Source organism: Amblyomma mixtum, chromosome 3 (assembly GCF_055824585.1).
Source record: "Amblyomma mixtum isolate Tamu chromosome 3, ASM5582458v1, whole genome shotgun sequence".
NCBI lineage: Eukaryota > Metazoa > Arthropoda > Arachnida > Ixodida > Ixodidae > Amblyomma > Amblyomma mixtum.
The window spans coordinates 266,695,920-266,766,835 of record NC_143014.1 but is presented as its reverse complement, the minus strand read 5'-3'; the positions used below and the strand labels follow the sequence as shown (position 1 = coordinate 266,766,835).

At 48.0% G+C, this 70,916-nt stretch overlaps 9 non-coding genes and 5 pseudogenes across 9 annotated transcripts; all 14 read left to right on the top strand.

Annotated features, from left to right (window-relative positions):
• The first annotated feature begins 14,966 nt into the window (after positions 1-14,966).
• Positions 14,967-17,103, top strand: LOC149354668 (uncharacterized; annotated as a pseudogene).
• Positions 17,104-27,899: 10,796 nt separating this feature from the next.
• TRNAR-CCU (transfer RNA arginine (anticodon CCU)) lies at positions 27,900-27,972 on the top strand. Its single transcript has one exon. It is a non-coding gene; the product is annotated as a tRNA-Arg (tRNA).
• A 628-nt stretch (positions 27,973-28,600) lies between these two features.
• On the top strand, positions 28,601-28,673 carry TRNAR-CCU (transfer RNA arginine (anticodon CCU)). The gene has a single exon. It is a non-coding gene; the product is annotated as a tRNA-Arg (tRNA).
• A 119-nt stretch (positions 28,674-28,792) lies between these two features.
• On the top strand, positions 28,793-28,865 carry TRNAR-CCU (transfer RNA arginine (anticodon CCU)). The gene has a single exon. It is a non-coding gene; the product is annotated as a tRNA-Arg (tRNA).
• A 203-nt stretch (positions 28,866-29,068) lies between these two features.
• LOC149354664 (uncharacterized) lies at positions 29,069-30,282 on the top strand (annotated as a pseudogene).
• A 4,131-nt stretch (positions 30,283-34,413) lies between these two features.
• TRNAR-CCU (transfer RNA arginine (anticodon CCU)) lies at positions 34,414-34,486 on the top strand. The gene has a single exon. It is a non-coding gene; the product is annotated as a tRNA-Arg (tRNA).
• Positions 34,487-34,602: 116 nt separating this feature from the next.
• On the top strand, positions 34,603-34,675 carry TRNAR-CCU (transfer RNA arginine (anticodon CCU)). The gene has a single exon. It is a non-coding gene; the product is annotated as a tRNA-Arg (tRNA).
• A 306-nt stretch (positions 34,676-34,981) lies between these two features.
• TRNAR-CCU (transfer RNA arginine (anticodon CCU)) lies at positions 34,982-35,054 on the top strand. Its single transcript has one exon. It is a non-coding gene; the product is annotated as a tRNA-Arg (tRNA).
• Positions 35,055-35,223: 169 nt separating this feature from the next.
• On the top strand, positions 35,224-36,416 carry LOC149354660 (uncharacterized; annotated as a pseudogene).
• Positions 36,417-41,367: 4,951 nt separating this feature from the next.
• On the top strand, positions 41,368-42,565 carry LOC149354659 (uncharacterized; annotated as a pseudogene).
• A 7,360-nt stretch (positions 42,566-49,925) lies between these two features.
• TRNAR-CCU (transfer RNA arginine (anticodon CCU)) lies at positions 49,926-49,998 on the top strand. Its single transcript has one exon. It is a non-coding gene; the product is annotated as a tRNA-Arg (tRNA).
• A 5,222-nt stretch (positions 49,999-55,220) lies between these two features.
• Positions 55,221-55,293, top strand: TRNAR-CCU (transfer RNA arginine (anticodon CCU)). Its single transcript has one exon. It is a non-coding gene; the product is annotated as a tRNA-Arg (tRNA).
• A 180-nt stretch (positions 55,294-55,473) lies between these two features.
• Positions 55,474-56,295, top strand: LOC149354656 (uncharacterized; annotated as a pseudogene).
• A 4,577-nt stretch (positions 56,296-60,872) lies between these two features.
• On the top strand, positions 60,873-60,945 carry TRNAR-CCU (transfer RNA arginine (anticodon CCU)). Its single transcript has one exon. It is a non-coding gene; the product is annotated as a tRNA-Arg (tRNA).
• Positions 60,946-70,916: the final 9,971 nt, after the last annotated feature.

Genomic DNA, 70,916 nt, shown 5'->3' with positions numbered 1-70,916 from the left:
GGTGTCCGATAGCTTGGATGGATACACAAACAAAAAAAAGTCTGCTCAGCACGTACACTTTTGGCGAGTATCACCTATCACTTTCGCGTTGTCACGGTACGCGCCCACGTACACGACTAGACTGTTCGACCTCCGCCACCTCCGCCTTTTCAACTTTCTCTGAAGGTTTGCCACGTTAGCAAAAGCAAACTTACGACACCTAGACAGGCCTAGAAACGATCGAACAAGCAAAAATTTTGTCGGACTACTTCGCCGAAAACGCACCGCGAAAGCTATCTCCACGCACATGGTCGAACTCTTCGAAAGCATATTTACCCTTGTATGATCGCATTGCACACAGTCACATCCCGACTTATTTTGCTGCCCCTTCTAGACACAGATAGCTGCATGACCACAAAAACAACATGCCGTCGACTAGACGTCCTCAATGCTGATCGGTACCAAGAAGTTAGCGGTAAAAAACGCGACAAACAAAAAGCGCGAAGAAAGGAGTCGCCTCCGGCGAGCGCTGCGCTGCTCGCCTGCGAAATAGTGATAAAGTCGCAAAAGTCTTTTGCTGTAGTAATGGATAAGCACGGTGCCAACACGTTTCCGTTTCTCACAAACGTCGGCGGCACAGGGACACATCGGCTTCTCCCCGGTAGATTCCGTAAAGATGCAGGTCTGTTAGCGCGATTTTGCCAGGATCGACAGCCACGCCGTCGCCGCAAATTTGTGACTGATAGTGCTTGGTGGTCTTAAAGAATGTCAAAACTAAGTGCTCAGCGTTGAAGGCGCGATTAGCTGCCACAAAGCCGCGAATTTCGGTACAAGAAAAGAACGCCCAGACATTCGTAAGCGACGAGCTATGCGTGGACCTCCACTCATGCTATGTCGCCATTATGTCGCCAGGCTTCGCAGCGCCCCCTGAAGTTGGTATTGGTCTAGTTTGCTCGCGAATGGAGAAACTGTGCGAAACGGGGAAGCTAGCCCGAGAAGGCACCGGCGAGACTGCTGCATTCCTGTTCGAGAATAAGTGACACAAGAAATATTTTCTTCCAGATGTTATAAAATGGTAAAATGCAAGCAGTTTTTTTTTATTGCTCAGCGAGGAGATTAACTTTAGACACTTTGAGTTGGGCGTATGCAGTGAGCTAGTGGACGCAGTTTCTCTGCAGGCAACGAATGCGCATGCGCAGAACGCTGCGTATCTCGAGAGTTCTGCGGGCATAAATACCAACGTTACTAGAACTGAACCAGGTTCGTAGCTTCCCATCCCGGCCAGCGGCGGAAGGTGGCTCCTGTGGAGGTCACGAGAACTAACCGCGCTGTAGTCGAGTCTTGTATCCGGTCGAGCGCCGTCGTCTGCTACTGCCACAGCAAAACCCAGGAACGAGAGTTGGAGTAACCATGCCCGCGGGGCGTTTTGTTTCTTAGTCTTTCATTTAGTTAACCTCTATGCGGCATTGAAGTGACGTGTTTAAATCGTAAATATTTGCTCTCAGATCTGGCTGTGAGCACAATGTCCCTTTTCATTGCTTATCATTCAGGGTAAAAACGTGTTCTCTTGGATGTCTGAAACAAATGCAAAAACCTGTGACGGTCGTACGTCAGTGCTTAGGAGAAATTGTATTCAGAATTGTGTATATATAAGGTGGAACTACTGAGATCAACCGCGAAACAAGCGCACGGAGGAGCTAATTGAGCCCTAACTAGCGCTAATCGGTTGTCCATGCCGCCCGGTAATGCGCGCTCAGAGATGCATAGAGCAGCAGTTCGTGTAAATGGAACGTGTGCATGAGAGAACTGCCGCACAGTGGTTTTAAAATTATTTTAAAGAATATAGCTCTTTGTGCAATTCTTAAAAAACTACACGAGTAATGCTTCTTTGCGGAACACATACCTGATTAGCTTTGTGCAACGATGACAAATTATAGTCACAAAAGCTCCCAGGGCAGGGCAACGAGCCAATGGCAGTAATCTATTGGTGGTCGTGTGCTGCCGAGATAACATCGGTAATTTGTTTGAACAAACAAGTGGGCAATAGTGCAATTTTTCCTCAACACTTCTATTCCCAAAATGAGCAGGTGCCAGATATAGAGTGTCCCGTAGGACGTAAAAACTCCTCTCCTGATTGCCTAATTGGTCCCAAAAAATGATCCCCAGAATGCTGTCGGAGCTCTTCTTGTTGGCTCCGGTAACGGCTTTTTTGATTGGTCGAAAGAAGGGTCGCCAGAATGCTGGGGAAGCGTATTTAGGAGCGAGTTTTCCAACGCCAAGATACCTTCGAGAGAGGAACGGCCACGTTCCTGCTGCTGCTCGGGATCTCTGCTCCGCAGATGTTGCGCACCCCTGGGTGTGACTGACTTTTGCTGTGCGGCCTTAGATAATGCCGCGAATCATGGTAGTATTTGTTCTTTTTCCAAAGCTGCCGGCACGCCGCTTTATCGTTTTGTTCCGGATGCAAGACGCGACCAGATTTATATCTCGATTGATCACATCCACGTGGAGCCCATTCTACGTTGTTCCAGAATGTTGTAACTTTGCACGCCCTATAGCGAAATTGGCTATCAGCTTTAAATTGAGCACGGCCGAGAACGTTGTTCATTCTGTTTGTCGACCGCCGAGCACGTTTGTTGCTACGCCGCCACCGAGCGATTCCGTCCATTGTGGGCGCAAGTCAGCCCAAATAAAGAGTTTTGTTTAGAAGCTATTTTCGCTGTCTTCCTGCTCTCCGGACTGCCGTCACCACTGCGTGACATTTGGTGGAGGTGCTAACTGATGCCCCTATCACCTTCGCCCCCTTGGAGGCGCCAAAGCATAGCCCAAGCCGTCTTGAAGAAGCAGATCACGAGAAAGCTGAAGAAGCCGTGTGCGAAACAGCCGCCGTCTCCAGAAGCGTTCACAAGAATACGGACTACTACCGGACCACACGCGAGCAAAGAATAACTTCTCAACACCTACATTATCCATGGTTACCAGCCCCCATAATTTTGCACCATCCCCGACTGCCGCCCACGTTCAACGCTTCACTGGGCGGGGATCCTCAAGCATGGCTGGAACAGACTGACCGTGTCGCCGTATTCAATAGTTATAATACCAGAGTAAAGTTAGCCGCGTTTTCTTCAGGAAAGAAAGAGCTCAGCTGCTTCTACACTCACGCATCCAGCACCCGAATGAGACAGTGACCTCATACGTAGAAGACAGGGAGCGCCTTCTTCTACATGTCGAACCTGACGTGACGGAAGAGAAGAAGTTGGAACTTTTGATGCGTGGTGAAAAAGGAGTCGTTCGTCTGACCCGCAGCCTATCGACGACCGTCGCTAAAATCAACGGCGAAGAGCGATTATTGAGAAAACTTTGGAAGCATGAGTGCGCAATTTTTCTCGACAGCTCCAAGTGATCTCAACAATCCTCTTGGATGGCACAGCATCCGGAGGCGACCTGCCAGATATCACCCGCAAAACTCTACGCGAAGAGCTGCGTCGCCTGTTACCATCTTCCAACCAGCCTCAAGTAGCGACCCTTAAAGAAATCACCCTCGAAGAAGTGCAGCATGCGCTTCGCTCCCCGTCACTGACACCTCCTGCTGAAGGTGCAGCCTTGACCTCGGCCGCGGCAGTACGCGGTCCTCAGCCTCAGCGACACATCCTAAGTCCACCGCTTCGACGTGAACCAGCTGTTCCCGAACGTCGCCCCCTTCCACCACCCGCCCAACCTACGAACGATGCTCAAGCCCCAGGAAATGAGAAGCCTGAAGGGCTTCTGGCAAACGCCCGCTGTGCTTGCATTGTAGTGAAGCGGGACATAATGTTCGCCACTGCACGCCGTAGCGGTCCTCGTGGCTTGGTCGTTGACGTATCAAGACCACGCCTCCACCAACGTCCGCAAGAAATTGACGAGTACCTGCGTCGACCAGAGTATGCGCCAAACCGCCCTTGTTGCTCACCATCGCCGTCTGCCTCGCGTTTTGCCTCGCCCCGCCGCATGCAGCTACGCAGCCGCGGTGCAAGGAAGGTCTCCCAGCTCCCGTAGGGGAAACTAAAGCAGAAACCTCTGGAGGTGAGGCCGCTCACGATTGAAACGCCGAAGATTATCTCACGACCATGCCGCATTAATAGACGCCGCCCCCAACACCTAGATGCCGCACAAAATGACAACCTCGACCACGACACGAACCGCCTTCACGACGACGCTGCTACACAGAAAAACTTCGACGACACGCCCTACCCCCGATTCACATACCAGACGAAGCCGTGACACGACGACGAGGGCGATGTGCAACGCAAGAACTAGGGCATCCGACTTACAAGTGGTTATCGACATTCGGAAAGTTGCTGCTCTAGTCCACACTAGAGCCGATTACTTGGTGATGAATCGAACAATCGCTGCGCAGATGAAGAAATCCGCGACTACTTGGGACGGTCCACAAATTCGAACAGCAGGTACCACCTAATTACGGCATCGTGATGATGCGCAGTGCAGGTGAATGTCCGAAAATATCCTGCGGCATAGTGGCTAGCACACAAGAGATACGTAGCCTGAATGAATCCAGACAGGACAAACGTTAGTGTCCTGTCTAGCATTTGCCCTGTCTGGATTCCTTCTGAGTACATCTCACTTGTGCGCTAGCCACTATGTCGAATTCTAGCATCCAACTATCCCAATTAAGAGCCTTGGCCTATCCTGCGACCTCCGTTGTTCTACAGCAACGTTCTCGCGAAGTGACCTTGGGCATGGACGCTTCACGTGACTAATTTTTGCCTCACCAAATTTCACCTGACCAAGTTTCACCTGTCCAAGTTTTGCCAGACCAAGTTTCACATGACCAAGTTTCGCCAGAAAAAGTTTCACCTGACCAAGTCTTGCCTGACCAAGTTTCAAATGACCAAGTTTTGCCTGACTATGTTTCGCCTGACCGAGTTTCACCTGACCAAGTTTCGTCTGACCATGTTTCACCTGACCAAGCCACATCCGTCCAAGTTTCACCTGACCAACTTTTGCCTGACCAAGTATCGTATGACGAAGTTTTGCCTTACCAAGTATCGGCTGATCCAGTATTGGCTGACCAAGTTTCACCTGACCAAGTTGTAACCTGACCAAGTTCTTCCTGACCAAGTTTCGCGACACCAAGTTTCACCTGACCAAGTTCTCACCTGACCAATTTTCACCTGAACAAGTTTTACCTCCCCATGTTTCGCCTGACCGAATTTGGCCTGACCAAGTTTCACCTGACCAAGTTTTGCCTCACCAAGTTTTGCCTGACCAAGTTTCTCATGACCAAGTGTTGGCTGAAAAAGATTTGCCTGACCATGTTTCGCCTGAGCAGGTTTTGTCTGACCAAGTTTCGCATCATCAAGTTTTGCCTGACCATTTTCATGTGACCAAGTTTTGCCTCACGAAGTTTCGTCCGACGAACTATCACCTGACCAAGTTTTGTCTGATCAAGTTTCATCTGACCAAGATGCGCCTGAACAAGTTTCAGGCTGCACCTGACAAAGTTTTGCCTGACCAAGTTTCACCTGACCAAGTTTCGTGTGACCAAGTTTCACCTTACCAAGTTCTACGTGACCATGTTTTGCCTGAAAAAGTTTCACCTCATTAAGTTTCACCTCACCAATCTGCCTGGCCAAGTATTGCCTGGCCAGGTTTCACCTGGCCAAGTATTGATTGGCCAAGTTTCACCTGACCAAGTTTCGTCTGACCAAGTTTTTTGTGACCAAGCATTGCCTGACCAAGTTTTCCCTGATCAAGTTTCACATGACCAAGTTTTGCCTGACCAAGCTTTCACTTGACCAAGTTTTGACCAAGTTTCAATTGACCAAGTTTCACCTGACCAAGTCTCACCTGACCAAGTATGCCTCCTGACCAAGTATGCCTGATAAAGTTTCACCTGCCCAAGTTTCTCATGACCAAGTGTTGGCTGAAAAAGTTTTGCCTGACCATTTTCATGTGACCAAGTTTCACCTGACCAAATTTAGTCTGACCAAGTTTCACCTGACCAAGTTGTGCCTGAAGAAGTTTCAGGCTGCACCTGACCAAGTTTCACCTGACCAAGTCTCACCTGACCAAGTATGCCTCCTGACCAAGTATGCCTGATAAAGTTTACCTGCCCAAGTTTCTCATGACCAAGTGTTGGCTGAAAAAGTTTTGCCTGACCATTTTCATGTGACCAAGTTTCACCTGACCAAATTTAGTCTGACCAAGTTTCACCTGACCAAGTTGTGCCTGAACAAGTTTCAGGCTGCACCTGACCAAGTTTTGCCTGACCAAGTATCACCTGACCAAGTTTCGTGTGACCAAGTTTCACCTTACAAACTTCTACGTGACCATGTTTTGCCTGAAAAAGTTTCACCTCACTAAGTTTCACCTCACCAATCTCTGCCTGACCAAGTATTGTCTGGCCAGGTTTCACGCCACCAAGTATTGATTGGCCAAGTTTCACCTGACCAAGTTTCGGCTGACCAAGTTTTGCGTGACCAAGCATCGCTTGACCAAGTTTTCCCTGACCAAGTTTCACATGACCAAGTTCAGCCTGACCAAGTTTTGCCTGACCAAATTTCACCTGACGAAGTTTCACCTGACCAAGTTTTGCTTGACCAAGCTTTCACTTGACCGAGTTTTGACCAAGTTTGCCTTGACCAAGTTTTACCTGACCAAGTCTCACCTGACCAAGTATGCCTCCTGACCAAGTATGCCTGAGAAAGTTTCACCTGACCAAGTTTCTCATGACCAAGCGTTGTCTGAAAAAGTTTTGCCAGACCAAGTTTTACCTGACCAAGTTTTGCCTGACCAAGTATTGCCTGGTCAAGTTTCACCTGTCCAAGTTTCACCTGACCAAGTATGCCTGACCAAGTTTCACCTGAGCAGGTTTTGTCTGACCAAGTTTCGCATCATCAAGTTTTGCCTGACCATTTTCATGTGACCAAGTTTCACCTGACCAAATTTAGCCTGACCAAGTTTCACCTGACCAAGTATCGCCTGACCAAGTTTTCATGCGACCAAGTTTTCCCTGATCAAGTTTTGCCTGAGCAAGTTTCACCTGACCAAGTCTCAACTGACCAAGTTGTCTCCTCACCAAATTTCACCTGACCAAGTCTCGCCTGACCAAGCATGCCTAACCAAGTTTCACCTGAGCGGGTTTCGTCTGAACATGTTTCGCATGATCAAGTTTCGCCTGACCAAGTATCGTGTGACCAAGTTTTGCCTGATCAAGTGTCACTTGACGAACTATTGCCTGACCAAGCTTCCGGCCGTGGCCATGGTAGCTGCATGTCGTTAGAAACAGTTGGAACGGGGAATGGTAGCCCTCCGCTGCTGACGTAACTAGCACTGCATGAAGCGTTGCATGCGGATTCGGGCGCCCCTATTTGTAGAAGCGGGATTTTTTTTAAATATGTTTAAAATGATACGCTTGCTTTAGAGTCCTTGTACGCGGCATGAACTATTGTTGGCCTATACTTTACATAATACAAGCATATTATAGCTCACCTGAAGCACTTTTCAGGGACCATTTAATGCCATCTCTAAATACCTGAAGCTCTATGTACTTCAGCCAAGGCATTTTCTCTTATGTTCAATACAGGTACCTGTTTTTTGTAGGTATATACGTGAATGTAGATCTTTTGGAGCTGATTTTCATACGTATCCCAGTTTAGTCACCCCGAATTTAATGGCTGAAGGCATCAATTCAATTTAATCTGATCATCAGGGCAAGCTAAAGGGATGTGATTAATCTAGCAAAAGTTTAATCATTGCAGTTGGGTCAACGATAGGAGGAATAAAATTAATATGTAATAAAAACAATAACAAGCCCAAAGAGGAGCCCTGCGGCACTCCAGAAAGAAGTTCATATTTGTCGGGCATACGTGTTTCGATTCTGACACTTTGAAGACGGTTTTGTATGTAAGCCCGAATTCACAATATTATAGTTTTCCTTATTTCTAGCGTTAGTAACATAAGAAAAGTAATTTATGACGTGGAACTTTATAAAATGCCTTCGAAAAGACTATACATACAATATCTACCTGCTGGCATTCTTCTACAGCTCTCGAAAAGTCACGGACAGTTTCGACTGTCTGTTTGACTGTCGGAAGTCCATGCCAGAAATCTCGGTTAAATGGACATAATAAACCTTTTTTTTACAAAAAAAAAGAAGAACGTGTATTGCCCCCTCGGTGAATTAGTGGATATGATGCACGGCTACTGGCCCGAAAGACGAGAGTCCGATCCCGACCACGGCGGTCGCATTTCAATGCAGGCTAATTGCTAGAGGCCCCTGTACTCTGCGATGTCAGTGAACTCCGAAAGAACCCCTGGTGGTCGAAATTATCCGCAGCTCTCTGCTCAGTGTCTGGCATAACCTGAGTCGGTTTGGGATGTTAAACGCCGTAAACCGTAAGCCACAAGAATGTGTTTTGCTATTACATGCTCTCAAACCTTACAACATACAGAAGTGAGTGAGACGTCTATGGTTATTTTCCGATTGCCTATTACCACCTGTAAATACCGAAAGAACGGTGCCACTGCGCCAGTCCTGAGGTACTAAATGACACCGCAAAGATGTTTATAATAGTAGCCGCAAGTAATACGACATCCATTCAGCGTTCCGTTGAACAAATGCCGCCGGTATATCATCTGGAACACACGCTTTTATGCGAAGTATATTAACGTAGGTGTCGGGCCTTCGCGCGACGCCCGGCGGTGGCCACCATTGAGCTTCAAGTGACGTCACGTGATGACGTCACACCGGCTGCAGATGGCGCATCATATTGCGCCGTCGGTCGCCTCCCGGCGGGGGCCACCATTGACCTTGAAGTGAGATCACATGATGTGGCGTCACGTGATGACGTCATACCGGCTGCAGATGGGGCCTCATATCGCGCCGTCGGACGTCGCCCGGCGGAGGCCTCCACGCTTCGGTTCGCGCCGTCGCGCGCGACATGGCGGCGCCACCACCATCGCTGCATCACGTGATATGTGACGTCACGCCATGGAAGAGGCGGCGCGCGCCCGCCGTCGCGTCAGTCTCTGTGCCCGCAACCGCGCCAGCGTCTTTGCGCCGGGCGTGTATGCGGTCAAGATGCCTCCAAACGCTAAGGACATGCTTCGCATCCACTGGGCTTAACCTTGATATGCCTCCAATTTTTTTTATACAACGTAAGAAAGTGCTTAAACACTCCTTTCCTTCTAACGTGTAGGTCGTCCATGGAGTACTGCAGTGGGGAGACTAACGATCACTGCCACTATCAAATCTATTGTAGATGAAAACTGTCTGGAAGAAGTAGTAAATAGGTTCACAATATTGCTTTTTTTCTGTCAAGACAACTTCGCCATCCATTATCTGTTCGAGTGCGTTTAGCTCATCTGTCAAATATTTCCAGAACTTTTGTGGCGAGCATTTGAGGAAGTTCTAAGGCATTTCATTGAAGAACGTTTTTCCGTGCTACAAATTCAGCTTACAGCTTTCTTTTGGCAACTGAAAATTCTGTCACATTGCTTTTTTTCCTGCGTAATCTTTTTATTTTACGCTCAATGTGAGTAATGTGTTCAGTTACCCAAGGATTATTCTGTTTTAATTTCTTTGATCGTGTGTGAACAAAATGATCATTGCAGCATATTGTGACACCCATGAGGAGGCGATGCCTATTCTGTTTGGTCGGCATCTCTGAATACGCAGAAGATGAGAAGAACGAGGTGGATGCGTCTCATGCTCGGCAAATGCACCCTGGCCAATCCCCCACCGTGGGTATGTGCCATTAAGCCTGAGGACATCATCATCATCATCAAGTAGACCCAGCTGGTTCTCGGTAGCCCGTCGTGGCCAGAATACACCCCCTGGTTGTAACAGCTTAGTAGAGCTGCGAGGAACACAGGTTCCTTTGAAGACGGATTCCCAGCTTTACATTCGCTGCAGTCGTCGCATTGTTGGTCTGCCACCTTCTGTGCTCTTGATGTCCCTGGACGGCGACGCTTCGAGGCCTGTGCCCAGCAGTTCGTGGCAGCATTACCGGGAGCTATGGTCATTCGCGGGCTCATCCAGCGACGAGGTCGATGAATGGCTCACCCATTACCTACGGGTGAGTCACTACAAGTCGAACTCCTCCACCCGCCTAGCCAGCGTCGTGTTTTTCCGAATCAACGCGGTCCTAACGCAGTATGACAACCATGAGGATTCTTTGACGACATGGCACCGCTTTGTAGAGGAGCTCAAGAAGTCCTTCGGTGACTCAGTCGCGAAGAAGAAGCGTGCGGAACAAGTGATTGCACAAAGGGCTCAGCTCCTCGGGGGAGACCGGTATCAAGTACATTGAGGACATCATTAAGCTGTGCAGGGTCGTCTCTCCTGCCATGACAGAGGAAGACAAAGTTCTCCATTTACTTAGAAGATTTGCCGAAGACGTCTACAATTTTCTTACCGGTAAAGGAAGTCTCAAGTCTGTGTCTGACGTCATTCAGCACTGCCACACTTTTGAGACATTGAAAATGCGTCGCATCACACCGAAATTTGGACGTTTGGTTGGGGTGACAACGGTGGCAGCTGTAGACACCATCGTCATGTGATCTGGCTTCCACAACTCGCCAGATCGTTCGCGAATAGTTGACGAGTTTGCTGGAGCTCACTCGGAATTCCTCAGCGCTCCCTCATGTGTGTCTCACGCCCCCTACTCCGCCAGCCACCGTTGACGCAGCGGACTTTGAAGAGCACCGGGTACCAGGAGGGCTACGGCCGAGCTGCATATCGCGATCGCCCCCGGAGCACAGGCCCCGCTTTTACCATCCTACGCCGGCCACATACGACGACAACTTTCGGCCCAGTCCTTCGTATGATTACCTGCCGGCACAGCCTGCTTCCGGTCCCTCTCTTGTGTGTTACCGCTGCGGTCAACCTGGTCACATCTCCCGATTTTGTCCCCGCCGACAACCATCCTGTTACGGCTCCTCTACCTATCCTACGCGGCTGAATTACCAACCCATTCCTTCTTGATACCCATCCTACCCGCCTGATTCCGGCAACCCATGGTCTGCACAAATGCGGAATCGTTCGCCGGCATCAGATAGAAGTGTGACACCGCCTCCAGCTTTCCGCCCTCGTCGATCGCCATCGCCGCTACGCCGTTCCTGCTCGCCTCCGCCGGAAAACTAGTTGGCGCGGCCGATGGGGGTGAGGTCGCTGGAAGTCTGCCGCCGGAAGTGATACCCCTGCCTGTAGTTATGTTACGGAACTAAGTGCATGTGCTAGTGGATGGTGTACCTATGATGGCTCTAGTGGATACCGGTGCTACTGTTTCAGTTATGAGTGCTGCGTTTAAGTGTCTATTCGCACGTAAAGTTTTGTTTCGATGGGACAAAAATGTCCAGTTTTGTGGCGTGAATGGCGAACCGTTGCCAGCTGTTGGAGTGTGAAGTGTTAAGGTTTTCTTGAGTGGCAAAGTGTTCAGCACGGAAATCGCGGTGCTCGCCCGGTCGACGCACGACGTTATTCTTGGCCTCGACTTTTTGCCGATGTGTGGCGCTAACGTCGACTGTCACGCCGGTGAGCTCCGCTCTGGGAAATGATACATCACTGCTCTTGTGGAAGGCTCGTGCAGTGGAGAGAGTGTGTTCTGCGTTACCCGAGATACTGTCTTGCCTCCTTCTTCAGCTGTATGCGTGCTGGTTTCCTGCCCCGATACCACTCTGAGCGTGTTTGATGCGACTGTGGAGCCGAACCCCTTGAACTGCATGAAGAAGAACATCTTAGTTCCTCATGCCATGGTTTCCATCAACAACGGAAGCACTGAACTGTGGACAGTGAATTGTTCGACAGAATCTGTAGTTGTGCCTGAAGGCCTAAAGCTTGCGTGATGCAGCCCCGACACGCTGGTATCCGTTGCCTTGGTTACCGACGTCTCGGGCAAAGCGGCACCAGAGCTTTACGACGAGTCGCAGTTATTCCGCATGATCGACAATTTGCTTTCCACGCATAACCGCCGTGCACTGTTGACCATCCTCCTGCTACACTCCCCTGTGTTTGACTTTTCACAGCCCGGCAGCCCATATTCCATGCCCTCGTCTCGGACCCTGCACAGGGTTGACATGGGCGCCTCGCATCCGATCCGCCAAAAGCCCTACCGAGTGTCACCGTCTGAATGCAAGGTTATCAAGGAACAGGTGCAGGAGATGTTAACCAAAGGCGTTATACAAGAGTACGCGAGTCCCTGGGCTGCTCCAGTAATCCATGTTCAAAAGAAGGATGGATGATAGCGTTTCTGCGTGGATTACTATCGTCTAGATGCCGTCAAAAGAAAAGACGTATACCCCCTCCCTCGAATCGACCATGTCACCGACTGCCTTTTTTCAGCCTCCTACTTCTCTTATATCGATCTCCGGTCGGGGTATTGGCAAAACCCTATACATCCCGCGGACAAGGAGAAACCAGCGTTCATTACACCTGACACCATTTATGAATTTAATGTAATCCCATTCGGCCTTTATAATGCGCCCGCCACCTTCGAGAGATTTATGGACACTATACTCCATGGTTTGAAATGGGAAATATGCATGTGCTACCTAGACGATGTTGCCATTTTCGGAAAGACATTCAGTGAGCACAACGACCGTTTATCTCTCGTCCTGGACTGTTTGCGCAAAGCTGGCCTTCTGCTTAATTCTAAAAAGTGTCACTTTGGTGCGCGTCAGACATTAGTGCTTGGACACCTCGTTTACAAAGACGGCGTCAGACGTGATCCTGCGCAGACTGCAGCTGTCGAGTCGTTCAGGCCACCACAGTCTGTCAAAGAGCTGCGGAGTTTCTTGGGCTTATGCTCTTACTTTCGCAGCTTTATTCATCGCTTTGCGGATATAGCTTACCCTCTGACAGGTCTACTTCTGAAAGATGTGGCTTTCAAGTGGACCCCTGAGTGCGACTCCGCCTTCCGCCAACTAAAATTTCTTCTCACGTCCCACCCTGTACTTCGCCACTTCGATTCCTCCGCCCCCACAGAGATTCATACCGAAGCCAGCGGTGTTGGTCTCGGCGCTATGCTCGTCCAGCGCTGCGACAAAAAAGAGCAACTTGTTGCGTATGCAAGTCGCTCGCTCAGTAAGCCGGAGCCCAATTATACGGTCACCGAGGAGGACTGCCTCCCCGTCGTCTTCGCCACGCAGCGTTTCCGTTCATATCTATACGGACGCCCGTTCACCATCGTCACCAACCATCATGCCCTCTGCTGGCTCGTTAACCTTCGTGACCCGTGTGGGCGCCTTGCACGGTGGGCTCTCCGGCTACAAGAGTTTGACTACACAGTCGCCTACAAGAACGGTCGCCGGCACGCTGACGCGGACTGTCTTTCGCGGTTGCCCCTTCCTGAGCCGGAATCTACGGAGTCTAACATCGATATCTTCGACCACTGCGTCGCATCAGTGTGACCGTTTTTTCCTGATTTCGCCACATTCAAAGTGGAACAGCAGAAAGAATCAACACTGTGGTCTCTCCTTGCGGAGGCTGAAAACCCCTCCGGTGCAAACAACTTCTGTGTGCGAGATTTTCTCCTATGGAAGAAAAACTATTCTTCTACAGGCAGGCACTTCCTCCTGGTGGTTCCGAAGAGCCTGTACACCTCTGTCTTGCAGGCGATCCATGACGACCCCACATCTGAAGATCTCGGGTCGGCACGCATGCTCTACCGCATCCAGGCACGCTTCTATTGGCGGAAAATGCGGGCTACGACTGAGCGGTACCTCGCCAGCTGCACCAGTGTGAACAATACAAGCGCCCCACTAGCATTGCATCTGGTCAGCTTCACCCTGTGACACCAACTGCCGCACCATTCGAGCGAGTGGGCATAAATATCCTGGGCCCATTTCAAAAATACTATCATGGGAACCGCTGGATAGTGGTTTGCGTTGACTACCTTTCACGATATTGCGAAACGGCCGCCCTACTCTCGTCTAGAGCGTATAATGTGTCCTCTTATGTTTCGCTCTGTAATTCTTCGCCGTGGACCCTCAAAAGTTATCATCAGTGACCGTGGTCGGCAGTTTACTGCTGACGTCGTGGAGCAGCTTCTCGTTTCCTGCGCATCGCATTTTCGCCATTCCTCATCTTACCCTCCCTAGACGAATGGGCTAACTGAGCGCACGAACCGAACGATCACTAACATGTTCTCTATGTCCTTTGATTCAAAGCATAAAAACTGCGACAGCGTCCTGCCGTTCATCACCTACGCTTTTAATGCCGCGCGCAATGAGACTACTGGCTTCAGCCCCTTCTTTTTACTATATGCTCGCCCCCCACGCTACATCCAGGACACCATCCTACCATTTTCTGCCGAGCCTCATGGAGATCTTTCCATCACCGAGACACTCTGTCTCACCGAAGAGGCCCGGCGCTTTGCCCGCCTTCGTATTCTAGCCTCCCAAGATCGGTATAAAGCGCGCTACGATGCCCACCGCCGTCACGTTATTTACAGCCCTGATGATTTGGTCTCGTTGTGGCGGCCTGTCAGAAAGCGGGGATTGTCCCAGAAACTTCTGCGCCACTACGATTTACCTTATGTTATTATTGAGCAAATTAGCGAGCTCAATTACAGCATGACAAGCGGCCGTCGTTCTGCACAAACTAAGGGACTCATGTTGCCGGGCTGAGGCCCTGCCATTCGGGTGGTGTTTTTTTAACAGGGCGAGCGTGCTTCGGCTGCATAGGGGAAAGTGTGACGGCCGTGAAGAGGCGATGCCTATTCTATTAGGTCGGCATCGCTGACTACGACGAAGATGAGGAGAACAAGGTGGATGTGTCTCGTGCTCGGCAAGTGGACCGTTCCTCGTCTGCGTTTTGTTGCCAGCCGACCTTTTTTTTGGACTCCACTGGCCTCGATTTCATACCCCGCAGTTAGTACTGGTACAAAATTTACTTCACCAGTTAAATGTACTCCTGTCTGACATACTTCCGACACAAAACAGTGAGCCTTCCGTGAAAATTGTCTATGATGACATTTTCCCGAAGAATGCTACTGATTGCTACTGACGCCTCCCAATGTAATGAAAAGGCAGGGGTGAGAATATATTGCCCGCTTCTAGATTGGTCTTTTTCTGTGCGTCTTCCGGATTTCACCCCAGTTTTCCAAGCTGAGTTTTTGGCGGCGGTGCTTGCTCTTCGCAAACTAGACCCTTCCTTCTCCGCAGTGGCTGTCATTACAGACTCCTTTTCTTTGTGCTCGTCCCTTGCTTCAGCTACGGATTCTCCAATCCTAAACACCTTTTTATCATTACTTCCTCCACAGCTGAGCCTTTTACATATGATATGGGTACCAGGTCAAAGCAGTGTGACAGTCAATTAAGGGGCTGATAGGCTGGCAAAAGCATCCCTGAATGGCCCCATGCTACCTATCCTCCCGGCTACAGCGTACATCACAGCAGCGAGGTTTCGGAGAAGTATTTGGTTAGGCATTACATCTGGATCAATTTTAAGATCTGATGATTTCATGGATCTTCAGCATTCGTATAGCAGGAAATCATGCCATTCACGACAGCTTGAAGTCTCTCTAACTGGGCTACGCTGCCGGATCCCCCCCTTAAATTTTTATTTGCACAGGTCTGGTTTGGCGCTTTCTCCCGTCTGCGCATTCTGTGGTGAACAAGCATCAATAGACCATTTTTTGTTGTCTTGTCGACGCTTCACCATGATGAGACGACGATGTTTAGAGCGACCACTGCAACAGCTTGGCCTTAGTTTGAGCAGCCCGATCATATTGTCATTTGGTGCCACCATTCTTGGTTAGAGCCACAGGTCTGATTTTACCGCCATTCAAAATTTTTTACTGGAATATAATGGGTTACCTTGCTGATATTGTTTTTCTCATCATTACAATTTTTTTCTGTTACTATTATTATTATTTTTATTTGTTTATTTATTTTTCAACTCCCTCTGCTACAGATCTTGCAGAGTCCATCTCCTGCGTGCGTTATGCATTTCCTGTTTCTTTTTGGCCTTTCCGCCTTCTGTTGACTTTTCTCTTCCCTAGCAATCTGTTATTTCTATTTATTACTTAATATATTTATTTATTTTCCCAAGAAAACAAAACAAAAGAAAAACATCACAAAAACCCTCTATGCACCCCTCTTCTTGGCCGATCCCCCTGTGTGGGTATGCGCCATTCTAGAAGGTGAACAACAACAACAACAACAAGTGGACCCATCTGGTTCTCGATCGCCCGTCGTGGTCAGAATACACCTCCTGGTTGTAACAATATTACTGTCTTTAAAACGTTGCGAGAGTTCTACGTTTTTGTGGTGGGATGCAAAGAAAATTCATGAAATTTTTCTTCCAAGACCTCTGACAGACGTGTCATAGCGTGGCATGTTAGCTTTAGAATTGAACTCCCTGCGATTTCTTTGTTGCTCTCATTAGCGTTGCTAAGCATCGCTTTTCTTCTAGAAAATGGAGGAAAACAGTGCAGCTCATCGACCCGCACAACAAACGTTAAATCGAAGCAAGAACGTTGAGATCGTGAATAAGACCTGTGCGAAAACCGCCTTGCAAGGACGAAACCCACCTAACCCCGCTACCACTTCATGATATTCTTGCCGCAGAAGTCGTCGATTGGTTGCTTCCGAAGCGGCGCCTGGCAGAGGTTGGGATCCCTGTTTCGATGGTTTTGGGTAAGCGGAAGACCCAAACGGCGTTTCGGTTTTGCGCTATCAGCCTGGTCCTTAAAACGATTGGGCCAACTTATTCTCCAACACTGCCCATGCTATACTGCCAGAGTAATCAACAGTGACTGTCTCAGGAGTGGCATGCCACGTCTGAAACGATTGCGGGTGACGTCGGAGCACCTGAGATGTTGTCCCTTTTTGCTGCAATTGCGCTCAATAGCAGCGATGAAGTGGCTCTTTTTGCTGATTAACATCTGTCTAAAAATGTGTTAGGGCACCGAGAGCCATGTGTTACATTACCCGCTTGCATAAAACATAATGTGCTGAGTGCAACCGAGCAAGAGACAAGCCCTTCTGGCTGAATGGGTAAGGCACCAGTCTTCTAAGCAGAGGATTGTGTGTCCGAGTTTCGCCGAAGGCTGATGCTTCTTCTCTATGACATTCTATTCTAATTTTGTCCTGTAAAAACAGGAACAGGGTGCTGCATGAAAGTCTGCAAGAACAGAAAATTAAAGGAGCACCAAAATTACAATCCGACGACATGCATATCTTCGTTATTTTGCACGCTTCGGAGCGGGTTGTTTCATTTCAAGCCTCTAATGCCTCACCGTAGTCGACAGACGGCTGTCAGCAGAAACTTGTCAGCAGAGGCGTCACGCTTTTGACGGGTGTCCACCGAGATATGTGAGACAGTTACTGCGTAATTTCCTTTCCTCAAATACAATTCTCATTTTCTTCATTACGGCCCCTCTTTCTCTTTCTTCTTTCACTCCCTGTTCCTCCCTTCCTCTGCAAACGGATGGCGTGTGTCCACCGAGATATGTGAGACAGTTACTGCGCAATTTCATTTCCTCAATTACAATTTTCATTTTCTTCACTGCCGCCCCTCTTTCTCTTTTTTCTTTCACTTCCAATTCCTCCCTTCCTGTACGGTGCGGCTCGAGGGTCCACCGAGATGACACAGAATTACTGCGCCATTTCCTTTCTTCAAAAAGCGTTGCGTTCAAAGGGCAAGGCATCGCGCCGAACGGGTGGTGGCATTCCGTGGACTTCCTGGCAGCGCTACAACATGCTGTCGCGTTTCACTCTTAAAAAGCTGAAGCTTAAGCGTAATTAATTAGCAGCTAATTAGGATTTGGTCATTAATCTTTAAATAGTAATTAATTAGTATTTGCCAGTACTTAGTAATTAGTCATTATTATGTGTGACGTCACCCAGTGGTGACGTCACCAGTGCCACAGAGGAAAAGTGGTGCGGAAAACACTTTCGCCTCTACGCAATTTAGACAGTCAAAGTGCCCCCGCAATTTTTTTGCCTTTTATGAGCGTGTCCTGGCCCTCCCGGCTCGTTGCGGGCTGCGACCCGGCAGGTAAGATGCCACGCCAACCGCTAGCAGCGCCGTTGATTTGTGAGTAGAGCTCTTAGCACACATTTCGCTATGTCGTGTTGGACTCTCCAACTGCTGTGCATGCAAACAATCAGTAAAAATAACGAGATAACGACTCTACACTATAGTAGTAGTGAAAGTAAGTAGTAGTAGCAGTCAGTATATTAGTAAGTAGTAAGTAGCAAGTAGTAAGTTGAATTGAGTGGAGGTTGTCGTAAATTATTGATGGGGTTAGGCTTACAGGTTCTGGCTGCAATTCTTCCACCTAAGCGAGACTTAACTGTTAAATTAGGTCTACAAATCAGGCACATACCTGAGAGCTGGCTGATACACATCGCTATCACACAGTCACCAATTATAGTCAATATTGATCTCCTGCTGTCACCATTTGGAGTCTAGTTCCGAGTCCTGGCGTGAAGCCTCCTTTCTACATGACAGTTTTCTGCGTGGAGAGACGATGCACTGAGCAGAACTGTGAGATACTCCTGTCTTCTTGACGGCAGCGATCAACACTCACCTTTCCGCGTTGTACACTGGACAGACCATAAGGTAATGTTCTATATCACGGCACACACCACATGTGGAACACAGCGGATACAGTGCCAGACCGTCTTATACGTCCACGCAGGGGTACGAGCAGAATCCGTGCAAATGCGAAGTAGTAATAGGGACTGGGATCTTTTTAGTCCCTTGGTCACACATGGCTTGTTGGGTGAGCTCCACAGGTTGCTGAAATGGCCGAGCACCGTTTCTCTGAAGAGGTTCTTGGCATATTGATAGACTTTTCTTTATGGATTACCTGACAGTGCTTTATGGGCGAGACTCCGCCACCTAGTTGCCTATTACACCTACATTGGATTGCACCCATTGGAATCCTATGGTGAACGCTCTGCTGTGCATATTATGCACCATGCGTAGACAGCTAAGAGACAAGGCGTCAATAGGGAACCAGCGTTCTAACATTTGAAGAGCAGATTTTGAATCCGTCAGGTCACAACAGGCTCAGCCGGACAAGATTCTAGCTTCCGTACAGCCGCTTCAATTAAAATGCTTTCGCCGTTGAGGAGGGTACGACTTCAGTAAAGCGTGTAGACCGGGCAGTATTCAAAGAAGGAATGCGAAAATTGCTGCGCTAGCTACACTGGCCTCATCCGCAGACCCGTCAGTGAAAATTTGAAGATGGCGGGCACACTGTCTAAACGTTCTAGTACGAGCGCACGCGTTGCCGCCAAAGCAGAACTGCGCTTAGCACGCATGCTAAGAAGAGAGACCGTACAGTCGAGGCTCGCAAATGAGCAGGGTGCTTTCAACCACTAGCTTTGTCTTCGAACATCAAGGCGTATAGGTAACGAAGAGTATTGAATGCCAAGTAGGCTCGGGACTCCGATTTTGGAGTCGCTGCAGAAGGGCTCGGCTAGCTACCGTCTCTCCGAGGCGGTCAAGTTGCATTAGTAACCTTTGTGAAGCGATAAGGCTAAGAGGTCTCGATGGTGTCTCATGAAGGACTGTATTGTTCGCTCCCGCCTCCGGAACTGAAAGAGCTCTTCTTAGACCTTTTCTGGGCAAAATTTCGAGGCGGTCAAGCTATGATACCGAGGGGGAAATTGAAGGCGGTTGGTACATTATGCAACTAATCAGCAGTGCTTCGTGAAGTTGGACCATTGAGGAAGTGTGGCTACCCCATTTCTCACTTGCGATTCAACGGATTAGATTCAGATGCGGAGATAAAGATGAGACAGTCGAGCCTACAGATCGTTGCCACTGTAGACGCTACTCTTGCAGGTCTTCATTTGCGTACGTGAAATGGGACCCCTTGATTTTTTTCTAAAATTGGCCATGTATGAGTAAGGAACGCGGGCCTCCTCAGCTATCCAGCCAGTATAGTGACGGCGAGGAGGCGGTTCGCGGCGTTAGTGTTGAAACTGTAACCATGAGGCATCCATCTTGCCATTTACATGGCTGAGAACTTTTTCTTCAGCTGACGTTATAACCGCCGACGCTACGACGTTGGGGTTCACTTTCCATAAGCTTCCTCCATAAGCGAGCAAACGTGGGGTCTACTCTATACTAAAGGGTGTACAGCTTTGCTACAGAAACTGTTCAACACAAGTAATCGTTAATGGCCAGCTCTCGAACCCTGTGCCAATCCGCTCTTCCGTGAAGCAAGACTGTCCTATGTCTCCTCTGCGTCTTGCTCTTTACCTGGAACCGCTTTGTTTGAATTGTGTTTTGCGCAATAGTAGCATCCATGGGTTCCCTGTTTTGAGTAATGAAGTCAAATTGCTAGCATATGCTGGTGATCTTGCATTTTACTGCATTGGCAAGCGTAGCATTGATTATGTGTTGACCACGATAGATAGATTTGGCATCGTTTCTGCGGTGAAATGCATCGTTTCAAAAGTTCCGGCCTATGGTTTGGTTCATGGGGCACAACCCCGCCCCTTTATGCTGGAATAGAATGGTCTTGTGTGCCTCCTAAATATCTTGGTGTTCCACTTCATGCCAACAAATCAAGTGCGCATTGCTGGAGAGAGCGAGTTCCGGTTATTGAGCGTTATGATCAGACATATGTACCCCGTCGGGTTTCAATTTTTGGTCCAGCCCAGGCTTGCAACACCTTTCTGGCAACAAGGATTTATTACGTACTCCAGGTCCATCACTGTGCCAGACACTACTTACAGAGTTTCCATCGTATATTTGCGACGTTTATTTGGTCTTCCAAATTTGAGCCCCTGCGCCATGATAACCTTTTCAGGCATGTTTATGCAGGAGGACTGGGCCTAGAGCACCAGTATGTGAGACAGTTGGTTGCCCGTTTCTTTTTTCGTGATTGTTCCTATCCGATTATTAGACCATTCTTGCAGGTTAACTTCATGATTCTACTTCCGAACTTAGTAGTTTCTTCGAATTTTAATGAACGCCCCCGTTTCCTAGGTTTTACGCAGGAAGTTTATGCCTCCGAGCGTTTTTTGACCGTTCGGTTTTCAGATGAGTACTTGTATTCTGTTTCGCGCAAAAATGCGCATAGGGATTTGATACCGACGCTCTTCCCGCCCTCACTCTATCGTTCTGCCTACTTTGGGCTCATGGGTCATGATGTTTTAAAGCGAGTGCGTAAAATGCCAATTTCTCCTTGCACCAAAACATTTTTCTATAAATTACACACCGAAACTCTACCTGTGAACACGTGGCTCGATAGGAAACACATTTTTGTGTCTTCTGTAAACTGTCGCTTGTGCAATGTGCCTGATACAATGGAACATTGTTTTATAGACTGCAAAGTCCCGATTTTGTTTTGGGATGTGTTGTAGAGGACGCTTAAGAAAGAATTTTTTTCTAAATTCCTACAGTGTGCGCTACGTTGTTTGTCAACCTGACTCGAAACCCTATCATATGATTCTTCTGATTGGACTCCATAGCCTTTGGAAAACACGCATGCAAGACCGCAACGTTGAACTTCTCGTTTCGCCCAGAATTCAGTTTAGCCGAATGTTGCTGCAGGTAACGGACATTTACAAATAATCGGACTTTTTATCGGTTTGGTTGCCTCTCCTCATGCGCTGTATACCTTTACCGGCCTTTTAGTTCTAATATGTTTAATATCATGATGTTTGTGCCATGTAGGACCTAACTAGGTTCTGTGTAAACAGTTTTTCTGTGTGTGTGTAAACACGCACACATATGCATATATATCCTTTCTGGACAAAACAACGTAAATAAATACCATAAAACGAAAAAAAAAAGCCCTCGCGGCCTAATGGATAAGGTATCGGTCTCCTAAACCGGGGATTACGGGTTCGAATCACGCCGAGGGTTGGAGGCGAGTTTCCGTCGATGATTTTTATTTTGCTTCCGCTATAGCCAGTGCGGTATCACGCGCCAAAATAATAGCCATTTCATAGAAAGCTAATTAAAATGGTTTCTACCACAAGCCCTCGTGGCATAATTCCTCCGTCACCCCTATTGTTCGCAATCTATCTCGAGCCCTTTTTTCTGGCTATACTAATCTCTGAGTGTATAACTGGCTTCAGGTTACTGTCAGCACATGAGAAAATCTCAGCTTACGCCGACGATATCGCCGTGTTCTGCTCAAGTAGACAGAGTATCTCTGAAGCCACGGCTGCTGATGAGAAGTTTTGCAAATGCATCGGGGTGCAAATAAATTGGGAGAATATTTATGGATTCTGGCATGGTGACAGGGAGGAAACGCCAGACCATTACTCTCGACTTCGGGGGGGGGGGGGGGGGGGGGGGGGCACAACTCCGACGACGTATCTTGGCGCGCCACTGGACTCCTATAGCAGCCCTAACAATACTGGAATGAACAAGTGGCAATGGCAAAAGAAAAGGCCAGGGGGTGGCAAGGGCGACAACTATCAATGTTCTCGGGCGCCACTGTGTGTAACCTGTTTCTCATCTCCAAGATGTGGTATGTCATGAATATGTTGAGCGCCTAGCGGATCAATATTCAAAAGATACATCGGGTTTCGCCGTTTTTATTTTGGCGGGGACATGGGAAAGAACCAGTCGAACAAACCTATTCTTGCCCGTGAAGAGAGGAAGTTTCGGTCTTGTTCATTTACTTGTACGACAAACCGTGTCGCGCTTTATATTTCTTTGCGACCAGAACAATAATTTTCTTCGCACAGTTATGGAAGTTCGTTTATGTCGATTGTTACCAGGATTTGTAGTATGCTCTGTTGAAGAAATGCGTGGTACCATGAGAGGTTATATGCGTGAATTAGTTGCGTACAGAATGTTACAAGTGAGATTTTCGTTGCAGTACCTCTAAAATGTCACGAGGAAAAATCTGTATAAGGATTTAATAGAAACAATGCTCCCTGTACCGACTTACCGAACGTCAAATTGCGGAGGCCCACCAGCAGAGGTGTTCAAAAGGGTTAAAAGTATGCCAGTGTACCCATCTTTAAAAACTTTCTTCTTTAAACTTCACACCGGTACACTGTCCGTAAAATCATGGATGCATGATAAAGGTAGTCGGGGACAAAAGTCTCCGGACCGCGTGTTCCACTAACGAAGCCGATAGCTCTGCTATTAGTCGGCGGCTGGAGACCACACTTGTGTAGGTAAAAGTTAAATTTTTGTTCTTTCATCTCCACAAGTGCGGTCTCTAGCCGCTGTCTGATAGTAGAGCTATAAGCTTCGTTTGAGGAACACGTGGTCCGGAGACTTTTGTCCCCGACTGTACCTTTGTCACTTGGTCAACAGATTGTTTCCTATGTAAAAAATCTAAAACAATAGATCACGAGTTTTTAGATTGTTGGGATGTTCTTATTTCTGGGATGTGCTTCAAAGAACTTTAAAGAAAGAAGTAGCTTTTTCTTCCAGCATGTCTTCGGAACACCACACGGACCATATTGTCACGAAACTGGCTCAAATAACCGGAGTCATAAGTCGGCTCAGATACGTCCTTCCAAGAACAGTAAAGTTACTCCTCTACAATTCACTTTTCTACTCCTATTTAAACTACTGCCATCTAGTGTGGGGCACAGCTACGGTTAGCTGTCTTCAGCGTATCTACATTTTTCAGAAAAAGTTTCTTCGTCATGTTTACAATGTCCACTGGGACTCGCCAAGCATAAATCTCTTTCTACAAAGTGGTGTGCTAAAAATACACAACTTGTATAAATATCGCTTGAGTGTCCGGTTTAAACTCGAAACACGTAGAAATGTAAACCACATACGTAAACTTGCTGAACTACATACCCGAGATGCAAGCTACACAACAAGGTATGCGGAGACATGGATAGTCCCGACCCCACGGTTAAACTCGGGTAGAGAACGCCTGCAGTTCACTCTTCCGTCCCTGCTAAACGCGTATATATATAATAATTTTGACCTTTTCAGTTCGTCAAACAGGTCTTTGCGTGCTTTGTATGCTAGCATGTAGGATTTTTGTTTTGTGTTTTTTTTTCTTTCTTTTTTTCTTTGCTGCCATTACCTGTGTCTACCCAATGTGAATATTTTATCAATATTGTATAATGTTCTTTCGTTTTCTCTTGTACCTGCTCATTATTGTATACTTGTTATCACGCTTTGCAACTGCCTTTTGTATTAAAAGCCTTGCTGTCAAGCTGCTGCCAAGCGAAAGGGGGCTGCGGCTTAGTCAAGCTGTCTGTCAGCTTTTTCTGCGCCTCCGCTGTCTGTATCTTTACAAGGCAGAAATAAAGAATTTTGAATTTGAATTTGAATACCACTACACCCGCATGGCATCAGGTTCTTACCAGTAGAAAAACAGGACATCCGCTATGACACTGTTATGCTCCTTGGCCTCCATAGTTTATGGAAAACAAGGACACAATTCAACAATGCAGAAGTAGTTGTGAGATCTCCACGCGAGCATTTCATTGAAGGTGTCATACGTCTGAGGGAAGTGTATCAGGCAGTGCCTGAGCAGCCAACATGGATAAATGTGCTGGATGACTTGGTTGAACAGAAAAAAATTAACTTGCTCGGTCAGTGCAAGTGTTGTTGACAAGATTTATTTGTTTGTACCCGTTGTCAAAATGCAACGAAGAAAAAAAAAGCCCTCGTGGCATAATGAATACGCCATCGGTCTCCTAAACCGGGGATTGAGGGTTCGAATCCCGCCGAGGGTTGGCAGCCATTTTTCTTCGCTGTTTCTTATTTTGCTTTCCCTGTAGTCAGTGTGGTAGCACACGCCAAAAGAATAGGCATTTCAGAGAAGGCTAATTAGAATTGTTTTCTACCGCAACCCCTCGTGGCCCTCGTATGCTTCAATAATCCGGTGCAACGAGCAGTTTTTTTTTTTCATGCAATTGCAACTCTCCTGGGATGTGATCGTTATGTCGTTTTCACGGGTGACTTGAACTGTGTGTGCGACCCACCCGATCGCACAGGTCCTAACCAAAACGCCGATAAGAGCTCTGGTATTTTATTGTCTATTACCGAAAACGCAGGTTTAATTGATGCCGGATTGTCATCCGCCTTCACATACATCAGAGGAGCCTCACATTCACGCCTTGAGCGCATTTACCTTTCCGTAGATCTCCTTAAACGGCACATTTCATGTGATGTCAAGCCTGTTTCTTTCTCAGATCATGCTATGGTCATTGCGCGGATTGGAGAATGCGCCCGTCCCAAATTTCAGCCGCAGTGGGAACTGTGGAAGCTTAATTCAGAGCTTCTAAATGATGAGCATTTTCAGCAGCGAGTGATGACAGCTTTGGAATCTTGCTTGGTCATGGATGTCCCATTATTTGCAGCTTGGGAGATGTTTAAGCTAGAAGTTCGTAGCATAGCTATTGAGATCGGCTCCGTGAAGTCTTATCTTAAGCATGGTGAGGAGAAACGGTTACTTCAGAGTCTTAATAATCTGCATGCGCTTGAATGTGAGGCTCCTGGCTTGTACACCGAGGAAATTGGTGCTGTTAAGGGCAACCTTCAGAAGTTTGATGCGGAACGCTATCGTGCGGCCCGTGTACGCTCCCGCAGCAACCGTGCTATGCACTCTGAGGAGCCTACTAGACAGGCATTGCTAGATGAGCGTCGTCACGTGGCTGCCAAGCGAATTTCTGAGCTCGACTGTGGTGGTGCCCTGGTCACAAGTACAGATATCATAGTTACCGAGTTTGAAAACCACTATAGCTCTCTGTTTGCTGCCACGTCTAGCACTGCTGATGATGATCATATAGCGCGATTGGTGTCCATGATTAACCCACTCAATGAGGATGAGTGCAAGGCAATAAGTGGCTCTTTAAGCTTCGGTGAATTGCAAGATGCAATTGATCAATTGCCGCTTTCGAAAACCTCAGGGCCTGACGGCCTCTCAGGAGAATTTTACAAGGCATTTAAATCCGTTCTAGCCCCTGTCCTGCTCCAATTTTTGAGACAAGTATTGATGTTGAATATCTGCCTCAGTCATTTACGAAAAGTCATATTGTCTTTATACCAAAGACCGAGGATAAGGAAAAACTTCGATTTGTAGATGGCTACAGACCAATCAAGCTTTCTAATGTAGATTATAAGATTTTTGCTGAAGTACTGTCAAAACGGCTGCAGCTTGCAATGTCTACTTTGATTGGGCCTCATCAAACATGTGGCTTGCGGGGACGATCAATACAATCTAACCTACATGTAGCGCGTACGGTGTTGCAGTATTGCAGTGAGGCTCAAGAACAATTAGCAATGCTGCAAATTGACCTGGCAAAGGCATTTGATCAAGTGTGCCATTCATTTCTTTTTGCACGTTTAAATCACGTCAATCTCGGTTCAATACTTTCAACTGCCATACGCCTTTGTTACAAATGCTGTACCACGCGCTTGATTGTTAATGGCTGTCTCTCGCAACCAGTCCCAATTCAGTCTTCGGTGAAACAAGGGTGCCCACTGTCTCTGCTCCTGTTCGCATTATACTCGGAGCCACTTTGCATAAGTGTTATAAGCAGTAGAGCTGTCAATGGTTTCCGAATAATGGGCCACGAACTGAAGGTATTGGCTTATGCAGATGACCTTGCGTTTTTTTGTACTGATAAGCCAAGCATCGATGAGGTTATTCGTTTAACGGAGGACTTTGGTTCGGTGTCAGGATGTCGGATTAATCGCTCTAAGAGTTGCGGTCTTTGGTTTGGTAGCTGGGGTAAGACACCTGCTGAATATGCTGGTATAACATGGACATGCAGGCCACCAAAGCACCTTGGCGTCCCTTTGAGTGCCTGTAAGCATAGCGCACATTATTGGAAAGACCACGCGTCAACTCTTCAGCGCTATGCTCAAACGTTTGTCCCCCATGGCCTCTCAATTTTTGGCAGGGCGACCGCCTGTAATCTGTTTCTCGCCACTAAAATATATTATGTACTGCAAATTATACATTGCGCAAGACTTTCTATCCAGCGTTTTCACAGGGTTTTCGCTACCTTTGTGTGGGATTCGTCTTTTGAATCCATGAGGCGTGATAACCTTTTCCGGCCTGTAAGCGCTGGTGGCCTTGGTCTAGTTCACCTGTATGTCCGACAGATAGTGTCACGTTTCATGTTTTTCCGTGAGACTACACACCCAATAGTACTTTCATTCCTGCAAACAAATTTAGTTCATGTTTTACCCAACCTCGTTGTGTCTTCCAATGTTTGTGACCGTCCGTGTTTGTGGGGCATAATGCAAGAGGTGTGTTTGGCTGTCCGTTTCCTACTTGTTCGTTTTTCTCCTGAGTTCCTTTTTTTAGTGTCGAGGAAAAAGTTGTATAAGGATTATATTAGTATGCTCTTCCCTCCGCCCATGTACCGCTCTATGTATTTTGGTTTACCTGGGCATGGCGTACTCAAAATAGTACGTAAGATGCCAGTCTCGCCGTGTACAAAGACCTTTTTCTTTAAGTTACACACCGGTACGTTGCACGTTAGAACATGGTTAGAGAAAAAGGGCACTTTTGTGTCTACCGTTAGTTGCCGCCTTTGTGTTGAACCAGAAACAATTGAGCATTGTTTCATCAGTTGCAAAGATGTAGTGCTCTTCAGGGATATCTTGCAACGCACATTTAAAAAAAGAATTCATCTGACTCCACATTCTGTTCTCTATCTCACTACGCTGCCATTAGTTGATAAACCCCTGGACATGTTGTTTCTGATTGGACTGCACAGCCTCTGGAAAACCCGCATGATGGACCGACACTGTGAACCTGTTGTGTCTACAAAGGATCACTTCAGTCGAATGGTTGTTCATCTAAGAGACGTGTATGCCCAGACTGAGTACGAACCGGAGTGGCACTCATTATTAGTGATGTGCTCTGCATTGCCCCTTTTCTAGTGCATGGTCTTTTCAATATGTATTGTTTAACACTGTTTTCATAATGGCTTGTATATAGTTCATGTACATAGAACATTACATCACTGTAATAAATACCATGTTGAAGAAAAAGAAAGCCCTCGTGGCCTAATGGATAAGGCATCGGTCTCCTAAACCGGGGATTGCGGGTTCGAATCCCGCCGAGGGTTGGCAGGCAGTTTCCTTCGCTGCTCTTTTATTTTGCTTCCGCTATAGCCCGTGCGGTATCACGCTCCAAAAGAATAGCCATTTCATAAAAAGCTTATTAAAATAAGGTCTACCCCAATGGAATGTGAATTGCCGTCTGTGTAACGTGCCTGAGACAACTGATCATTGCTTCATCCTGTGCCGTGATGCCATGTTCTTTTGGGACATACTACAACGAACTCTCAAGAACGACATTGAAATTACACCATTCACTATTAGATTTCTGCCTGTTGACAAAAACTGTGTTGTGCCTTATGATCTGTTTATGTTGATGGGAGTATTCAGTCTTTGGAAAAGCCGTATCATGGACAGACATGCCGAGCCACCAAGAACGTCCAAATCTGTGTTTCGTGAACAGTGTGCTTTGGTGAGGAGTGTATATGTTGCACGCGAAGAACCTCCAAGCTGGCTGCCGTGCCTAGATGCATGTGTGTGCCTCCCTAAAATTTTGATGTTTTGATGGGGATGCAGTGTTGAGTTAGGGCTATGGCAGGCTCCTATTAAGCAGCCCGGTAACTTGAGACGCGAACCAGTCTGATTGAAGTTTTCCTCCTTTCTACGGAAGTTCTTGCATGCAATAAAGAAAAAAAAGCCCTCGTGGCCTAATGGATAAGGCATCGGTCTCCTAAACCGGGGATTGCGGGTTCGAATCCCGCCGAGGGTTGGCAGGCGGTTTCCTTCGCTGCTTTTTTTTTATTTTGCTTCCCCTATAGCCAGTGCGGTATCACGCTCCAAAGGAGTAGACATTTCATAAAAAGCTAATTAAAATAAGGCCTACCCCGAGCCCTCGTGGCCTAATGGATAAGGCATCGGTCTCCTAAACCGGGGATTGCGGGTTCGAATCCCGCCGAGGGTTGGCAGGCAGTTTCCTCCGCTGCTCATTTATTTTGCTTCCGCTATAGCCCGTGCAGTATCACGCTCCAAAAGAATAGCCATTTCATAGAAAGCTAATTAAAATAAGGTCTACCCCAAGCCCTCGTGGCCTCATTCTACTTCCGGCCACTGGCGTGTACGGAGGCAGGATCATGAGCTCCCACGGAGCGGCGATAGCGGCCGTCGATGGCCGCGGAAACAGGATTGAAGATAAGGAAGGACAGGAGTACGAAATCGTTTTGCCTACGTTGCCTACCGGTCGTGTTGTTTTAAACACCGTGTTTTTGCACGGCGATGTGCGAGTTAGGCCCTACAGGGTCGAGGATTTCCGCGACGCCCTCGCCAACGCTGGTGCGCTCCCCGACGTTGTGGCGTTGGGGGCGTATCAGGTAAACCACGTTTGGGCGGTTACGCTCAACAGTACCGAGGCAACGAAGAAGTTGACAGCTATAAAGGAACTGGATGTCAAAGGACGGCGCTGCATTATCATCGATCCTGCCGACCAACAGGTGAAACTACGGCTGCACTGGATGCTGCACGGTGTAGCCGACGACGAAATTCGGACGGCTCTTGCGGCTTTTGGGAATGTAACGGAGGTGACTCGGTCGAGTTGGCGTGTTTCAGGCGTCAAGGAGAAGGGGTCTACAACCAGGACCGTTCTCCTGAAGCTGAAACCCGGTATGAAGGTTGACGACCTGCCACACCAGTTATGCGTCGCCGGCGAGCTGGCCCTTGTTGTGGTGCCTGGGCGGCCTATGCAGTGCCTACCGTGCCGCGGCACCGGTCACGTTCGACGCGAATGCAAGGTACCCCGGTGCTCCAAATGCAGGCGGTATGGCCACGGTGACAGTGAGTGTGTTCGCACATACGCGGTGGCTACCGGTGCGGTATCGAGAGACGACACGGCAGAGCTTCTGATGGACGTCGTCGAGGCGGAGGAGGCGGCGAAAGGAGCCGTGGAAGTTGGCAAGGCTGCCGGGATGACCGACGCATCAGGGCCTCCCAGCGGAGACATTAGTGGACCCGGCAACCAAAGGAAGCCACTCGAAGAGGAAGAATTACCTTCGAGTCAGGCGAACACGTCGGCAGACGGGGAGAACGTCTTGGCAACTAAGGACGCCGAGCCAATGATCAGCGAGGAACAGCAGAACCAGAGCTGCGCCCGTTCAGCGAGCGGCACCGCCCCAGCCAAGCGTCCTCATGGCCTGACCGACCACGAAGGGGACAAGGCGGCAGCTCTCAGTGGTGAGGAGCCGCCAGAAAAAACTGCTCAATCCCGACGGTCATCTTTCAGACCGAAACCCAACGTTTTGGCCGACAAGCGTGCCGGCGATAAGGCAGCCCCGCGGCAAGGTCAGGGGCCTGCACCGGATGGCTCCGGTGGCAACGACGGCGTCTAGCCATGTGCTAGACGTGTGGGGTAAGCACCATGCTCTTGGCCTCTTCACTATTTGCGACAATGGCTTCTGTAACCCCGTTGAAAGTAGCCACACTCAATGTCAGGGGCTTGGCAGGAAAGAAAAAGCAATGCCAAGTTTACCGGCTTTTAACAGAGCACGATATTGACTTACTGGCCGTGCAGGAGACAAAAGTAGAAGGGGAGGAAGAGACCGGGAGCATGGTGCGACGTTTCACGTCTAGATTCTACGCTGTAGTGAGTCATGCGATAGGTACAGGGTCCTTCAAAATATGTGCGAACACGGCGAAGCGTGCCCGCGCTGCGCGGAGCGTCAGCGCATCCGGCGCGGTCGCGCATCGAAAAAATGTGGCGCATGCGCACAGCAGACTGGAGGCGGTGCTTCGTGTCCTCTGCTACAGCACGGCGCGCTTCCGTGCTGTAGCAGACGACACGAAGCACCGCCTCCAGTCTGCTGTGCGCATGCGCCACATTTTTTCGATGCGCGACCGCGCCGGATGCGCTGACGCTCCGCGGAGCGCGGGCACGCTTCGCCGTGTTCGCACATATTTTGAAGGACCCTGTACATCTGCTGGCAGCGTCCTTTTTGTAAAGAAGTTGCCGGGTCTTGTCGTGCAAGCTCATTTCTCGTGTCCGTCAGGTCGCTGTGTCGCTATCGATTTTACATTCAACAACATTGAGTGGCGAATTGTCTTTGTGTACGCACCAAATGTTACGGACGAAAGGGCTGCGTTTTTTCAGTGTTGAACAGCGTCTTTGTTCCGAGAAACAGCTTATCATCATGGGCGACTTCAACTGCGTCCTAAGTGGCTGCGATAAGACTAGTGCAAGGGTGTTCAGGGACGCAAGTACGAAGATACTGTCGCAAATCATAGATAAATGGAACCTTGAGGATGTGGCAGAGTGTTTGCAAGGCGCGTGCGGCGTGAAGTACACACACTTTCAGAGGACAAGCCATGCTCGGCTTGACCGCATTTATGTATCGCTGGATGCGATTCCAAAATGCAGCAGTTACCATGTAGTGCCGATGGCTTTTTCGGACCACTGTTTAGTAGTATGCCGCCGCGGTGGCTCAGTGGCTATGGTGCTCGGCTGCTGACCCAAAGGACGCGGGTTCGATCCCGGCCGCGGCGGCTGGAATTTCTTTGGAGGAGAAATTCTAGAGGCCCGTGTACTGTGCGATGTCAGTGCACGTTAAAGAACCCCAGGTGGTCGAAATTTCCGGAGCCCTCCACTACGGCGTCTCTCATGGCCTTAGTCGCTTTGGGACGTTAAACCCCATAAACGAAACGAACGACATAAACGATGTTTAGTAGTATGTGGGATAGGATTGAAAAAACGGGGCAGTGCTTTTAGTTGGGATATGTGGAAAATAAATAAGCTAAATAAGGACGATGAATTTAGCTGTGCAGTAATTGAAGAAATAAGCAAAATAGAGCCTAGTAGTGAATTGAAAATATGGCAACAGTAGGAACTTTGCAAAGAACAGGTTAAAATTAAAGCAGTTGAACGATCTAGTGCCATTGCGTACGAAGGGAATCTAAACGAACGCAATCTAAGATGTATGCTTGCAAAACTGCTAGAAAAGGAAAGTAAAGCACCTGGTAAATGGATCGATGACATTAGGAAAATAAAACAGAAAATTCAACTAATAGATGAGGACCGTTATCGCGGAGCGTTGGTGCGGGCCAGAGCGGAAGATATAGCAGCAGGGGAGACGCCGTCGAAACGAGCTTTGGGAATTGAAAGGCTCATGCTCGGCGAAATCACATTGATAGCATAGAATGGGGTGGCATCTTATCAGACGAAAACGAACACATACAGCGTGCGTTTTTAGAATACTATCAGGCGCTTTTCGCATTACAGGATGCAGACATGAATACGTTTAAAGAACAGGTTTCTTGGGGCACTGCCGCGACTCAGCGACGAGCAGAAAGACGTTTTAGAGCTGGCAATAACCGAATCAGAGGTAGAAATGGCAATAGACAATTTAAATTCTGGGAGATCACCAGGACCAGACGGGTTAAGCGCGGCGTTTTACAAATCATTTAAGAGCAGAATCGCGCCAGTGCTGAAGACGGTCTTTAATGAAGCTTACGACGTACGTGAATTGCCTCCGTCTTATGGTAAATCACATACTGTCGTAATTCCGAAAACGGATGAAGCTGACAAGTTACGACACGTAACAGGGTACAGGCCAATTGCTCTCACAAATGTCGATTATGAAATTTATATGAAGGTTTTGGCGCAAAGGTTACAGTGTGTAATCCAGGAAATTGTTGGCCCCCACGAAACGTGTGGGATAAAAGGCCGGTCTATTCTTTCTAACATACACAAGGCAAGATGTGTGCTCGAGTGCTGTGATGTTACAAATAGTCGCGTTGCCATCTTGCAGCTTGATCTCGAAAAGGCGTTCGACTGTGTCGCGCATAAAATTTTGCTGTGCATACTTGATTATGTGAATGTTGGGTATGTTATCCGGGAGGGAGTCGCCTTGGCGTATCGGAACTGTACGACGGGATTGATTGTTAACCAGAGTCTGGGGGCCCCCATTCGTGTGCAGCGTTCGGTACGTCAAGGCTGCCCCTTCAGCCCTCTTCTGTTTGCCATCTACATCGAGACTTTGTGCTTAGACATCATCGAAAACGAGAGAATAACTGGTTTTCGGCTGCAAGCTGCTTAGGTGAAGCTGCGGGCATATGCGGATGATTTAGCGGTTTTTTCCGCTAATCGAGATGGTGTAACAGAGGCCGTTGGATGTGTCGCTGAATTCTGCAAAACCTCTGGCAGCAGAGTGAACTGGTCTAAGTCAGTGGGGCTCTGGCAGGGAGCATGGCAAACGACGATGGACCACTTTGCAAACGTACCCTGGTTGAATACCCCAACGAAGTACCTTGGAGTACCGCTAGAAAGCTATCGCGATAGCGAAACATATTGGAGAGCGCAGACCCAGGATGTGCGTGAGAAGGCGGAAAGATGGAAAGGAACAGGGTTATCAATTTTCGCTAGAGCCACCGTGTGCAACCTTTTCTTTATCAGTAAGGTGTGGTATGCGATGCAAGTGTTGCATTGTGGAAGAATGAGCATACAAAAGCTGCATCGAATTTTTGCTGTTTTTGTGTGGGCTGCACAATGGGAAAGGTGCAGCCGGACGAATTTGTTTAGAAAAGTGAAGGATGGTGGAGTGGGTCTGGGACACCTTTTCTTGGCGGCAGATTGTTAACAGATTTATCTTTCAGCGTGATGTCAGTGATCCGTTTTTGCGCACCGTGTGCCAAGTAAGGCTGGGGCGCGCGCTGCCTGACTTTGTTGTTGCAACCGAAACCCTATCGGGCGGAATTTTTGGGTACTTCAGAGAAGCTGTCGCAAGTGTCCGATTTCTCTCAACGAGGTTTTCCAACGAATATTTATCTACAGTGAACAAGAAAAAATTTTATAAGGATTTATGTGAAGTTGTCTTGCCGGAACCCATGTATAGGGCCTTGTACAGTTGAGGCCCTGGATGGAATGTGTTAAAGAGGGTAAAGAGAATGCACGTAGAGCCAGGGGTTAAAACTTTTTTTTTCAAGTTGCACACTGGAACGTTATCAGCCAAAATGTTTTTACAGGATAAGGGCTTATTTCTTCCGTGGGGTCATCACTGCCTTATCTGCAAGCAACCAGAAACGATAGATCACGTTTTTCTGCATTGTTGGGAAGGGGTTTACTTTTGGGACGTACTTCAAAGGACTATAAAGAAACAATTTCCACTTCAACCCCATGGAATACGGTATCTGCCCATTGAAAACGAGGACGGAGTACCTTTCGATCTGATAATGTTATTGGGCCTCCACAGTATTTGGCGCGCGAGAATGGCAGGATATTACTGTGATCCCGACGCGAGGCCAGCACGAATTTATTTTCGTGAAACTGTGCACCGGTTTGTTGATAGGGTCAAAGCTGTTGGCGAGGCTTCCGAGTGGTTGTCAAGGGTGGAGCATTTGATGGCTCTAAATGAATTTTAAAGTGACGAAGCCAGCCCCTGGCAGGCCGACTATATCAACACCAAGTGTTCATTGTGTCCCGCCATTTTGTTATGTAATGTCAAAGCCAGGCAATAAAGAAAAAAAAAAAAACCCTCGTGGCCTAATGGATAAGGCATCGGACTCCTAAACCGGGGATTGCGGGTTCGAGTCCCGCCGAGGGTTGGCAGCCAGTTTCCTTCGCTACTTTTTTATTTTGCTTCCGCTATAGCCAGTGCGGTATCACGCTTCAAAAGAATAGCCATTTCATAGAAAGCTAATTCACATAAGGTCTACCCCAAGCCCTCGTGGCCTAATGGATAAGGCATCGGTCTCCTAAACCGGGGATTGCGGGTTCGAGTCCCGCCGAGGGTTGGCAGCCAGTTTCCTTGGCTACTTTTTTTATTTTGCTTCCGCTACAGCCAGTGCGGTATCACGCTTCAAAAGAATAGCCATTTCATAGAAAGCTAATTAACATAAGGTCTACCCCAAGCCCTCGTGGCCTAATGGATAAGACATCGGTCTCCTAAACCGGGGATTGCGGTTTCGCGTCCCGCCGAGGGTTGGCAGCCAGTTTCCTTCGCTACTTTTTTATTTTGCTTCCGCTATAGCCAGTGCGGTATCACGCTTCAAAAGAATAGCCATTTCATAGAAAGCTAATTCACATAAGGTCTACCCCAAGCCCTCGTGGCCTAATGGATAAGGCATCGGTCTCCTAAACCGGGGATTGCGGGTTCGAGTCCCGCCGAGGGTTGGCAGCCAGTTTCCTTCGCTACTTTTTTATTTTGCATCCGCTATAACCAGTGCGGTATCACGCTTCAAAAGAATAGCCATTTCATAGAAAGCTAATTAACATAAGGTCTACCCCAAGCCCTCGTGGCCTGTTTCCATTTCCGGCCACGGCAGTGAACGGACGTGTTATCATGAGCTCCGGCGGAGCGGTGTTAGCGGCTCAGCCGAGCCGCGGAAACAGGATTGCTGCTGAAGATAGCGTAGCAGGTTACGAAGTTATGCTGCCCCACCTCCCTAAAGGTCGTATAGTTTTGAATACCGTATTTTTGCACGGCGACGTTCGAGCGCAGCCGTATAGGGTCGAGGACTACAGGGGCGCCCTTGCCCGTTTGGAACTGCTTCCCGAGGTTGTGGCCTTGGGAGCATTTCAAATGAATCATGTGTGGGCGGTTACGTTTAAGAACCCTGAAGCTGTAAAGAAAATGCTCGCTGCCGGGAGCATTAGCGTCAAGGAGCACCGGTCTCTCGTGATCGACCCCAACAAGCAAGAGGTGCGTGTTAAAGTGCACTGGGTTCTCCACAACGTGACTGACGAAGAAGTATACGTGTGGCCTTCCTGCCGTATGGCCAAGTGACCGAGCTCTCGAAGGAGCGCTGGCGTGTGTTCGGCGTAACAGAAAAAGGTTCAACAACCCGAGTGCTAAGCCTGAAGTTGAAGTCAAGCGTCACAGTTGAGGACATACCTCACCAGCTTCGTATTGCCGGTGAACCTGCGCTTTTGGTGGTCGCTGGGAGGCCTCCACTCTGCCTCCGATGCCAAGGGAAGGGCCACATTCGTCGCGACTGTCGAGTGCCTCGGTGCTCGCGATGTCGCCGGTTTGGTCATGACGAAAGCCAATGTGTACCCACGTACGCGACCATGACAGGGCCTGCAAGGAATATTGACGTGGCTGAACATGTCATAGATGAGGTGGAGGCCGAGGAAGCGTCAGGGTCAGCTGGTGGCAAAGCAGCAGCCGATGAGAAGAGCGCTCAACATTCAAGCGTTGAGCACAGCGAGACAAGCCTGGTCAAGCCACCCCAGGAGGTACAACACGCCCCTGAGGAAAAGGCGAGCCAAGAGATGCAGCCTGCTGTCAGAACTTCTACGAGCCCAGTAGAGGAGGCGCACATAGGGAAAGACAATAACGACATCACAATGGGAAACGCTGCGGTTTTATCCACGAAGCGCGCTCATCACGAAACAGTGCAAGGTGACCAATCAACAGTCGGCGCCCCTTCGGAGGAGCCGCCCCCCAAAGCGGAGCCGACGCGACGGGCGTCCTTCAAGCCGAAGCCAATTATTCCACCAGACAGAAGACCAGCGGACGCGGCGCCTAAATAGCGCTGCAACTGCGGTAACGCGCTACTGCCGAGTCCGGATCAACATGCAACGGTGCCGACCATAAACCAAGGAAGGGAACTTTGTGGGCGACCGTCAAACTTTCGTCATGGACTGTGAAAGTGCGAGGGACAGCTTAGCTGCGATGCCCCAGCGTACGGAACCCTCTGCAGCGTCGTGGTGTCCTGAGGTGAGCACTCCCAGAACTGCGGGTGCCTTTAAAAATGAGGAAGGAACAATGTTTCACGTGCCACTGCGCGTAGCCACGCTGAACGTGCGGGGACTGGCGGCGAGGAAACGGCAGTGCCAAGTCAGTCGCCTCTTCCTAGAAAATGAATTGGATATAGTCGCATTGCAAGAAACAAAGATTGAGAGCCAGGAACACACAGAGCGCATGGTTGAAAAATTTCGGTCCCGATACAGTGTCTGTATATGTCACGCGGTTGGCAGATCCGGAGGTTGTGCGTTATTTCTGAAGAATAATCTGGGCATTGCAAATGAAACTGTTGTTGCGTCCGAAGGAGGACGGTTGCTGGTTGTTGATTTTAGTTTTTCTGGATATGCTTGGCGAGTGATTTGTGTCTATGCTCCTAATAGTCAAAAGGAGCGTGGTAGTTTTTTTTTGAAAAAGTCGAGCTGTATTTGAGCTGCGAGAAAAGTGTTGTTTTGATGGGCGACTTCAATTGCGTGTGCTTGCCAGAGGATCGAGTTCCGAACGTTTCGGTGCGTGATCAGAGTGCACAGTACCTTGATGCAATAATTCAAGAACACGAAATGGAAGATCTTGGTTGGATGTTGTCCCAAGGCTCGCACCCATGCTTTACGCACTTCCAACGCGGCAGCAATGCGAGGCTAGATAGAGTGTATGCAAGCATAGGATTTGTGACCGTGTGCAGTAAACATCATGTTAAACACGTTTCATTTAGCGATCACGGCATTGTGATGGTAACCTTTATTTATTTATTTATTTAGTAAGGAAGCCACAGCGCCGTGGCATTACAGTGGGGGGGGGGGGGGGAAATCTACAAAAAAGAAGCACACATGACACCTCCGCTCGCCGGCAGAGTTACAAGCATAAAGCGTTCGCCATGTACATCTCACTTCAAAAGAACACATCACAATCGCATCACATCATTAAAGAACGAAAGAACGCATCATTTGATGTCACACTCACAACATCGCTCGGTAGTCTGTTTCATTCTCTAATGGTTTTCGGAAAAAAAGACATTTTAAACAATTCAGTAGTAAAGCCTTAAGACTCGGTTCAACTGGAAACTTTGGAAATTTAATGTGAAACTGTTAGAAGACGAAACCTTCGTTGAACAAGTTAAAAAAAATACCGACGATTACGTTACTTCCTAATGCGAAATTTGAGCGCAGCAAATAAGCTGTTTCACCTTTTCGATAGATTGAGGCAAAGAAATCGAGCAACACATGTATGCGCTATCACAGAATTTTTTTTTTAGCAGACGGAGGACTTCCATCGGTCGTCTCGCTCATGGCTCAGAAAGAACTGGCAGATAATTTCGCAGTGGCGAACGGCAGCGGCATTTTCGGCTCGGGCGGTGCACATATACAGATCCGCCGCCACCGATCTGGCTCTCTGATTGCCACCGCACAGGGCGAACGGCAGCGGCAATTTCGGCTCGGGCGGTGCACATATACAGATCCGCCGCCACCGATCTGGCTCTCTGATTGCCACCGCACAGGGGTTGCATTGGAGGAGGAGCGAAGAAAGGAATTAAGTTCGAGCCGGCGCTTTGACAACCGGAGACTCGCAGGAAGAGGGGGGAGGGGGGCGGCGTGTACACCCAGCGGCAAACGATGGGGGCAGAAGCGCGCGCAGCAAGCGGACAACACGATAAAGGGAGGAGGGAAGAGATAGCAGCGACTGACTGATGCCGCTGACGCCGATAGTGAGTCAACCCCAGCTGCGGATGAAAGGGGGGCGGAGCTGGTTACGAGGCCGACGCCGACGACAACGCCGACGACGACGACGACGCGAAACCCAGGAACGGACGCCAAAGAGCTGCGCTCTGAAAAGAAGTGACTAAAATGTCTTCCGCCCAGTCAGGAAGCTGCGCACGTAACTGGGAAAACTTTAAAAACGCCGTCAAGATGCTAGCGATAGAAAGAGGAACTATCCTTCACCAAAATCAAAGGAAAACAGCCGAAGAATTGCAGTGCCAATTAAACTTTTTGACATGTATGGAAACAGCAGCACCTGGGTTGTACATAAAAGAAATCCGAGAAGTTAAAAGCCAGCTAGAAGCTCTAGAAAGAGATAAGTACCGAGCGGCTGTGATAAGGGCGCGCGCTGAAAAACTGTTCGGGTGAAATGCCCAACAAGCGTGCGTTGTGCGACGAAAGAAGATATGCAGCAAAAAATGAAATCCGCCAGATTCGTTACCGCAACAGAATAACGACCGATAGAGAAGAAATTGAGCAGGCGTTTGTCGAGCATTACAAAGAGCTGATAGGGAATGAAAGAAGCGTGAAGAGTGGGCTCTGCGATGATTTTTTGCAGCTCATGCCTCGATTAGATGAAGATACACGAGCTCGCCTAGAACAGCGTATTAGTTTGGAGGAGGTTCAGAAGGCTATAGATGAACTACCGCTGGGTAAAACACCAGGGCCGGATGGTCTAGGGGCTGCTTTCTAAAAAACATTCAGAAAAGAAGTCAGCCCGATTTTATATGAAATGATCACAGAAGCATATAGAGTAAATCAAATGCCACCTTCCTTTCGTACTGCTCACATAGTACTGATCCCTAAAACAGATGACCGAGAGAAATTGCAGTCAGTGGGGGCTTATCGTCCGATAACCCTCACCAATGTTGACTATAAGATTTATATGAAGATCCTAGGTCGACGTTTGCAGAGTGTGATCACGAAACTCGTTGGACCGCACCAAACGTGCGGAGTGAAAGGCCGTACAATTTGCACGAATGTGCACGTTGTTCGCGGTGTCCTTGAATGCTGTGATGTATTCGGGGGCCAAGTCGCAATGATGAAACTAGACCTGTCGAAGGCGTTTGATCGTGTGGCGCACGATGTCCTGTACTCGGTTCTGGAACAAGTGAATTTAGGCAGTGTAATACAAGATGGGCTTAAAATGGTCTACAGCAACTGTACGGTGCAGATAATTGTCAATAATAACCTGAATGAAGCCGTCCCTCTGCGTGCCTCCGTTAGGCAAGGATGCCCACTCTCGCCCTTGCTGTTCGCGCTTTATCTCGAGCGTTTCTGTTTAAAGGGCAACTCCGGCGATTTTTCAGCCATTTTAAGTTAATGGCTGTTTTGTGTTCCTGAGAATCTCCTCTAATGTGTACGATACAAGGTTTTCAAAAGCGACCCTAAAATAATTTTTAAACAGCAAAAAACGTAAAACTCGAAACCGAAACCGCGAAACCGAAACCGGGGAGGTGCCTTCGTGCGGTATTGACTGTGACGTCACGAGCGGGTTCGCCGCACTGTGAAGTCTCCGAAGGTATCACAACTACCCTGAGCCGCGCTGTCGACATGACTGAAAGCGCGCAGGACAGCTTTTCCGAGACCTGCGAGTCTTTAGAAGACGACTCATTCGACGATTTTGGACTGGACGAGTCGCCTTTCAGGTATGATCCACCGCCGCGCGAGCCAGCCGAGTCACACCACAGGCCGCGTCACCTGCAGCACGGAGACGGTATGAACTCGGAGAAGTGATTACTTGAGTCATTTCTCGTGCATACATTTGTGACAGAGTCGTCAGAACAAAAGTTAATGAGATGCTCCCGCCGACAGCTGTTCGTGTGGCCAGTGCCGGCCGACCCAGCCTGATGAAAGAATCTGCTGCCGGTACGTTGCCGCGGTGCACAACCTCCTTACAGGGGCATGCATCACCAACAGTCCTCTCTGCGAAGCTTTATCTCGACGGCGAGCTTTTGGAAGTGAGTTCGCGCCAGCTACAGTTCTACAATCCAACATACCGCTTCTTCTTGACGGCCGCGCTTCGTTCAGCTGGCCGCTGCGATAGACGGTTGTACTAGAATAACGTTGGCACAGAATAAGCCTTCAAGCGCCAGTTGAACGAAGCCTTAGCGATTCCAAAGCTCTCTTTGAAGTACACGCTGTCTTCATAACAATCTGGTGCGAAATGTTCCGAGCACAAGCGGGAATGCTTCCTCGGAAGAACAGTTTACACGGCGGACAGCTCTCACCAGCTTGTCGCGAAGGTTCTTATCGCTATAGGAAACCTACGCTAGATCACGCCCGTTGTCACAGATCAAGAATTTGTGCACCCCACAGCACAACAGAAGTTGCCGTGACCCATCGCTCTGGCGTACACATCACAAGGTACGTTGAGATGGCGCGGAATTGCACAGGTGGTCGAAATAATTCCAGAGAGCTCCACTACGGACCTCTTTCTTCCTTTCTTCTTTCACTCCTCCCTTACGTCGCGGTTCGGGTGTCCATTACTGCGTCATTTACTGTCCTCAAAACCAATTTTCATTTTCCCCTGCTATACCCCTGCACTGCCAGCGCCAGCGCGCGCCCAACCAGCTTGACACGCCGCCCCGCCAGTGACGTCACAGAACAGGGTGGCCTGTAGAAGTTGTTCGATCAGTGGGTGCCGCTCGCGTCGAGGAGCGCTTGTCTTCAGAATTCGCTTGCGGAAAAACTACGCCGGTTTCAGGTGCGAAATTTTACATGAGGCATCAGACTATCATAAAGAATACAGACTTAAAATTTCATTTCAATCGATGCATATCGAAAAATCGCCGGAGTTGCCCTTTAAATCTTATTAACAACGATCGAATTAATGGCTTCAGGTTTCAGTCATCTAATGTTAAAATTCTTGTGTACGCAGATGACATAGCTGTATTCTGCAGTGACCGCGAAAGTGTCCCGGAAACTGTTGGTGTCGCCAAACGGTTTTGTCAGCTCACAGGTGCTGAGCTTAATTGGGAGAAGAGTGTCGGCTTTTGGCATGGAAATTGGGATATTACACCGCCGGCGTTCGCGAGTCTGCAGTGGACAACCGTGCCATCGAACTACTTGGGTGTGCCTCTAGAGCACTATGACAAGAGCGCTGATTTCTGGAATGAGGTGACACCAAGAGTAAAAGAAAAAGCAAGGTCATGGCAAGGACGAGAATTGTCGATGTTTGCGAGGGCGACAGTTTGCAACATTTTCTTAATCGCCAAGGTGTGGTATGTTTTGCAGTTTTTGGCTATGTCGCGAGTAAATGTGCAAAAAATGCACAGGGTGTTTGCTGTGTTTATCTGGAGTTCAAGTTGGGAGAGGGTCAAAAGAACTAATTTGTTTCGAACTGTTCAAGATGGCGGTCTTGGTCTCGCGCATTTGTTTGTCCGCCAGCTTGTGTCCCGATTTATGTTTGTGAGGGATCAGAACGACCCCTTTTTGCGTTCAATAATGCAAGTACGACTGAGCAGCGCTCTGCCCGATTTTGTAGTGTCTACTGTAAGATTGTCAGCTTATGGTGCTAGAGGTTACCTGAAAGAAGTTGTGGACTCTGTGCGATTCCTGAAGGTGCGGTTTTCACTGGAGTACCTCAGCAATCTAAAGAGGAAAAAACTGTACAGAGATCTGATAGACATCATAATGCCTGTGCCTCTGTATCGTACAATAAACTCTGCAGGCCCAGGGCAAGATGTTCTCAAAAGAATTAAAAAGATGCCAGTTAAGGCAAGCACAAAAACATTCTTTTTCAAACTGCATACGGGTACTTTGCCGGTTAAGACGTGGCTTGCGGACAAAGGTATATTTGTGCCATGGACAACGAACTGCTTGCTTTGCAAGAAGCCTGAAACCATAGAACATGTGTTCATTGAATGCTGGGACCCAATTTTTTATTGGGATGTCTTACAGCGTACGCTAAAGAAAGAATTACCCATATCACCAATTGGCATTCGCTACTTACCGGTAGACAAAGATGACACAGGTGTCCCCTATGACATGATTATGCTCCTGGGCCTGCATAGTTCATGGAAAACTCGAATGGCTGTCCGGAATGGAGATGTTGTTATCCGATCTGTCAGGGAGAATTTGTGGAGAGTGTGTGTTCCTTACGAGATGTGTACCAAGCGCAGGCGGACCCACCTGCATGGATGAGTGTGCTTCATGAACTGGTGCAATTCAAGAAATTTTAACTTGCGACCGGCCTAAGCAGGCCTGGTTGTTTTAGCAATGTATCGTGCTTGTTTCAATAAAAAGTTATTCAAAAAAAACCCCTCGTGGCCTAATGGATAATGCATCGGTCTCCTAAACCGGGGATTGCGGGTTCGAGTCCCGCCGAGAGTTGGCAGCCAGTTTCCTTCGGTACTTTTTTATTTTGCTTCCGCTATAGCCAGTGCGGTGTCACGCTTCAAAAGAATAGCCATTTCATAGACAGCTAATTAACATAAGGTCTACCCCAAGCCCTCGTGGCCTAATGGATAAGGCATCGGTCGCCTAAACCGGGGATTGTGGGTTTGAGTCCCGCCGAGGGTTGGCAGCCAGTTGCCTTCGCTACTTTTTTATTTTGCTTCCGCTATAGCCAGTGTGGTATCACTCTTCAAAAGAATAGCCATTTCATAGAAAGCTAATTAACATAAGGTCTACCCCAAGCCCTCGTGGCCTAATGGATGATTCTGCTTCCGGCCGCGCTCGTGAACGGACGCAGGATGCAGGGCTCCGTAGGAGCGGCTACAGCGGCCATGTCTGGCCGCGGTAACAGGTTTTTTGAAGCTGAAAACGAGTACAAGGTCATCCTATCGTGTTTACCTACAGGTCGTATTGTTTTTAATACAGTTTTTCTTCATGCTGACATTCGTGCACGACCGTATCGCGTCGAGGATTTCCGCGATGCAATGGCTCATCTCGAGTTGCTCCCTGACATGACTGCCTTGGGGGCGTATCGGATGAGTCACGTGTGGGCGGTGACTTTCGACAATGCTCACGCTGTGAAGAAGATGCTCGCCGCTGGGGAAATTCAGGTGAAGGAACGTCGGTGTTCGATAATTGATCCAGCAAACCAAGATGTTCGAATGAAGATTCACTGGCTGCTTCCTGGGGTGCCAGACGAAGACGTGCGAGCGGCCTTTGTGTCGTACGGAAAGGTAACGGAGGTCAAGGCTGAGCGTTGGCGCGTACAAGGCGTCACCGGCAAAGGGTCGAAAACGCGCCTGGTGTCTCTTTCCCTGAGAGCGGGAGTCAAGCTGGACGACCTGCCGCATCAGGTGAGCATCGCTGGTGAATTGGCCCTCGTTGTTGTACCGGGCAGGGCCCCCCTCTGCTTGCGCTGCCGTGGCAAGGGTCATGTTCGGCGGGAATGCAAAATTCCGCGGTGTGGTGCGTGCCGTCGCTTCGGGCATGAGGAGAGTAAGTGTGCGCGAACGTATGCCAGCGTGACCGGGCGCTCTTCTAACGAAAAAGCGTCCGAGCTGATGATGGACGAGCTTGACGCCGAAGAAGCTGCGATGGGAAAGGGAGACAACGCTTTGGAGACATTGGTGCCCGTTTCAACCAGTGTCGAAGAGCGGAGCGGGCGGCTCAAGTCCGCATCCAGTCTGCCGCAAGACGGATTGCCTGAAGAGAAGGCTGCTGTGTTGGAAGACGCCGCGGCCCTATCTAACGAGGCTTCTGCGAACGCTGAAGGTCAGCAGGAGGAAATGGTGGTCTCTATGGCTGCAAGCAGCAGTCAGGCTGGAAAGCGACCACGAGAAAAGAATTCCGATACACCGCATGCTCCCGATGAAGGCGCCGAGGAACCACCGACGAAAGCCCCTGGAGTGAGGCGTCCGTCTTTCAAGCCGCGGCCTAAAGTTCCGCCCGACCCGCGAGAGGCGGCCAAGCCGCCTCCGTAGTTTTCGGTCGGCCGCGTGCACCTGGGAGCCCTCGCGTGCAACGGGAGCATCGACGGACAACCGGCAGCGTCGCCTCGCAAGTTGCCTAGTCAGCGCAACCATAGACTGTTGTGAGTCCAGCGACGTTTCTGTGCGTAGCCTCCTTGTTCCCAAAATAAACAATGGGTGGTACAATTTGCTTTGAAAAGAAAAGATGAAGGGGAAAAAAAGATGCAGCTTTACGTATAGCCACGCTTAACGTGAGAGGGCTAGCCGCAAAGCGACGGCAGTATCAACTTAACCGTCTTCTTCTAGAAAATGACATCAACATTGCAGCTATCCAAGAGACAAAAGTAGAATCTGAAGAGCAAACTGACCGCATGTTGTTAACTTTTCGATCCAGATATGATATCTGTGTGAGCCATGCCGTTGGAACTTCTGGGGGTGTTTTGCTGTTGATGCGAAACAGCATTGGCATTGTTGTAGAGTGAGCAAAAGTAGACGCAAGTGGTCGTCTTGTAGTTTGCGATTTTTTCTTTGCTCAAATGAAATGGCGAGTAATCTGTATATATGCCCCGAACAAGCAACAAGAGCGTAGAGTGTTCTTTGAGGAACTTGTTCCCCATGTCAGTACCGATCAAAATTGTGTTTTACTTGGCGACTTTAATTGTGTTTGCATGCCTGAAGATAGGGCAAGGAGGCAACCTGTGCGCGACTACAGCGCTTTTTACTTAAACACGCTGGTCACAGAGCAGAAGTTAGAAGATGAAGGTTTGCTGCTATCAAATTCTAGTCTGCCAATGTACACTCATTTCCAGCGCGATTCCCATGCTAGACTTGATAGGGCTTACATATCTGTCGCCGTTGTGCCAATGTGTACCCATTACATGGTGAAACATGTATAATTCAGTGACCATAGTCTGGTTATGTTTACACTAGGTGCAAAACAAAGAAATTCGCGCTTTAACTGGCATCTTTGGAAGATGAATAGCAAACTTCTCGAAGACGAGACCTTCGTTAGTAAGACACAACATAGCATAAGAGAAGTACTGATAAGTGGGGCTAATAGTTTTGTTTACGCGTGGGAGTGTTTCAAAGAAAGCGTTAAGATAAGCGCAATCGAACACAGTACTGCGAAACAACACAAAATGAAACAGGCAGGGAAGCAATTACAATGCCAGCTCAATTTCTTACTCAGTCAAGAATGTGCGCAGCCGGGACTGCGCAGTAAAGAAATCAGAGAAGTTCGGAGGCAGCTTGAAGTGCTAGACAATGATAAATACAAGGGAGCAGTTATACGGGCACGGGCAGAAAAGCTTTGGGTTAGTGAAATGCCAACGAAGCGGGCCGCCGCGGTGGCTCAGTGGCTATGGTGCTCGGCTGCTGGCCCAAAAGACGCGGGTTCGATCCCGGCCGCGGCGGCTAGAATTTCTTTGGAGGAGAAATTCTAGAGGCCCGTGTGCTGTGCGATGTGAGTGCACGTTAAAGAACCCCAGGTGGTCGAAATTTCCGGAGCCCTTCACTACGGCGTCTCTCATAGCCTTAGTCGCTTTGGGACGTTAAACCCCACAAAACCAAACCAAACCAACGAAGCGGGCACTAGCGGACGAAAAGAGCTACGCAGCGAAAAATGATATCCAAGAGATAAGATTCGAAAATGCCCTCACCCGAGACAAGGAAATGATTAAAAGGGCGTTCGTTGAACACAACGGAGAATCGCTTGGGTGCAGCAAAAAACTGGCAGAGGGTTTTGAAAGCTCGTTTTTGTCACTCATGCCAAATATTGATGATCAAAGAAAATCAATTCTAGAGGTACCAATTAGGGTCCAAGAAATTGAAAAAGCCATAGATGACCTTAGTCCCCGCAAGACGCCTGGTCCCGACGGTTTGAGTGCGGTTTTCTATAAGCGGTTCCGACAAGAGGTGGCAGAGGCGCTTCACACCGTTTTAATGGAGGCGTACGAAAAGAAAGAGCTGCCACCGTCTTTCCGACGAGCGCACATAGTCCTAATTCCAAAGAGTAATGATCGCGAGAAGCAGCAGTCGGTTTCGTCTTTCAGACCTATAACGTTAACGAATGTGGATTATAAAATCTATATGAAGGTGCTAGCCAGGAGATTGCAAACTATCATCAAAGATATAGTGGGACCCCATCAGACTTGTGGAATCAAAGGAAGGACAATAACTACTAACATTCATATTATGAGGAGCATTTTAGAGTGTTGCGACGTTTTCTCAAGACGGGCAGCAGTGTTACAGGTTGATCTCGACAAAGCTTTCGATCGCGTCCATCATGACACACTTTTCATCATATTGGATTATGTAAACTTGGGCTCGGTGATTTCGGATGGTGTCATAATGGCATATAAGGGGTGCTTCGCGAATATTGTAGTCAACAAAGAACTTACTGACAGCATCGAAATCCATTTATCTGTGATGCAAGGGTGCCCCTTATCCCCGTTGCTATTTGCCATCTATCTGGAGCCGTTTTGCTTGAAAGTGCTGTACAATGAAAGGGTTAGAGGCTTCCAGTTAATGTCAGCAGAAGTGAAGGTGCTAGCATACGCTGATGATATTGCTATTATTTGCGAAGACAAAGAAAGTGTCAAGGAGGCCCTGAACGATGCCTCATCATACTGCCGATGTACCGGAAGTGTCATAAACTGGAACAAATGCCTGGGTTTCTGGCAGGGGGCGTGGGAAGACACACCTTCCTTATTTGAAAATGTTCAGTGGTCAGACATGCCTACAAAATACCTAGGCGTGCCAATTCAGCACTACAAGGATACGACACAGTATTGGCAAGAAGAAACCGAGCATGTCCGCTTGAAAACAACAAAATGGGGTGGCAAGGATTTTTCCATCTTTGCTCGCGCAACAGTGTGTAACCTTTTCATTGTCGCGAAAGTATGGTACGTGCTGCAGGCGATGTTTATGACAAGAATGTGTCTTCAGAAGCTGCACAGAGTGTTAGCGGTGTTTGTGTGGGGATCAACCTGGTAGCGCACGAGCCGCACAAACTTGTTTCGCTCAGTGCAGAATGGTGGATTGGGCCTTGTGCATTTATTCCTAAGGCAAGTTGTCTCGAGATTCATGTCCCTGCGTGACCAAAATGATCCCCTTTTGAGGACAGTGATGCAAGTGCGGCTGCAAAATTTTTTACCCGAATTTCTGGTGTGTGCGAGCGGATTTAATCGTCGAGGTGTGCAGGGGTATTTGCGTGAAGTCGTGGGGGCTTTTAAAATAGTGAAAGCGCGTTTCTCGATGCAGTACCTCAGTGGCGTACGCCGCAGGCGCCTTTATATGGACATTTCAGATTTGATGTTACCAGTTCCAATTTATCGCATACGGAATGGCCAGGGTCAGGGTGGTGACGTTCTTAAAAGGGTGAAGAAGATGGCCGTACGACCATCGGCGAAAACCTTCTTTTAGAGCGCAGCTCTTTGGCGTCCGTTCCTGGGTTTCGCGTCGTCGTCGTCGTCGGCGTTGTCGTCGGCGTTGGCCTCGTAACCAGCTCCGCCCCCCTTTCATCCGTAGCTGGGGTTGACTCACTATCGGCGGCAGCGGCATCAGTCAGTCGCTGCTATCTCTTCCCTCCTCCCTTTATCGTGTTGTCCGCGTCAGCGGCATCAGTCAGTCGCTGCTATCTCTTCCCTCCTCCCTTTATCGTGTTGTCCGCTTGCTGCGCGCGCTTCTGCCCCCATCGTTTGCCGCTGGGTGTACACGCCGCCCCCCTCCCCCCTCTTCCTGCGAGTCTCCGGTTGTCAAAGCGCCGGCTCGAACTTAATTCCTTTCTTCGCTCCTCCTCCAATGCAACCCCTGTGCGGTGGCAATCAGAGAGCCAGATCGGTGGCGGCGGATCTGTATATGTGCACCGCCCGAGCCGAAATTGCCGCTGCCGTTCGCCCTGTGCGGTGGCAATCAGAGAGCCAGATCGGTGGCGGCGGATCTGTATATGTGCACCGCCCGAGCCGAAATTGCCGCTGCCGTTCGCCACTGCGAAATTATCTGCCAGTTCTTTCTGAGCCATGAGCGAGACGACCGATGGAAGTCCTCCGTCTGCTAAAAAAAAATTACCGACGATTACGTTACTTCCTAATGCGAAATTTGAGCGCAGCAAATAAGCTGTTTCACCTTTTCGATAGATTGAGGCAAAGAAATCGAGCAACACATGTATGCGCTATCGCAGAATTTTTTTTTAGCAGACGGAGGACTTCCATCGGTCGTCTCGCTCATGGCTCAGAAAGAACTGGCAGATAATTTCGCAGTGGCGAACGGCTGCGGCAATTTCGGCTCGGGCGGTGCACATATACAGATCCGCCGCCACCCATCTGGCTCTCTGATTGCCACCGCACAGGGCGAACGGCAGCGGCAATTTAGGCTCGGGCGGTGCACATATACAGATCCGCCGCCACCGATCTGGCTCTCTGATTGCCACCGCACAGGGGTTGCATTGGAGGAGGAGCGAAGAAAGGAATTAAGTTCGAGCCGGCGCTTTGACAACCGGAGACTCGCAGGAAGAGGGGGGAGGGGGGCGGCGTGTACACCCAGCGGCAAACGATGGGGGCAGAAGCGCGCGCAGCAAGCGGACAACACGATAAAGGGAGGAGGGAAGAGATAGCAGCGACTGACTGATGCCGCTGACGCGGACAACACGATAAAGGGAGGAGGGAAGAGATAGCAGCGACTGACTGATGCCGCTGACGCCGATAGTGAGTCAACCCCAGCTGCGGATGAAAGGGGGGCGGAGCTGGTTACGAGGCCGACGCCGACGACAACGCCGACGACAACGCCGACGACGACGACGACGCGAAACCCAGGAACGGATGCCAAAGAGCTGCGCTCTAAAAAATTCTGTGATAGCGCATACATGTGTTGCTCGATTTCTTTGCCTCAATCTATCGAAAAGGTGAAACAGCTGATTTGCTGCGCTCAAATTTCGCATTAGGAAGTAACGTAATCGTCGGTAATTTTTTTCCACTTACACAGTGGTACACTGCCCGTTAAACCATGGTCGGAAGAGAAGGGTATATATGTCCCATGGTCCACGAACTGCATAATATGCCGCAAGCCTGAAACTGTAGACCATATGTTCTTGGACTGTTGGGATGCGGTCTTTGTGTGGGACATCCTGCAAAGGACGTTAAAGAAAGTCCTTCCAATAACGCCGTATGGCATCCGTTTTTTGCCAGTTGACAACAAGGACGGTGCACCGTACGATCTGTTCATGTTGTTAGTACTGCATGGTGTATGGAAGACACGAATGGGTGTCCATCACGCAGATGAAAATGTACGACCTGCTAGAGAGTATTTTGTTGAGAGTATTGCTTACCTGAGAGATGTGTATAAGGAACATGCCAACAAACCCGAATGGCATGCTCTGCTGAATGAACTTGTTGCCCTCAAATGGTTTTAACCTACGAGTGCTGTCTTTGTTCAGATAGCACCTTTTAATGTGTTTTGTTTGATTTTCCTGTCTGGTCGGCAATAAAGGAAAAAAAAGTGGCCTAATGGATAAGGCATCGGTCTCCTAAACGGGGGGATTGCGGGGTCGAGTCCCGCCGAGGGTTGGGAGCTCGTTTGCTTCGCTACTTTTTTATTTTGCTTCCGCTATAGCCAATGCGGTATAACGCTTCAAAAGAATAGCCATTTCATAGAAAGCTAATTAACATAAGGTCTAACCCAAGCCCTCGTGGCCTAATGGATAAGGCATCGGTCTCCTAAACCGGGGATTGTGGGTTCGAGTCCCGCCGAGGGTTGGCAGCCAGTTTGCTTCGCTACTTTTTTTATTTTGCTTCCGCTATAGCCGGTGCGGTATCACGCTTCAAAAGAATAGCCATTTCATAGAAAGCTAATTAGGTCAAAAGGACGAGATGGATTGGGCGCTGAACTCTACAAGACTGTCAAGTATGAATTAGCCCCCATAATAGCCCACCTTTTAGAAGACGCACATGAACGGAAGCGTCTGCCGCCTTCTTTTCTGGCTGCGCATACAGTTCTCATCCCGAAAACAGAGGATCGAATCACTTTAAGGCAAATAAAGGCCTATTGTACAATCAGCTTAACGAGTGTCGACTACAAAATCTGTATGAAAGTACTGGCTAACAGACTTCAAACGGTTATGAAAGAGATTGTTGGACCGCACCAGACATGCGGTATAAGGGATCGGTCAATTTTCACTGATGTTCACAAGGCGAGATGCGTGCTGGAGTGCTGCGATGCACTAAACATAAACGTCGCAATGCTCCGGTTCGATTTGGAGAAAAAATTCGACCGTGTACCACACGAAATCTTGTTTACATTTTTGCAACACGTCAGTGTGGGAGCAGTTATCACAGAGGGTGTCGCAATGGCTTACAAGGGAGGCACAACGCGCCTAGTAATCAACAATTCGGTAGGAACACCCATCGAGGTGCAAAATCCGTGCGACAGGGCTGCCCCCTCTCACCATTACTTTTTGCTATATATATCGAACCCTTCTGCATTAGTATAATACACACCAGCTACGTAAAAGGCTTTAAATTAGAGCTAACCGAAGTCAAACTGTAAGCATACGCGGTTGATGTGGCGGTTTTCTGTATTGACCATAAGAGCATCTTAAAAACAGTGGAAATTGTTAAGCGTTTCTCGGATGCCAGCGGCAGCGTTCTTAACTGGGGTAAGTGCCTTGGATTCTGGCATGGTTCTTGGCGAAGAAACCAGGCACTTTCGCCAACATGCAACGAGCTAATACTCCCGCGAGGTACCTAGGCGCTCCATTAGAGTTTTACCGCGACAGTGAGCCCTACTGGCGGAGCCAAGTTGCAGAAGTGCGTGAAAAAACGGAGATTAAAGGAAGGGACTTCTCTATGTTTGTGGGCAGCACTGTGTGCATTGTGTTTTTTGTCACCAAACTGTGGTATGTGCTAAGCGTTTTGCACTGCTCACGCGGCAACGTACTAAAGTTGCACCGTGGTTTGGCCATCTTTGCGTGGGGGTCGGTATATGAAAGAGCAAGCCGTACCAACCTGTTCCGGAGAATTTGTCAAGGAGGCCTGGGTTTGTCGCATTTATTCCTGAGGGAAGTGGTCAACCGTTTTTGTTTCCTTCGAGATGTGAAGGACCCGTTTTTGCGTACTGTAGTACAGATTAGATTGAGCAGACTTTTGCCGGATTTTGTGGTATCTTCCGAGTGTATACCAGGAGGTGTTTTTGGCTTCCTGAAGGAGGTTGTGGCTTCCTGTAAATTGCTAAGCTCGCGATTTTCATACGAAGATCTCGCAGGAGTAAAACGCAAACTTTACAAGGACCTTGCAGACCTAGTTTTTCCTGTGCCACTGTATCGAACAACGTACAGCACCCATCCAGGCAGCAATGTTTTAAAGCGTGTGAAGCGAATGTATGTAGCTCCGGGAGCCAAGTCCTTTTTCTTCAGGCTGCACACCAGAACGTTGGAGGTAAAAACTTGGATGTGAGAGAGGATTGTTTGTTCCATGGGTGTTCATGGCATTGTATGCAGAAAGCCAGAAACTATTGAAGATGCTTTCTTGGAATGCTGGGGAGGAGTGTTCTTTTGGGGGCATTATTCAAAGAACACTGAAAAATGATCTCCCCTTGACCCCCGGGGAATTCGTTTCCTGGCAGTGCAAAATGAAGAAGGTGTACCGTTTGACGCAGTAATGCTCGGAATTGCACTGCATTTTGAAGGCCTGCATGTCGGCGTGACATGCTGACATCGATGCAAAGCCGGAGCAGGAGTACTTTCGCGAATCTGTAGGCAGACTCTTTGAAACCTACAAAACATTGAAAGAAGTGCCTGAAGAGGTACCGAGAATTGAGCCTCTTGTACATATGAAACCCTTTTATCACCTTACGTCAGCCAATGTTTGGTTGATGGTTTTAGCCCATACCGACGCCATGTACCATGTCAAGTTTCAAGTTTTAAGTTTGTTTTATTTACATCATAAATGTGGATAAGTCCAGGTAGAAAAGTGATCGCAGATCACTTGAGGGACCCCCGGACCCCCCTTTACTAGGCGTACAGCAGCAAACATTGGAAGATCGGTCCAACGCTACAGACAAAACTTTTTACACACACACAGTTATACATAAAAATATTGTGTGCATCGTAAAAATATACTTAAATCTTTGCTGCTTATTTAAAGCCAGCTTTAATTTCGCGCAAGCTGCTTTTAGAAATATCGACATTCAAGGACTGTAATTGGTTTAATAAGTGTGGCATATTGTAACGTAACATCTGATTCCCGTAGTTGGTGCGGCAAAAAGGAATAAATCATTTTTCTGCATTGCGCAGGGTATAAGCCGGTACAGTTTGAGTGAGGCAGGTCAAGTCTAGAAACGCTCAATCACTATATTGTAGAGATTTCTTTTATCTTGATGATAAGTATTATCGGTACAAGCTATGAACAGGTATAATCTGGTAGTGTGAAAATAAGTGATCAGTAGGGGCATGGTAGTCACCATTGGCAATGTAACGGACAGCTTTCTTTTGCAGCATGTAAATTGTATGCATATTTGTTTCTGTTGTAGTGCCCCAACCAAAAAAAAACAGTAGTTTAAACGTGACAAAAAATGGCGTTATATATCTTTAGCTTGACTAAGACAGGAAAGAAGTTTCGGAATTTAGCGAGAATACCAACACACCGTGACAGATGAGCGATGAGAGAATCAACTTGGGCGTAACAGCTTATGTGATTGTGGAAAAGTGTTCCTAGTGTTTTAATCATGTCTGTGAATTTTATGCTGGTGCTCCCAAGCTTTATGTCGAAGTTCTGAATAATTGCTGATTGCCTAGCATGAAAAATTACGGCTTTAGTTTTTTCAGTATTTAAAAGTAGTACATTATTTTCACTCCAGGTTTTTAATCGATTCATAGCGTCATTTACAATTGCAATAAGAAGCTGAATGAGGTGCCTTGAAAAAAATAAACTTTTGTCGTCTGCGTAAAGGCACATTTTGGCTTATCATGTATTGTAACTTTATCATTTATATAGAATATGAACAGGAGAGGCTCTAAAATGCTGCCTTTCGGCCCACCGGTACAAACTGCTTGCGATGATTACAGATGGGATCCTATTTGGACTTTCTGATAACGATGTTGAAGGTAGGACTTTATAATGCTTAGGGGCGTTCTGTGTACGCTGTATAATTCCAATTTCTGCAGTAAAACAACATGATTGAGGCTGTCGAAAGCCTTTGAAAAGTCTATGAAAACTCCGATGCAGATTTCTGGATTTTCAATTGCATCCAGTATGATTTCTTTTTACGTTAATAACGCCGTTTCGGTTGATGTCCCGAGGATAAAGCCATCCTGGGAAGGAGAAAAAAGATTGAATTTTAAGCAAGAATTCATTTTTTTTTGTAGATTATTTTCTCTGATCCTTTTGAAAGGACCTGTAATAATTAGGCATGTCACTTTTTTCTCCCTTTTTGTAGACGACGATAACTTTTGATAATTGCATTAACTTTAGGAATAGATCAGTAGATAGGGCGAGGTTGTAAATATGGGTTACAATAGAAGCTGTGCAGTCAGTTACGTATTTTATCGGCGCAATTTGAATGTTATTTTTATCACTACCTCTGCTATTATTTAAGGAGGCAAAAATAGTGCAAATTTCTTTTTCATTGGTATGATCTAAAAAAAAAACTGTGATCATTGGTCTTTATATTGGGATTTGCTGTTTTCAGGGGTGTGTTTCGTGAAACAGCATCCTTAAAAAATTATTGAACTTTTCTGCGAGCTCGATACCTTCTACATTATGACCTTCGACAGTATGACTGGCAACATCTGCAGAACTTGATTTGCGGTCAAGTAGTTTGTTGATTTTCATTCAGATTTGAGTGATTCCATCGCAATTCTCACTCATGAACTCGTTATGCAGATATTTTCTTTTGCATTTCTTAAGTGAGAAGTTAATTTATTACGATGCTCTTTGAATGTTTGTAGAACAGACAGCGACTTTACTTTGTAATGAGGGAGTAATTACTCATTGGCATCCACCCAAGCGCAGCCGTACGGCTACAAAGGAAAGCTATACAGCTTTCTCAGAAACTTCGCAGTTAAAGAAAAATTCGTCCTGGTCCGGGGTTCGAACCCGGGACCACCGCTACACCGGAGCAGTCGCTCTACCAACTGAGCTAACCGGGACGGCAAGCTTATGGTAGGGCGAGAGCGAATTGATCAATAACTCGAAGTGGGAACAGTGTTGGTCAAATGTTTAGGGGAATCCACCAAGGTGGAGCAAATTTGTAATAAGGGAGTAATTACTCATTAGCATCCACCCAAGCGCAGCCATACGGCTACAAAGGAAAGCTATACAGCTTTCTCAGAAACTTCGTAGCTCGCTTGGGTGGATGCCAATGAGTAATTACTCCCTTATTACAAATTTACTCCACCTTGGGGGATTCCCCTAAACATATGACCAGCGACTTTACTTTCAGACATTTTTTGGACAACTTGGATTTCTTTTTAATAATCTTTTGAGATTCGTGGTTGAGCCAAGGTTTTCGATTTCTTCTTGATTTCTTAATCAACTTTTCTTTAAAATGTTCATTGTATAATGACTTAAAACGAGAAATGAATAGCTCATATGCATCATCGGCTGCATCGCAAGAAAATACACCATACCCCTTAAGTGTGAGTATACTTCTCTTGTTTTAAGTCCGCCGCGGTGGCTCAGTGGCTATGGTGCTCGGCTGCTGGCCCGAAAGACGCGGGTTCGAGCCCGGTCGCGGCGGCTGAATTTCTTTGGAGGAGAAATTCGAGGCCCGTGTACTGTGCGATGTCAGTATACGTTAAAGAACCCCAGCTGGTCGAAATTTCTGGAGCCCTCCACTACGGCGTCTCTCATAGCCATAGTCGCTTTGAGACGTTAAACCCCATAAACAAACAAACTTCTCTTGTTTTCTTGTGATGCATGTGTCTAAGCAGGATATAAGCAAAAAAAAAATAGAAAGCTAAATAAAATGGTTTCGGCCACGAGCCCTCGTGGCCTAATGGATAGGGCATCGGTCTCCTAAACCGGGGATTGCGGGTTCGAATCCCACCGAGGGTTGGTAGCCAGTTTCCGTCGGTGCCTTTTTACTCTGCTTCTCCTACAGTCAGTGTGGTAGCACGTGGCAAAAGAATAGACATTTCATAGAAATGTAATTAAAATAGCGTTTATCCCAAACCCTCGTGGCCTAATGGATAAGGCACGATTCTACTTCCGGACGCAGAAGCGAACGGACGTGTTATGTGCGCCGACGGAGCGGTGTCAGCGGCCGTTGCTCGTCGCGGAAACAGGTTTTTGCTGCGAATTCGAATGAAGAATACCAGGTCATCTTGCCAACGCTGCCAACAGGAAAAATTGTTTTGAATACCATCTTTATGCATACTGATCCGAAGAACAGGCCTTACCGCGTCGAAGATTTCCGGGATGCGCTGGTTCGTCTAGGTTTGCTCCCCGAAGCGCCGACGCGACGAAGAAGCTTTTGACTGCCAGCGATGTTAAAGTGAAAAACAGCCCGTGTATCCTAGTTGATCCGAACAACCAAGACCTTCGGCTTAAGATTCACTGGGTGCTGTACGGCGTCGCCGACGAGGATGTGCACGAGGCCCTGTCCCCGTACGGAAAGGTGACGAACATGACGAAGGAAAGGTGGCGGGCTCAAGACGTGGTGGACAAAGGCACCACGACGCGTACCGTCAACCTGAAACTGAAAGTCGGAGTCAAAACTGACGACATTCCACACCAGCTGAGAATTTCAGGTGAGCTCGCACTTATTGTTGTGCCGGGAAGGCCGCCGCTCTGCTTGCGGTGCAAGTCGACCGGACATATTCGACGGGATTGCAAGATTCCGCGCTGTAGCCTGTGCCCCCGCTTCGGACATATTAAGGGGCAGTGTGTGAAAACGTACGCAAGTGCGGCGGAGTCTGGAAAAGGTGATGGTTCTGTGGAGCACTTAATGGATGAAGCGGAGGCCGAAGAAGCGTCAGGGACCCAACGTGGTCTCAAAGAAGCGGTTGCGGCGGCTAGCTCGTCTCTTTCTTCTGAGCAGGTGCCTGAAGACCGTGAGAACACTGTTCAGGCACCACCCGCCGTGCAGCATGAACATGCTTCGGCACGGGAAACTAGCGCGCGAGAGAATTCCTTGCGCGACAGTTTGGCGGCAGTTGTCGGGGAAGACACAGCTCCCATGGACGCTAGTGAGGTTGTGTGCAGCGGCGGTGCGGTGAAGCGTACTCGCGAGGGCGACGAAATCTTTACAGGCACTTAAGAGAACACCGAGAATGAGAAACCGCCCGCAAAGGCGGTCCTAACTCGGCGTCCAAGCTTCAAGCCAAAGCCTATCATTCCACCGGAACGGAGACCTGCGGGAACTACGCCCCCGTCATGACGGGGGAAAACGTTTTCGTTACCAGCGTGGAAATAAGAGGTGTCTGTGGCGCCGGTGACGGGGCCGAGACACCCAAGCACTTGCTGAGGTGCGAAGCACTAGACCTTCGGAGCGATGTTGCGGCACATGAGACGTCTCTATTCGCCGACGAGCTCAAGGTGAGACCATGCGGCTCGTTTCAATCGTTGCGAACTTGGCAGCAAATTCCATCAAAGCACTGCGTGTAGCCACTTTGAACGTGCGAGGGCTGTCTGCGCGGCGTAAGCAGTATCAAGTGAGACGTGCTTTTTTGGAAAATAACAAAGACTTAATTGCAGTGCAGGAGACGAAGGTTGAAAGTAAAGAGCAGACGAACCGCATGGTCGAGCCTTTTAGAGAAAGATACGAAGTATGTGTGTGCCATGCTGTCGGGGCGGCGGGAGGTTGTGCTTTGTTTGTTCGCAAATCTTTGGCTGTCCAATTTGAAGCATTGACTGTGTGTGAAAACGATAGATTTATTGTCTGTGATTTTTCATTGTCAAATGTTGAGTGGCTAAGTATCTGCGTTTATGCACCCAGTAGGGAGGAAGAACGTAAATTATTTTTTGCAAACGTAGGGCCTTATCTGAAATGTGACAGATGCGTTATTTTACTTGGAGACAACTGGGTATGCAGAGCCGAAGACAGAGTAGGTCGGCAGGCCGTTCCAGCCAAGAGTGCACATTTATTGAGCGAACTGATGCTTGAAAATGACTTGGAGGGCATCGGATACGCTTTATCGAGTGGTGATATACCGGAGTTTACGCACTTTCAGCGACCAAGCCATGCGAGACTCGATAGGCTGTATGCTTCCACTGATCTTTCGCCAGTGTGCACGCGCTATGAAGTCAAACATGTATCTTTCAGCGATCACAGTACAGTAACTGCCACAATAGGATTAAAGAAAACGAAGTCGCTGTTCAATGGGGAGTTATGGAAATTGAAATTTAAACTCCTATGAGACGAAGTTTTTCTAAACCAAGTAAAGGAAAGTATTCAGATTCTACTCGAAGCGCAGCCAGAAAGCTCAATCGAGATGTGGGAACTGTTTAAAGAACAAATAAAGAATAAAGCCATTGAACGAAGTAGCCTCCTAAGGCACAATCAAAGGAAAAAAGAAATAAGATTTGCAGTGCGACCTAAAGTTTTCCCTGAGTTTGGAATGTGCGCATCCAGGCAGGTATACGGATTAAATCAAAGAACTCAAAAATAAATTAGAAGTTATCGCCCAAGAAAAGTAGCCTTTGTCAAAAGTAAGCAGGCTGCATGGTTTGCTTCTGATTCGTATAACAGAGCCCTCACGGCTTCCCTAAAGATCAATAAGTTCTTTGAAGGTGAGAACAGGGGTTCTTCTTACCATACAGGGATTTAGAGCTTGAGGGCTGGCATAATAGCTTTAATATACGACTAACAAGGAAAACGTGCAGCCTGGTTACTTTTGACAAAGACTGTACATGGGAGCCGATGTGCGGGCACGTGCCGACAGACTGCTTGTAGGAGTGGCACCGACGAAGCGATCGCTATCAGACGAAAAGGGATACCCTGCAAAAAATGAAATCAAACATATAAGGCGCGGGGATTCTGTGACCAGCGACCCCAATTTAATCCGGCAAGCTTTTGTAGATTACTATCGTAATTTACTCGGTCGGAAGAGAAGTGTAGAGGACGAATTTGAACACGAAGTTCTAAGCCTCATGCCGAAGTTAGATCATGATGTGATGTCTGCGCTAGAAGCGCCAATCATGGTGGAAGAGATAAGGACAGCAATTCGTGAACTCTGCTTTGGCAAAAGGCCTGGACCAGACGGCATAGGCGCGGTGTTTTATAAGTCTTTCAGTCACTATCAGCTGCACTGAACCGCGTACTGAAACAGGCTTATGACGAAAAGCGACTGCCCCTGTCTTTTCGGAGAACGCACGTTGTGTTTGTTCTTAAAACAGACGACCCCGTGAAACAGCTTTCAGTAACATCGTATCGCCCCATCAGCCTGACAAACGTGGATTATAAAATTTTCACGAAGGCTTTGGCGAGAAGACTCCAGAGCGTGATGAAACAAATAGTTAGACTACACCAGCCATGCGGGATTAAAGGAATATCAATTTTTATAAACATACATGTGGCCAGAAGCATCATGGAGTGTTGCGATGCATGGGGAAACGTGTCGCCATGATGCAGATCGATTTGCAAAAGGCCTTTGATCTTGTCGTGCATGAAATTCTCTTCAGCATATTAGAACACGTTAATGTTGGTTCGGTGATATTGGAAGGCGTTAAGATGTCATATGCCGAGAGTTTCACGAGCCTTATTGTCAACAAGTGCGTCACAACACCCTTTCAATTGTTGACATCCATGAGGCAAAGATGTCCACTATCTCCTCTGTTGTTTGCGATATACGTGGAACCTTTTTGTTTGAAGGTTATTCAAAATGAACAATTGAGGGGTTCCTGTCTAATGGCGAGTGAAGTTAAACTCTGAGCTTACGCTGATGATATAGCAGTTTTTTTGTACAGACAGAGACAGCATCAACGAAACAGGGAGCAAATTGTAAACAAATTTTGTAGAATGTCAGGTAGCACTGTGAATTGGGGTAAATGCTTGGTTTTTGGCACGGGAGCTGGGATACCAAACCTTAATCATTCCAAAACATGCAATGGACTGAATCGCTAGGAAACTATTCAGGGGTACCCCTTGAGCATTACAAGGATGCTACTGAATATTGGAATCGCGAAACTGACAAAGCGCGAGAGAGAACTCTGAATTGGGGACGCGAGCTGTCAGTGTTTGCTCGGGCAATGGTATGCAACTTGTTTATAGAGGCGAAAATTTGATATGTGCTTCAAGTTATGGGCATGAAACGTGTAAGTGTTCAGAAATTGCAGAGTTCTCGCAGTTTTTGTGTGGGACTCTACATGGGAGCAAACGAGTCGGACCAATTTGTTCCGGTTGGTGAGAGAGGGAGGTGTGGGGCTAGCCCATTTGTTTTTGAGACAGGTCGTCTCCAGATTTATCTTTACGCGGGACCAAAGTGATCCTTTCATAAGAAGCGTTATACAAGTCAGGCTACGTGAACTCCTTCCCAATTTCGTTGTGTCCACGAGTGACGTACGAAGCACGTGTGTCCACGGTTTACTGTTTGATGCTGTGGCTGCTTTCTAGATGTTTAAAGCTCGTTTTTCTTTAGAATTTTTGTGTACTGTCTCTAAGAAGGAATTGTACAAGGATATATGTGATTTAATGATGCCCATGCCTTTGTATCGTTTCATATACAGTGCAGGTCCAGAAGGAGACGTCCTAAAAGAGTTAAAAAGATGCCAATTCGCTCTTCAGCCAAAACATTCTTCTTCCAGCTCCACAGCAATACACTTCTGGTAAAACCCTGGCTTGAAGCAAAGGAAATCTTTGTTCCGTGGTCTACAAACTGTCTATTGTGCAGCAAGCCAGAGACCACAGAACATATCTTCCTCGAGTGTTGGGATGCCATATTCCTGTGGGACATCCTTCAAAGACCCTTAAAAAAAGGCCTTCTGTTGTCACCCCGCGGCATTCGGTTTCTACGTGTCCGAAATCTTGGTAGCATACCCCTAGATATGGTGATGGTACTGGGCCTGCACAGTCTGTGGAAAGTGCGTATGGCAGTCCGGAATGCAGGCAGACATTGATACTCGCCCTGCGAGGCAGTACTTTATTGAGAGCACTTTGTATGTCAGAGAAGTCCACAAGTCCGAAATGACCCCCCCGGAATGAATTGGTGTAATGGATGAACTTGCAAACTTGAAACACTTTTAATGAACGCTCCACCCAGTATCGGAGCACGTATTTTAGCATTTCATGTACAGTAATCTTGTTTTTCGCTAAGCCGGCAATAAAGAAAAAAAAAAGGATAAGGCATCGGACTCCTGAACCGGGGATTGTGGGTCCAAATCCCGCCGAAGGTTGACAGCCAGTTTCCGTCACTGCCTTTTTATTTTGCTTTTCCTGATGTCAATGTGGAAGCGCGCTCGAAAATAACCATTTCATAGAAAGATAATTAAAATGGCGTCTACCACAAGCCCTCGTGGCCTAATGGATAAGACACTTTTCTCCTAAAACGTGAATTGCTGGTTAGAATCCCGCAGAGGGTTGGAAGCCAGTGTCCGCTGCTTTCTTTTTATTCTGCTTCTCCTATAGTTAGTGTGGTAGCACGCGACAAAAGAATAGACATTTCATAGAAAGCTAATTATAACAGCGTCTATCTCAAGCCCTCGTGGCCTAATGGATAAGGCATCGGTCTCCTAAACCGGGGATTGCGGGTTCGAATCCCGCCGAGGGTTGGCAGCCAGTTTCCTTCGCTGCTCTTTTATTTTGCTTCCGCTATAGCCCTTGTGGTATCACGCTCCAAAAGAATAGCCATTTCATAGAAAGCTAATTAAAATACGGCCTACCCTAAGCCCTCGTGGCCCTCGTGCGCGCGTGCGCACGCGCACACATCCAGCGCCATCTGTGGAAGAAAAGTAAAAACTGGGACGTTGATAGCTGGGCGCGCTGCTTTCACTGCGCTTCCTTGCACGCGCGCTTTCTTGCACGTGCACGTGCACGCGCTCACGCTGTCGCTTGCATTGCGGTTTCAAGTGGATCGTTCAAACTGACGCGCAGTTCCGCAATGCAAGCCCAGTTTCCTTTAAAGGATAGAAGCTCATTAGTCGCGTCTACTGTGTGGAGCAGACGATCGACGACGAGGAGGCCCATTTGACTGCAAAATGCGTTTCTCAAGTGAATGATAGCGTCATTGTGTACGACGTGTGCCTTGAGGTAAGTCCACTGTTTGAATATACGCTCGAAATATGCGAACTACTCTCAGCTCTGTGAAATAAAGCGAGACACTCGTTGATCATAGTTGTCGGTTTTTTGCATGCGATGCACAGGGTGGTATCACCACTCACTCGCGAGTCGAAAGGGCATGCGATCAACAGTCGCTTACGACGAGGCAACAGCTTGACAAAACGATAGTTCGCACTAGCAAGCGTGGCCTGCTGGTCGCCTTCCCGCTGGATTATGGTTTGAAGCGATCGAAAACTGTCCGGAATGACGTTGTTCGCGCGCTCTCGAGAGTTTCTGCTTGAGCGCGTTTCCTGCTCCCGCACTCAGTCCTGTAAAGTGCTATTCGCAATGAACTACGACGACCAGGATCAAGAATGTCGTGGTGGTTTTGATGTGCATCGCGGCCGTACAAGCGTCGGGATGACAGCGGCGCGCTTCACAGGGCCGGCCTCTATGCCTTCCGCGGACGTCAGAAAAGTGCGCTAATATTGTTTGCTCACGTTCATACCAAGTCCTGGAGTATAGGAATGTCAAAAATGAATCATTTCTAGGTATCGCTGGCTAATACCGAGCAGCTCGTAGAAGTGATAACTGCGATACAAGCAAATTTCTTCCTATATCCGCTTTGCTGCTGCCCAGTGCAGCTTGCCTGTTGTCTGCTAGCTCCGCTGCTGAAGGCGTCATGGAAATCGACCATCTTTAATTTATTGTGAGACGATCTTCACAGTAAAACGGTGAGGAGAGTAGCAACTTTACTACAGTACTGGCCAGCTCCGAAGCGCCCTGTTGGGAATCAGGTAGCGTGGTCTGGCCGGAGGAGGGACGAGAAAGGCCGGTGACGGGGTTACGATGAGGCAATGCAAACTTTATACAGACTATTTACATTATGCATAAGAAAGAGCAACCGAGAGTGCCTGTCAGTTAAAGAGAGCGCCCTAGGTGACGGGGGTCTCGGTGAGGAGGAGCTTCTTCGCAAACGTAAGTCTCTCGCTTTCATATGGCCTTGCTTCCCTAAAATCCCGGGATAGAGGCTGGGCCTGCCGAGGAAGGCGTGTCTGGAAACGTTCACCTCGGCACTCATCACGCACCACTCTCTTACCAGTGGGCACGTCCCCGTCATGAGGGGTATGACATTTATGTCGGGCTGGCAGGGCGAGTGGCGTTCCCGCGATCTTCACGTGGCCGCACATGGGTCTGCAGGTGGGTGCACTTGTTCCCAACGCTACGTGCAAAGCCACGTGAGGTAGGGAAGCCGCTCGCCATGAACTTCTTCTTTGACGATGAATAACATGAAGTGACTGAAACTGGGTCTTCTGGGGAGGGTCAGATTCGGCTGTCCTTGTCAATCTTCGCCATGCACTGTTCGCACACGCGCTATCGCCACCGCCGCCGTGGTAAACCTGGTCGAGGGAGTGCGCGTGCTAATATCCTCTTAGGCTGGTTGGGAGGGGCATCCCGTTCATAACAGCCCTCAGTTGCGGCATCGATGTAAAGCGGTTAGGCTTAGCGACGACCGCGGCAGCCAGGGAGCAGAGCACTTCTTTGCCCGGTGCGTCCGCGGGCGGCGTCGTTGCCGAAAGCTCAACTGGCTCGCTGGTTGGTTCAGAGTTTTGTGTCTCGCAGTCGCAAGTCTGGACAATCGAGCAGTGAGCGACTGGCCTGCGCCATGCGCGTCGTCTGCTACTTTACTTTCATGCGCGGCTGCGACAGACGCTCTGGCGTTCCGAAGAGCCCGGCCCGCGTGGCCGCATACTCGCGTGTTCACGCTAAGAGTGGTTCAACCTGAACATATACGCTTTGGTGTTTACATTACCGCCTTACTAAAGCAGATTATGTAGATTCGGGGAAGGAAGTATGCGTAGCGGAGAAGAAGAATGTTCCTGCATGGCCAATCATGCTAGTTGAGTGGAAGACCTAGAAAGTTTGGGACATGCGCTTGGACATAACCCGCCTCGCTGAGTCTTGAGGCAGATGAACTCTTTGAACCAAGGCGTACTGCTCCTCTTATTTCAGTTCTTAAGCCATATTTGTACTTAATTTGCGCGTGAATATTAGCTTCACACTCGTAAAACCTGTGGCCTGAATGTGGCCCTCGGTGTGTGTGGTGCTGAACCACACGCGCGACAAAAGCATTACAGCATCACGACACAAGAATACGTTTTATACTCCGATCACTTTAAGGAGCCGCCGCGGTGGCTCAGCGGTTATGGTGCTCGGCTGCTGACCCGAAAGACGCGGGTTCGATCCCGGCCGCGGCGGTTGAATTACTTTGGAGGAGAAATTCTAGAGGCCAGTGTACTGTGCGATGTCAGTGCACGTTAAAGAACCCCAGGTGGTCGAAATTTCCGGAGCCCTCCACTACGGCGTCTCTCATAGCCTTAGTTGCTTTGGGACGTTAAACCCCATAAACCAACCAACCAACAAGAATACTTCGCACTTCCTCCGTTTTTCTTCGTCGGGACCGCGCCTTTCATCGCGAAGATTGCGCCTCGCGCAACTCTCCCGTCCAAAGAGCACACGAAGCTAGCAGAGCGGCTGCTGCGGCGGCGCCCCGACTTTCTCCGGTTCGCCGCTACGGCGCTGGTGTCGAGCTCTCAAACTTGAGCTTGGGTTTTCTATAGTCAGTGCAGTAACATACGCCAAAAGAATAGCGATTCCGTAGAAAGCGATTTAAAAGGCGTCTACCACAAGCCCTTGCGGCAGGATTCCGCTTCCGGCCGCCACAGCATACGGACGCTATTTTTACATCAGGAACTATTCAAGCAAGAACTTAAAATAAGCACCATAGAAATGAGGACCTCCCTGAGAGAAGAAAAAAGGAAAAAAAAAGAAAAAGAGCTGCAGTGTGAGTTAAGTTTCACCGTAAGCTTGGAAAATATGCACCCTAGAAAGTATACCTCCCAGATTAGAGACCTGAAAGCGCAGTTAGAATATGCAGATCAAGAAAAATACATGGAAGCAATAGTATGAGCTCAAGTGGAAAGATTGTTGATGGGTGAAGCGCCGAGGAAACGCTCAATAAGTGATGAAAAGCGATACGCAAAGCGAAACGAAATAAGACAGACGAGATACAGGGAAACGGTCACGAATGACGATGAGGAAATAAAAATGGCTTTTTTTTAGAACTATCACATCTTGACAGGGCGTCAACGGCGAGTGGAAGAGGAATTCAAGCTTGAATTTCTTTCATTAATCCCAGAATTGGACGCAACAGTTACAGCAGTACTGGAAGCGCCAATCAATGTCTATGAGCTCGAAAAAGCTAATGAGGAACTTAGTCCTGGAAAAACACATGGTCCAAACAGTATTGGTGCGGCGTTGTATAAGTTGTTTAAAAGTGAAATCGCAATAGCCCTGCACCGTGTGATCTTGCAAGCGTATGAAGAAAAAACTGCACCCCTCCGTCCTTTCGGCGAACTCGTGTTGTACTGGTACCTAAAAGTGATGATTCTTTAAAACCTGTAACTTCATATCGTCCAATTAGTCTAACTAACGTTAACTATAAAATTTTTATGAAGGTGCTAGCTAGGAGGCTGCAGAACGTCATTAACGAAATTGTAAGACACCATCAGACGCATGGTATTAAAGGCCGAACAGTATGTACCAACATTCATGTGGCTAGTAGCATTTTGGAGTGTTGTAACGCTTGGGGCGACCACGTTGCAATGATCCAGATAGACCTTGAGAAAGCCTTCTACCTTGTTGTTCATTGCGTTCTTTTTCGAATACTGGAACATGTTAAAGTTGGGTCTATTTTACTGCAGGGAATTAGAATGTCATACAGCAAATGTTATGGTAGTAATGTTGTCAATATGCAACTAACGAAAAGTTTTCAAGTTCCGTCCTAAGTTATACCCCTGCCACACGGTCAGTTTCAATGGGCATCGAGTCGAGGGTGTTGGAGATCTTCGATCGCCATCGAACTCGAGGAAGTTGTTGTCCTGCTACACGGCAAATATCAATGGCCATTGAAATGGTTCTCGCGTCTAACGCCAAGCTCGTGTGGCGCTACAATCGCTCCGTTCGGTTTCGCGCAAATAACAAAAATATTGCTATAAAACCTGACTAAATGTTGAAATACACTTTTTTGCAGTCATAAGGCGCGTTCATACTTGTACAAAAATCCGGCGAGCAAAGCGGAATCGCTCGCCGCAAAAACTAGGACCTGTTCTCATCTGTCGACGCCCGGGCGAGGTGAAACTGCCGCGCCGCTGCTGTTTCTCGTTTTTGCTCACCACGTCGCCGCTTGCGGAGTACACAGATACAGATAGTAGATGAGTCCTTTAGAGAGGACTGCCCGCTCCACACGTACACAGATGTAGTGAGAAAATGGCATAAATTTATGCTGTCTACGTACCAGCGTATGCATGCTTACTTACGCTAAACGCGCGTACGCTAAACGTACGGGCTCTGTCCTGTCCTCACGTCTCTTGCGTTTTCTTCTTCAATCCCTTTGCCCAATTTTATTGCTTTAATTGCCGTTATGAACCAACTCGCCCAGACGAAAGTGCTTATTAAACGCAGGCGCATTCTCACCTTTATTTAGTTCAGCGTATGCTAGCACAGACGCAAATACAAACTCAGCCTCTAGTGGCGCCATCTTGTTGCCAGGACGGGCACGATTACTGTCAACAAACCGACACTCCTCTTAAGCCTAGCAGCGGCAGAATCATCACTGTGAATAAAAAATAAAGAAAATTTATCCCTTCTACGTTTTCTTATAGGCAAGGTGAGGCGAAGCGAAAGACCAGTGCCCCATTTATGACCGGTGAACACGCTGAAAAAGGCAGAAACAACGAGAATTCAGTTCGAAGCGAGGGGTCAGGCTTTGAAGGGGCGCCGCCATGTTTGTTGCCGCGCGGCGGCAATCAGTCTGGGCAGATCGGCTTCTGCGATAGAAAGCATAAAAATAATGCGCTTTAAACCAGACCGATACAATTTTTAAATTATTGTGCAGACTAAGAGTTTACTGCTTGCAGTAAAGTTTGAGAGAATAATGTTTGTTCATGCTGATGTATCGTGCATATCGTGCACGAAAGTGCGCGTTGGTGCCGTTCGAAGCAATGCTAGCAACCTTGGGCAACGCTCGAAGGTCCTCGAAATCTCGATAGAGTTCCGGGCTGCTCCGTTGACTCGATACACTGTTGACTAGAAGGCTATTCAAACTGGCCGTGTAGCAGCGCTCGATCGCCTTCGAGTCGTTAGACTATCGGTTCGAGGGCCTTCAAAACACCCGTGTGACAGGGGCATTAGACAAGGCTGCCCCTATCGCCCTTTTTATTTGCGGTTTACCTGAAACCCTTTTGTCAGAAGGTCATCCACTGTGAAGATATTCATAGATTTAGACTAATGGCTAGCGAGGTTAAAATTTTGGCGCACGCCGATGACATTGGTGTCTTTTGTCAAGACAAGGAAAGTATTAGGCAAACAGTGTGCTTGGCAAAGAAGTTTTATTGGACGGCAGGTAGTTCCATAAACTGGGATTAATGTATAGGGTTTTGGCATGGCAGTTGGGATTCCATCCCTGAATCCTTCGAAAATATAAAATTCTCGACTTTACCAGTGAAGTACCTAGGGATCCCACATGAATGCTACAAAGACGCAAGTGATTGTTGGGTGCAAGAGATTAAATGGTCTCGTGAGAAAACTCTAGGGTGAGGCGGAAAGGGGCTCGGCATGTTCGCCCGGTCTACTGTATGTAATTCGGTTGTAGTCGTTAAAGTTTGGTATGTTCTTCAAGTGTTGTGAATATCGCGAGTCAGCATTCTAAAGCTACATAGATTGTTTGCTGTTTTTTTGTGGGTTCATTGTGGGAAAGAACAAGTCGAAACCAATGATTTCTGACCGGTCAGAGAAGGGGGACTCGGTCTTGCCCACTTGTCTCTGAGACAGATTGTGTCTCGCTTTATGTTTTTGCGGACGCAGAGTCATCCTTTATTGCAAACTGTGCTACAGGTGCGTCTGTGGCACGAGTTACCAGAATTTTTTGTGTGTTCTTCTGGATGAAGGCGAAAAGTATTCGTGGTTTTTTGCGTGAAGTGATATTGAGTTTCAGAATATTCAATGTTAGATTTTCGAAAGAGTACTTGTCCTCAATAACAAAGAAAAAATTGTACAGAGATTTACTAGATGTAATGCTTCGAGTTCCAATCTATCGCTCCATATACGGTGTAGGCCCAGGAATGAACGTCCTGAAAAGGGCGAGAAAAATGCCCGTGCGCTCGTCAACTAAATCCTTTTTTTTTTCAATTACATAATGGAACGCTGCCGGTTAAACCGTGGCTGGAGGTAAAGGGAATATGTGTCCCCTGGTCAGTTAACTGTATACTCTGTCGAAAGCTTGAAACCGTAGAACACATTTTTCTCGAATGTTGGGACACCATATTCCTCTGGGATATTCTACAGCGCACGCTTAAAAAGCAGATGCCAATTTCACCTCGAGGCATCCGCTTCCTCCCGGTTACTGATGAAGGAGGGATACCCCTCGATATGGTTACTCCACTGGGCTTGCACAGTCTGTGGAAGACGCGTATGGCTGTGAGAAATGCTGATGAACATGTTCGCCCCGCGCGGGAGTACTTCATTGAAAAATTTGGTTTTCATGAAACAAGCGTTGAAAAGCCAAGGCGATCCGCCAGAATGGCTACCGGAAATGGACGAGTTAGTCAACCTGAAGCGTTTCTGAGCGACGCACCGTCCAAGAGGGCCAGACGTCTTTTATTATTCATTGTATTCTGCTAGTTTTACATACATACGCAATAAAGAAAAAGGCCCTCGCGGCGTAATGGATAAGGCATCGCTCTCCTAAACAGGGGATTGCGGGTTCGAATCCCACCGAGGCTTGGTGGCCAGTGTCTATCGCTGTTTTTTTTTTATTTTGCTTCTGCTATAGTCAGTGCAGTAACACACGCCAAAAGAATTGCCATTTAATAGATAGCGATTTTCGTCTACCACAAGCCCTCGTGTCCTGTCAGATGAGACCGGACAAGTAGCTCTAATTCATATTTACTTTGCCAAGGCCTTTGATAAAGTTCGTCACGATTTCTTGTTAGCGGCCTTAGAGCATGCAAATATTGGAGACGTTTTGCTTAGGGGCTTAAGTCTGTGCTATTAGGAGTCCTATAAAAGGTTAATTGTTAATCAAGAGCTAACCTAACTTATTCAATTTAAATTATCTGTTCACCAAGGCTATCCATTATATCCTTTTTTGTTCGCGCTATATCTTGAACCCCTTCGCCGCTGCCGTGCGGTCGCCGCCACCGTCCCAAGCGGAGAAGGTTCGTTCGCAAGGCGTTGCGAGAACGCGTGAGCGGCGGCGGCGGCCATAGAAGAGGCGGCCTTCCTCGCCACCGTTTGACTTTTCGCCGCAGCCGTGCGCAGTGCACATTTGAAAGGAGGGGTATATGAGGCGCGCTTGCCCATAGAACAGGCGCAGACACTCGCCATGGAAGGAGAAGAAGCAACAGTCGGACGGCGCAGAAACACCGATCCAGAAGTGGTAGCTTGGGAGTTGGCTGAAAAGCAGCGAGAGCATCTCGCTTATCTAGGCTTAGCCTTAGCTAAGCCACAGCCAATTTTTTCTCATTTGATTTGAGCTCCAGTGGATCTACAGAATTTGTGTACTACATCTGTGGCTTAACAAACACTTCTTTATTGGAATAGAAAACCGCGATGCCATCGGCATATGCCAAGCTTTTCACTTGGGCTGACTGCAGCCTGAAGCTCATTATGCGGTCATTATTCTGGATAACCAGGCAAAGTGGCTCAAGGTAGGCTACTAATAGCAAGGGTGGCAATGGACAACCCTGCCTCACAGAAGGCCGTACTTGTAGGCTGTCTGTGAGGGCTCCATTGACAACAATTTTAGTTATGGAATTTGCATACGCCATTTTCACACCCTCTGTTATTATCTCGCCCAAATTCGATTAATCTAATATGGCGAAGAGTACTTCATGGGAAATGCGGTCAAAAGCTTTTGCCAGATCCAGCTGCATCATCGCCACTTGGTCTCCAAAAGAGTCGCAGCATTGCAACACTAATCGCGCTACGTGTATGTTAGTGGTGATGCTTCGACTATTTATGCCACACGTCTGATGTGCTCCTGTCAGCATTGTTATGACTCTCTGCCATCTTTTTGCCAGCCCCTTCGTGAATAGTTTGTACTCAACACTGGTGTCTTATCGGACAAAAGAGCTCACCAACACGCGTTTTTTCGGACCGTCACTTTTAGGTATAAACACAATGTGTGAAATTGTGAAAGACATTGGAACACGTTTTTTTCTCGTAACATTCGACAAACACTTTCAGAAGGATAGGGGCTGACATAGTTCTAAATGTTTTGTAGAAAGCTGCCCCCAGGCCATCGGGGCCATGAGCTTTACCAATTGGTAATGCGTCTATCGCGTGCTCTATTTCTTTCACGGAAATCGGTTGCTCAAGACGCGTTTTCACTCCTTCAAGTGTCGGCATAAACGGTAGAAATTCACAGTAAATCCCTTCTTCAACTTTTCGCGAATGATCGAGATGTCTTTGAAGTGATCACAGTTTGCGCCCTTTATGACACTGCTGTCTGTCGAAAGATCTGCGCCAGTACTTAATGCGAAAATATTACTAGGCTATGTTAGCGGAGTCGTGTCGCCAATGCCTGTCATCAAAACTTGTCGGCAGTAGTTGTGGGCAATTCTGAAGAGGTAAAGTCAAACGAATGGTTGTAATCAATAGAGAATGATGGGAAAATGCTGCGCAAAAAAGAATTTTCTAAATAGGAAGAGTACTTAATTAATTACAGCCAAAAATGTCCAAACAGTTGTCAGAGTTAGGGCAGCGTGTGGCGCCAAATTTGAAAGCGCAGGAAGTGTGAGAGCACGCGACCGGATCTGTGGGCGGAGCCAAAGCCTTGCGCAAAATTTGAAAGCCAGAAATGGGCACAGAGAGGAAAGGGTGGATTTACTGAATTAATTAAACAAATTAACAGCAAAAATGAAACAAGTAACGGATTAAGGATGAAGTAAGGTGAATTAAGAGTGAAATAAGGTTAATTAAAGGTGAATTAAGGTGAATTAAGTGTGAGTTATGGTGAATTAAAGTAAACTACGTGTAAATTAAAGCGAATTGTAATGAATTAATGGTGAATTAAGGTCGAAGAGACGCAAAGATTATCAAAGAGAGGCAAAGGGGGTCGATGCGTGCCGAGGCGGCGTCATTGCTTTCGCATTACTCCAATGCGGGGTGTGGCATTGGTCTCGAACGCTTTTTGCCGTATTTCCTTCCGACATGCGTATCGTTTTTCATCAGGTACTGCGAACATTGTTGGTGTATCCGCCGCCCACAGCCTAAAAGACCGTGCACGAATAACTGCCGCTCTGTACTTATTTGCGTATATTCATTCAAGATTTGTGCTTGTTAAATTGAATTCAGCGCAAAAAAAACAGACAAGGGACAAAGAGAGACACACTGAGACAACACGAGCGCTAGTGCTCGTGTT